The 71,383-nt window shown below is 45.4% G+C and overlaps 4 protein-coding genes across 4 annotated transcripts in view; 1 reads left to right on the top strand and 3 right to left on the bottom strand.

Moving 5' to 3' along the window:
- The window catches only part of MPHOSPH6 (M-phase phosphoprotein 6), a 16,872-nt gene extending 9,316 nt beyond the window's left edge, over positions 1 to 7,556 (top strand). The window contains exons 2-5 of the mRNA XM_056862239.1: positions 1,715 to 1,827; positions 1,988 to 2,078; positions 4,013 to 4,113; positions 7,415 to 7,556. Of these exons, the coding sequence (XP_056718217.1) occupies positions 1,715 to 1,827; positions 1,988 to 2,078; positions 4,013 to 4,113; positions 7,415 to 7,556 (447 nt within the window). The remainder of the gene's footprint in view (positions 1 to 1,714; positions 1,828 to 1,987; positions 2,079 to 4,012; positions 4,114 to 7,414) is intronic.
- Positions 7,557 to 14,496: 6,940 nt separating this feature from the next.
- LOC130488605 (arylamine N-acetyltransferase, pineal gland isozyme NAT-10-like) lies at positions 14,497 to 15,369 on the bottom strand. The gene has a single exon (XM_056862237.1). The coding sequence runs from the start codon at positions 15,367 to 15,369 to the stop codon at positions 14,497 to 14,499; it is 873 nt and encodes a 290-aa protein (XP_056718215.1).
- A 12,632-nt stretch (positions 15,370 to 28,001) lies between these two features.
- On the bottom strand, positions 28,002 to 31,298 carry LOC130488603 (arylamine N-acetyltransferase, pineal gland isozyme NAT-3-like). The gene is made up of 2 exons (XM_056862235.1): positions 31,286 to 31,298; positions 28,002 to 28,903 (listed from the first exon to the last, which is right to left on the bottom strand). Exons 1-2 carry the CDS (start codon positions 31,296 to 31,298, stop codon positions 28,002 to 28,004), a joined length of 915 nt encoding a protein of 304 aa, XP_056718213.1.
- Positions 31,299 to 53,735: 22,437 nt separating this feature from the next.
- HSD17B2 (hydroxysteroid 17-beta dehydrogenase 2) lies at positions 53,736 to 66,139 on the bottom strand. The gene is made up of 5 exons (XM_056862382.1): positions 65,854 to 66,139; positions 62,151 to 62,363; positions 61,509 to 61,694; positions 57,051 to 57,188; positions 53,736 to 54,094 (listed from the first exon to the last, which is right to left on the bottom strand). The coding sequence occupies exons 1-5, from the start codon at positions 66,137 to 66,139 to the stop codon at positions 53,736 to 53,738; spliced, it is 1,182 nt and encodes a 393-aa protein (XP_056718360.1).
- Positions 66,140 to 71,383: the final 5,244 nt, after the last annotated feature.

Here is a 71,383-nt window from a genome sequence, read left to right as displayed (position 1 = left end):
TTAGCTCTCTGTTTCCCATGCTGGCGAGGCTTGTTTTGAATGCCTGAAACGCAGTTAATGCAGTTACGTTGTTGTTGCACGTCTTAAGCCTATTATATTAAATTGGTGCACGTCTTAAGCCTAAAGAAACCTCTTGGCAGGGCAGGCCTTTGCAAAGTGGAGGAATGTGAAACATGTAAGACAGCACGGAGCCCCTGGCAGTTTTTGATTAGAAGCAGTAATCCTTGGAAGGAACAGGGGGGAGCTGCTGTTTTCGGCTGTGAGACGGTGGAGGTATACAGCAATAGTGGGAAAATCCAACGCTGGCCTTCCAGTGCTTCTGTCTCAGAAGTGTGGCGGCAATGTTGTGATTCAGGATGTTTGCTGGGGTTTCCAGGTCCCCTCCAGCAGCCGGTGGGAGCTTCGTGGGGGTGGGACTGGGGTCAGCAATCCGCGCAGCTGGCGCGATGACGTCACTTCCGGGTTTACCCCGGAAGCATCAGCATCGTGCCGGGATGCTCTAGCACTCTCCTCCAAAAACTCTGTTATACATGTTTTGCAATCCTGCAGAGCTGCACAAACACCCCAACCCGCCGAAATTCGGGTTGCCAGCTCCAGCTTGGGAAATTCCTGGCGATTTTGGGGTTCGCATCAGGGGAGAGCAGGGTTTGGGTAGAGGACTCAGCGGGATGTAATGCTATAGAGGCCACCCTGCAAAATACCCCTTTTCTCCAGGGGGCACTGATCTGCGTCATTTGGAGATCAGCTGTAATTCCTGGAAATCTCCAGGTCCTGCCTGGAAGTTGGCAGCTCTAAGCTGAGTAAGGAATCCGCTGCCAAAGTCTGAATCTGCTCAAACCTGGGAGAGCCATTTTCGTTCTCTTTCCCTACCTTGCCTGCCCCAACCATGCTTCTATCGTTAAAATACCTTAGTCGCGCTTCCTAAAGATGAAAACTTGTTCATGCGTTCTTGAGTCTGTTTGCTCGGGGCCTTTAGAAATCTTGCTGCATCAATAGTGCTTTCCCTGCAATTCTGAATTGTATATTTCAGTGCTACAATAAAGCGTCCAAATTTCTATAGTTTCATCTGTGCAGAGATAGCATAGTCTTTCTAAAACTACCAATATTTCTTCCCTCACTCTTTTATGAATTTCTAAAACACATTCTGGCGTCAAATAAAACTTATTCTTTTTTTAAAAAGAAGAAGAAGAAGAATCAATTAGGATTTAGAGGATGCACAAGGCGGATTATCTCAAACAGCGGTAAGAATTAACATTAAAAAAAAGTTAAGGCCCGTCCCGAACCAGAGCTTTAGCATTAGCACAATAAGCTTAAAAATAAGAATTATAAAAGCATCAGGGAGGTTTTTCAAACCGCAATTTACCCTCCTCAGAGGTTCTACACATCTCCTGTTTTGTAGATCTAGGGAGGAGTTAAATCTTTTTGCACAAATGTCTAATGAATTTTAAACCACATTGTCAACAGCCATTATTTTGTTTGCCAGCGCTGAATAATGCAACCTGTTGTAAGCAGTTACAAACACATAATAAATCATAGCCACCACATAACAATAGCTTAAAACATATAGTACGGAATATATACTATTTGAATACTAGGGTTACTCGCAGAGTACCGGCACATTTTGCCTGTGGAACTTGCTTATCTGAGGTTCCCCCTCTCCCAGACGAGAACTGTGCCATTTGACCACTGAGAGACCCCTTTGTCTGTGTTTCAGTTCATGCAAAGGGGCTTGGATTCGGAAACCAAAAAGCAGCTCGAAGAAGAGGAAAAGAAAATCATCAGCAAGGAGCATTGGTTCCTGGATTTACCAAAACTGAAGGAGAAGGAGTAAGTTCCTCTTTTATGTGGGAAATTAAAAGCAAAAGCCCTCTCCCAGCCCCCAAATGGAGGGCAAGCTTCCATTTTGTTTTTTGCCTGTCTGCCCTGGTGAGTTGCTGACTTGGCTAAACTTATTTATGAGTCTCTCCCTTTTTTATTTTTTTTGCAGGAGCTTTATAATAGAAGAACAAAGCTTTCTGCCGTGTGAGGATCTGCTTTACGGCAGAATGTCGTTCAAAGGCTTCAATCCTGAAGTTGAGGTATCGTGATTCCAATTGCTGATAATCTGGGAGTCCAATTGCTGATAATCTGGGAGTCCTTGGTTCAGATCCCGTTTTTAGAAGAAGAAGAGTTGGTTTTTATATGCCAACTTTCTCTACCACTTAAGGGAGACTCAAACCGGCTTACTATCACCTTATTGGAGGAGATGAGCAGAGAGCAAAAATCTTGTCTGTGAATTTACTTCATTTATACCACGCCTTGTTCCCCAGTGAGGATCCAAAGCAGCTTACATCGTTTTCTTTGCCTCCGTTTTATCCTCACAACAACCATGTGAGGGAGGTCAGGCTGAGAGTGCCTGAGTGGACCAAGGTTTTCCAGCAAGCTTCCGTGGCAGAGCGGGGATTTTAACTGGGATCTCCCCGTTCCTAACGCCATATGCTAACCATTACACCACACTGGCGCTCAAATAGTTCGTCACTGGTGTTAGAACATCAGTCAAAATGTAAGAGCCACTGTCCGGTTCCCCGCTATGTTGGCGGAGGCATGCAGCCCGTGTTAGAATCTGTAGTCTGCTGCTGCCTGGCTGTCCCGGGGGATAGAGTCTCCTGCCCCAAGCCTCTTGAGGTTCAGGTGTTTTGGTAAGGCACGTACGGATTTGCAGCCAGCAGGAAGCGATGCACATAGTGCAAAAGAAAAAGAGATTTTTGGAAAGCTAATTGGCATCCTCTGGAGGAGAAACGGAGACATTTGTTTTACCGTTCCAGCGATCGTATTCATACTCCAGAGAGAGAGAGAGCACAGTGGTACAGCACAGCGGTAGAGCATCTGCTTTGCATGCAGAAGGTCCCAGGTTCAATTCCTGACATCTCCATTTAAGAGGATCAGGTCGTAAGCGATGTCAAAGACCTCAGCCAATCAGAGGAGGCAAACATGACCTTCGACAGGCCAGGGTTATGACTCGGTACAAAACGGTTTCCTGTGTTCACAAAGCATATGTCTCCTTCGAAGGATGCGTTTCCTGGGTAATTTTCTGCTTAGATGGGTCTGCTCCCATTTTCCTAAGAGAAGTATTCACTCTAAGGAACCGCCCTGCCCAGGGAGCCATGTGACACATTGTCATGTGTGCTACTTAAAGGGTTGCCAACCTCCAGGTGGTGGCTGGAAGCCTCCCAGAATTACAACTGATCTCCAGACTACAGAGATAGCTTCCCCTGGAGAGAACGGCAGCTTCAGAGTGTGTATGGACTGTATGGCACGTCCCTGCTGAGGTCCCTCCTTTCCCCAAACTCCACTTTCCCCAGGCTCTACCCCCAAATCTCCAGGAATTTCCCAACCCAGAATTGGCCACCCTAGCTACTTATGAGTAATTTTCATATGCTGTGACTTAGCATTAGCTGAAAGATTTTCCTTTGGGTAAAACCCTCAGAAATCATAGAATCATAGAGTTGGAAGGAACCACCAGGGTCATGTAGTCCAACCCCCTGCACAATGCAGGAAATTCGCAACTACCTCCCCCTACCACACCCCCAGTGACCTCTACTCCATGCCCAAAAGATGGCCAAGATGCTCTCCCTCTCATGAACTGCCTACGGTCATATAATCAGCATTGCTAACAGATGGCCATCTAGCCTCTTCTTAAAAACCTCCAGAGAAGGAGAGCTTACCACCTCCCAAGGAAGCCTGTTCCACTGAGGAACCACTCTGTTAGAAAATTCTTTGGGCCCAGTTTGCCAGGAGGCCTTTTCACTTAAGCAGCCAGAGTATATATATTCTGATTTTGATCCAGTTCTGCATTCTACAGTGGGACAGGACAGAAAGCAGCTGTTAAAAGAGTGTAGCACACAAAATTATACATTCCAAACGTGCCCTCTTTTTCAAGCAACAATTTTCTCCTCCCCGCCAGATCTGTCTCCTTGACTTCCTTCAAGGAGCATAATATTTAAATGGATATCCTTTTTTTTTCCATTTTCAGAAGTTAATGATCCAGATGAACTCGAGGTACAAGACGGAAGAAATCAAAGAGGAAGATAATGCAATGGAGGCTGATGTATCGGATGAAGAAATGGCCAGAAGGTAACCGTTGCCTTTTTATGACATAGCTAACATTACTGAGAAAGATGCATCGCTGCTTTTTTTTCCCCACGCCAAAGCCAAACAACTGAAAAGCTTGACGTGGTGGTGGTGGCGGGACCCTCACCTATTTCCCACTGTAAAATAAAATAAAATAATCCCTTTTTGAAACTAGCTGTTGACATCCACATTCTCCAGGGGCTTTAGCTTAGAGTTAGCGAGTACATGTGACTAATTTTACTTCATAGCCGCCCAGCTCTCCTCTGAGAGCTCTGACAGCTTCGGGTGTCACTATTCATACAAATACAACTTTATAATATATTTTTTTAAGAGACAACAAAACCCTATTAATAGCGCTGCTGTCAAATCTACAGTGAAGGGGAGTGAAACCGAATGCTGCAGTCTGGCGCCAAAGGCAGTGTTCAGCGCAGCGATTGTGTGTCTCTCGTTGTAGATTCCTCGGCTGGAAATCCCAGGACGGAACTCTGTCCTGATATCGCTGTTTTGTTTTGGGTTGGGGGGGGGGGGTTTGCCACGCAGTGGTACGGTGTCCTCCAAGCACGTTGGCTTGGATGCCGCAGATGTCCTGACTTGGTGCACCTGTGGCAACTTCTTGGAAGGATATTTCCAGTTGGCCCCTTTACAGATCCAGCCCATACAGGGTTCACTATAGACATGCCAAGTTAAGTTGGCAGGGAGGCTGGCGTGATGGAGAGAGCAGCGGACTCTAATCTGGAGAACCGGATTTGATTCCCCACTCCTCCACATGAAGCCTGCTGGGTGACCTTGGGTTAGTCACGGTTCTCTCAGAACTCTCTCAGCCCCACCTACCTCGCAAGGTGTCTGTTGTGGGGAGAGGAAGGTGATTGTAAGCCAGTTTGAAACTCCTTAAAGGTAGAGAAAACTGGGGTATAAAAACCAACTCTTCTTCCTTGAGAGTATGTCAGTGACATTGGGCTGGATCCATCCCTCCTCCAAGTAGCCTGTTTCCAGCCACAGGAACACAAGAAGCTGCCTTATTCTGACTTGGACTTTTGGTCCATCAAGGGCAGTATTGTCTTCCACATCCCTTATTACATGAACGTTTTAACTGGAGGTGCCAGGGATTGAACCTGGGACCTTACGCATGCAAAGTAGGCGCTCACACACTGAGCAAAAAGCCCACCCCACCCCCAGTTTCTCCACCCTACATCCTGCCCCATTATCCTTCACTGAGGCAAGAATTTCGATTTTGAAATAGTGGAAGCTGCTAAGAACCAAACCTGCTTCCATTTGTATTGCTTCATCCTGGAGTCTGTTTCTTGAAAACTCTACACTGTGGCAGAATATAAAGAACTGATTTTGATGTATGTGTTTGCTTAATTGCTGCAGTGCCTACACTCCGATTCCTTCACTGTATCTAAAACAATTGCCTACAAACTAATCCATCTGTTAAAAAGGGAAGACAAAAAAATCCTAGTTTTCGCTTTTACATAATTTAATACAATGGTTATGTAAACACATGTGGAGATATTGTGTAAGAGTGTTGGTTTAGGATCTGGAAGATCCATGTTCAAATCTCCCATTTTCCCGTGAAGCTTCCAGTACGATCTGGTATGCCGGGCTGAGCATCTTGAAGGAAGCTGAGGATAAATCTAATACAGAAATATACACATCCCCATGCTAGGTTTGGGGAGGGAGGCAGAACTGAGCGTGCTACTCTTGGCTCCACCAGGGATGGTGTTCTTCCAGTCACATGGACAGAGCCTACGCCTGTAAAATCTGTTGTAGGGTCTTTGCTATCTTGCATCTCTGTCTAATACAGGCATTCCTCGTTTTATTGCACCTCTTTTTATTGCACATTGTTTTATTGCGCATCGCACATATTGCATTTTTTTACAAATTGAAGGTTGTTTTTTTGGATTGAAATTATTGATACGGTATATTTGACCAGCCAAAAGTTGATACAACAAATTTTCAACTTAATAGAATTGTAAAGCTAATACAAATTACAAAGTTTAATAAAAATGTAATATTATTAAATATTATTAAAAGATGAGATATTAGTACATATCACGTGGTTAAACTTTTTGTCTTAATATTTCTAAAAATATTTTTTAACAAAAAAAATTTCCATCCTAATTTTGCGTATTTTAATTGCTATAGCGCAAAATTTGGCAGTTGGGAGCGAATAATATGGAGTTTCACCCACCAGGAGCTTCTTGGTCAGGAACTCAACTGGCTTGTCGGGGAATCTCCTGATCAGGAGAGAAATTAATTTAATGCGAGCCTCATGATAAAATGGACAGCTGAACAATACATGTTCAGTAGTTTCAATGTTCCCTGACCTGCTGACCTGCAAGGGCACAGCCTTTCTGCTCTTCTTATGTTTTCCTTCTAAAACAGCCGAAGGCAGAGGTTGACATCTGGCTAGAGTGCAGGCCTTTCTATAATTGATAAATTCCGAGTGGGAAAGATATACTGCAAATTGAAGGTTTGTGGCAACCCTGCATCGAGCAAATCTGTGGGTGCCGTTTTTCCAAAGCATGTGCTCACTTCATGTCTCCTGTGTCACATTTTTAACAATAGAGTATTTTTTAAATTAAGGTATGTACATTTTTTTAGACATAATGTTACTGCACACTTAATAGACTTACAATATAGTGTTAATATAACTTTTGTATGCACTTGGAAACCAAAAAAATTGTGTGACTCGCTTTACTCCGGTGGCCTGGAACCCAACCTGCGCTATCTCCGAGGTATGCCTGTATATAAAAAGAGAGAGGGAAATCTGTAATTCACGTTGCCAACTTTGCAACCTCCAAATGTTTTAACAGAGAGCCAGCATAATGTAGTGGTTAAGAGCAGTGGATTGGAGCGGTGGACTCGGATCTGGAGAACTGGGTTTGATTCTCCACTCCTACACATGAGCCGCGGATGCTAATCTGGTGAACCGGGTTGGTTTCCCCACTCCTACACATAAAAGTCACCTGGGTTACCTTGGGCTTGTCACAGTTCTCTCAGCCCCACCTACCTCACAGGGTGTCTGTTGTGGGGAGGGGAAGGGAAGGTGATCGTAAGCTACCCTTAAGTGGTAGAGAAAGTTGACATAAAAACCAACTCTTCTTCATCATCATACTGTTGAGAGTCTCAGGAGACTGATGGGAGATAAATCATGATCATTGATTCGAGGGAGGAGGGGGCACAGCTTTTAGAATTCATAGTTTATAAGGCCAGAGCGAGCTATGCTGATCCATTGCCTTGAGATTCCTCCATCAGAACTTTTTTTTTTCATTTGTTTTGTTTTACATTTTGACTTTTACAGGTACGAGACATTGGTTGGAACTATAGGGAAGAAATTTTTGAAGAAGAGGGACCGGCGCGCCCTACAAAGCACAGATGAGGCCGAAAACGGTCCCCATGGGCCTAGCAAAGTGAAGAAAATGTTTTTAAAACCCCAGGATTAAAACTATGTGGATGATTTGTGCACCCTTTGGGCCGGGGAAGCATATTTTTATACCCTGCGAACACCAATAATTTTTTTTCTAAATCACTGGCTTTCTTTATGTCTCGGGGACGGATGCATTGTTTAGAGCAGATGCATACGTAAATGGAAGTCATACATCCTCTGCTCTCTGCCTTCATTTTTTAAAGCATGAGCCCTGTGAGATACACGTGATGTTTATCACCGCATGCAAGCGGGCAGTTTGCCGGACTCGGCTGAGAATACTTCCCAATTATGATTCTAATTTAACCTCAAGCAACTATTTCAACAGCAGAATTTGGGCTGCATCTCCTACAATGCTGTTTTCCGTCGCCATTTTTTTATCATGTCTGATTTGCTTTTTAAAGATTGAGTGGGTGGAGTTATCAAGGAAGATCTTTTTTTTTTTTTGAAGAGCCAGATAATCCCATTAATCTATTTGATTTATTTATGTATTTGGAAAATATTTTATTGTAATGGAGTATTTTTATTGTGGTCAGCAGCCATTTTAAGTGGCTGTTTCCTCATGCCTAATTGAGGATTGTGACCCCCCAAAAGAGGAACTGTGTGCAAGTGGAGATACTTCACATGCAGGTTCGTGCTTGAGGAAAAAGGGTTTTTTTGTTTTGTTCTTTAGCCTGTTTGAAACATTAACCACTTCTTGCAGAAGGACGGCTACTGATTGATTGATTGATTGGATTTATAGGCTGCCCTTTCCTGGCCAAGCCAGGCTCAGAGCGGCTAACAACCTTATGAAAACAATTTAAAAAATCCAAACAATAAATACAGCTATAAACAGCATTAGAACTAGGCACCTTTATAGCAATAGAATTATAGAGTTGGAAGGGACCACCAGGGTCATGTAGTCCAACCCCCTGCACCATGCAGGAAATTCACAACTACCTCCCCCTCACACCCCCAGTAACCCCTACTCCATGCCCAGAAGATGGCCAAAATGCCCTCCCTCTTATCATCTGCCTAAGCTCATAGAATCATCATTGCTGACAGATGGCCATCTAGCCGCTGCTTAAAAACCTCCAGGGAAGGAGAGCTCACCACCCTCCGAGGAAGCCTGTTCCACTGAGGAACCACTCTGTTAGAAAATTCTTCCTAATGTCTAGACGGAAACTCTTTTGATTTAATTTCAACCCGTTGGTTCTGGTCTGACCTTCTGGGGTGACAGAAAACAGCTTGGCACCGTCCTCCATATACCAGCCCTTCAAGTACTTGAAGATGGTTATCATATCCCCTCTCAGCCTTCTCCTCTTCAGGCTAAACATACTCAGCTCCTTCAACCTTTCCTCACAGGACTTGGTCTCCAGACCCCTCACCATCTATACGCCAGTACATCTATAAAACAACATATCACAATAACACAAGCAGTATTAGCATAATAGAGGCGAAGAAAGGAGAGAAGTGTATTGGTATTATCAGTCTGTTGCCTCTGCGTATGGACCAGTGGGTGAAGGCTTTCTGTCAAAGACTGGTTACATCTGTTGTGCCTCTGACATATCCACTGAATACCCCCAGACTGCTCTGAAGAACTAGCATCAACACTCCTGATTGCATAAGATGAGGCAAGGAAACTTCTGGGTGCCCCCGCCCTAAGCATTCTCTTTGCATAGCATGCTATTTATTGTATGCTTTTTCCATTCCCCTTCTCCCCTGTTGTGCTTGGAGATTCACACTTGGCGATTTTCAGTCCTGATAGCATGCCAGTGATCTCAGCCAAAGGTGGTCTATATGTTTACACATTGTTCTCTGGGGAGGGGCTGTGGCTCAGTGGTAGAGCATCTGCTTGGCATGGAGAAGGCCCCAGGTTCAATCCCCATCATCTCCAGTTAAAGGGACTAGGCAGGTGGGTGATGGGAAAGACCTCTGCCCAAGACCCTGGAGAGTCGCTGCCGGTCAGAGCAGACAATACTGACTGATGGACCAAGGGTCTGATTCAATAGAAGGCAGCTTCATTTGTATCGGAGATGAAACAATTTTGGGGGCGAGAACGCCGAGCATCACCTTGTTTCTCGTTTGTCATCAAGGTGACATTAAAAACGATGCCCCCGTTTTCAGCCACTATGCACACCTTCTGGCTTGATTGTTCTCTTGCTAGCAGCCGTCCCGGAATGCATGCTGGAGGTTTCTCTGCAGGGAAAGCTGGGCAGACGGAGAAGGGGGGTTGGTTAAAAGGATCAAAGGATTGGGGGGTGAAGGGCTCCTGTCTCTTTCTAAAAGAATTAGGCAGCTAGTTGAAACAGGGCACGGAACTCCATTACCTTTGGACAGGCGACATATGCACGGAAATCTTTCTATTGACAAGACCTCATTAGCTATTCAGGATGGATCACACTTGCGAAGATAAAGACGCTTTTGGGCCCGAGGAGGGGGTCTTATTACTGTCAGAAAAATATGATGCATTATCTTCTTTAGCATTCCAGAGCTAATTAAAGGCTCCTGGGTCAATGACTCAAAACCTGGTCACAGAATATCACAGTCACGGGCCAAAGTTAATGATTGAAGAGTATCCTTCCCCCTGCTTCCTCTGGCAAAAAAAGTTATGCGCTAAGAAATGATTTATCATTGCTGGGCCCGCTCCAACTATATCCCCCTTCAAATGAAATCATCTCTTTGGTATTAGTGAGGACCCCTCTGTTGAAAGAAAGATTGCAGTGCTTTGTTTGAGTCACCGCTGAACAAAATCTAAAGCCAGCATGGTGCAGTGGTTAGAGCGTTGGACTAGGGTCTGGGAGCCCCAGGTTTGAATCCCCAGTTTGCTACAGAAAGCTTGCTAGGTGACCTTGGGCTAGTCACATCTGTTGAGCCTACCTCGCATGGCTGTTGTGCAGGTAGCAGGGAGAACAATGTAATCCTCTGCGGTTCACCATTGAGGAGAAACACAGAGTAAGAAAGAAAGGAAGAAAGAACTGGACTTGTTGCTGTGTGTCACAGTATGTGTTGCCAGGTGAATGTATAAAATCCTGAATTTTGGGGATTTTTTTAAGGCTTGATTTGAAAGTTCTGGTTTAGACTTCTAGACTGAGAAATCCAGTTACCCCCTTACAATTCTCATGTGGTGGTGTGGTTAAGAGCAGTGGACCCTAACCTGGAGAACCATGTTTGATTCCTCCAAATGTTTTAACAGAGAGCCAGCATGGTGTAGTGGTTAAGCGCGGTGGATTGGGGCGGTGGACTCGGATCTGGAGAACTGGGTTTGATTCCCCACTCCTCCACATGAGCGGTGGACTCTAAGCTGGTGAACCGGGTTGGTTTCCCCACTCCTACACATGAAGCCAGCTGGGTGAACTTAGGTTAGTCACTGTTCTCTTAGAGCTCTCTCAGCCCCACCTAACTCACAAGGTGTCTGTTGTGGGGAGAGGAAGGAAAGGAGATTGTAAGCCAGTTTGATTCTCCTTAAAAGGTGGAGAAAATCGGCATGTAAAAACCAAGCCTTATTATGTTTTGGATTTGCAACCATTCATTGAAACTTACCACTCCTCTAACTAATACTTTGGCAGGAACCCCACTCCCCCAGTCTTGGGTGATACATCATAAGAACATAAGAAAGGCCATGCTTGATCATACCAAGGTCCACCAAGGCAAGCAGTCTGTTCACACAGCGGCCAACTAGGTGCTTCTAGGAAGGCCACAGACAAGACGACTGCAGCAGCATTGTCCTGCCTGTGTCCCAAAGCAACTAATATAATAAGCATGCTCATCTGATCCTAGAGAGAATAGGTATATGCATCATGACTAGTATTCATTTTGACTAGTAGGCATGAATAGCCCTCCTACATGAACATGTCCATTCCCCACTTAAAGCCTTCCAAGTTGGCAGCCATCACCACATCCTGGGGCAGGGAGATCTGCAATTTAACTATGCGTTGTGTGAAGAAATACTTCATTTTATCAGTTTTGAATCCCTCACCCTCCAGCTTCAGCAGATGACCCCATGTTCTAGTATGAGAGGGAGAAAAGCTTCTCCCTGTCCGCTCCAAACCATGCATAATTTTATAGACCTCTATAATGTCTCCCCTTAACTGCCTTCCTTCCAAACTAAACAGCCCTAAGCTTTTCAACGGCTCCTCATAGGGCAGTTGCTCAACCCCCCCTGATCATTTTGGTTGCTCTTTTGTGCATCTTCTCAAGCTCTGCAATATCCTTTTTGAGGTGTGGTGACCAGAAGTGCACACAGTATTCCAAGTGTGGTCTCACCATAGATATGTACAAGTGCAGTAGGATAGCAGCAGTTTTACTCTCAGCACGTCTCAGGAGTAGAATATATGCTTTGCAGGCAGAAGGTCCTGCAATCAGTCCCTTACGTCTCAAGTAGCAAAGGATAGTGAGCCAATGAGGTGTAGTGGTTTAGAGCAAGGAGTATGTGTGCCATCAAGTTGCAGTTGATTAATGGGAACCCCATAGGATTTTCAAACCAAGAAACATTCAGAGGTGGTTTGCCATTGCCTGCCTCTGCACAGCAACCCTAGGCTTGGCAGGATAAATACACGACAGGAAACACATGAGCCCAAAATCTTGGAGGAGTGCTGCCAACAAAATTGGGGCAATCCTTAGCTATGATGACCAGCAGTCTGAACTGGCATAAGGCAGCTTGTGATGCTGTTTCCCTTCCTCGCCCGCTGTGCCATCCCTTTTGACCCACTTGCTACCACTTGCACTCATGATATTATGCTGATGCTAACAGAATCTTAACTCTTAGTCTTCACTGACCCATCATGAGGTTAGACTTTGGTCTCTGCCTTTGCACTTTTCGGCAGCTGCTCAACTGGCTTTAGGGGTGTGCAGCAAAAAAAGAAGAAAATCGGTATTTTGGGGATCTGGATGTACTGGAGCTGGAAAATATTGGTATTCCCAGTTTCCTGGGTTCCAAATACTCGTGTTCAGAGCTAGGTCCCCCCCCCCCCCAGTTTCTGATATCTTTCAGCTCCATTGTTCCATATGGGAAATGATTCCAATGGGCTGGGGGGGGGGGTTAAAGGTCCTGGCACCAAAATTGCTGGGGAGCTTTTGGTGCCTGCCCTTTAATTGATCCCCAAATTTCAAGTTAATTGGACCAAGGGTTCCAATTCTATGGGCCCCTGTACAATGTTCCCCAGTCGTCGTCCATTGTTTCCTATGGGGGGGACCCCAGAAAAAGTGTAAAACCTGATAATCTCTACTCCTAGGAAGTTTATTGCAAACTATTACTAAGCCTAATCAATGTAAAACGTGATCATCTGAACTTATGTAACACCTGAGAATCTGAAACAATGTAAAAACCAAAAATCTAATACACTAAAACAATAATTTTGACCTATGTAAAACATAAGAGTCTCCCTGTATTCTCATTGGAGGGAAGGCAGGATAAAGAAACATGATTTTTATACTGTTTGTATTTATTTCCAGGAAATCAGTTTATAAAAACTGAATGAATAGTTAAAGTCGGCCCCGCAGTTCAGACAGTTTGTAGTTAAGTACATAAAGACTGTGCGCATATACTACCAGCATTACACATTTTAAAGCATTTTTATTAAACTGAAACACATGCCTCTTAATGTTTGTGATTTGCTGACGTTATCGTTTGTGTGTTTGCTTATTCGTTGGTTTTGTTGCAAGGCCTGAATTTTAGCAGTCAGCATTCCACATAACCGGCAGCCAAGCATATGCAAATCTCAGTAAGGACTAGAAACCCATCCCCACCCCTGAAAAAAACCTTGCAGTGCTATAAGCTGCACATACAATTGTCGCAAGTATAAAGCAGGATGTTTTGTGCTAATGTTGGACAATTTTTAAACAGTAATTTAAAATAACATCTCATTAAAGAATGAAAGAGGGAAAATACGGCACCATGTGGTGCTGCTAAATTATAATGGGTGACGGAAGGGTGGCTGGAGAGTTGCCAAAGTCTATGTGAACAGAACTAAACGGAGACTCAAGTGAAAGCCTTTGTACATACTGGATTGCGTAATTAAAATTATATCAATATCCTCCATATTTTGCAGATATAGCCTTCACAGAAGATCCTCATTCCCCTGCTCCCGTCATTAAATTTTGTCTTTGTCGAAAGCCTGCGCGTTCACAAATCTGAGATGAGAACACTGCATTAAGTATTTTAATTAAAGCTGCCCCTTTGGGACACCTGAACAGAATCCGGTAAAGAATATCAGTGTCTGCTTTTCAGGGGCAAGAGAACCCCTAGCGTTGCTGAAGCTTAGACCACGCAGCTATGAATATATTCTTGCCTTCTATTGGCAGCTAACTCAAGCCTTTTAGACGGATCTGTTTTCCTTTAAGTTGTAGGCCGACTGCTAGGGTTGCCAGCTTTGGGCTGGGAAATTCCTGGAGATTTGTGGGTGGAGCCATGGGAGGGACCTCATCAGGGTATAATGCTGTAGAGTCCACCTTCCGACGCAGCCATTTTCTCCATGGGAACTTATCTCTGTAATCTGGAGATCAGTAATTCCAGGAGATCTCCAGGTCCTCTACTGACCACACAGTATTTTGTTGGTACATGAGGAGCCTGTGTGAATTGCCCTCGTTTATACTTAAAGACAAATAAATCTTTAGGGGTAGCCTGTCCATACAAGATTTTGAGAGTGCACATGAGAGAACATGCACTGCTCTTTGTTCAGTGAAAGGAGATGGAATATGAAATGCAGTCTCCTCTGTTTAAGGGCTTAAATTCTTCAAGAATTCATTCAAAAAGAACTTTACCTTATTTCAGTGGGCAGGTCGGTTTGCATCTGCGAAGTTGTCAATACCATTGAAAATGCAATAAGCAACTAACATTCTGCAGATTGTTATCAGCATACCAGCATATTTATTTATTTTAGAATTTTGCTTTTTAGTGTCATTTATCGAACGTTGGATTGAGCGGACGATGAAGCGCGCAGCAACGGTTTAGGCTGTTTGCCGATCTTTTCTCCTCCTCGTTAGATGGTATAGATCCCTTTGATGTTGACGGGAACGAGTTTGCTCTCCAGGCTGATGCTGAATTTCTCCCGCAGCGTTTTCTCCACCTCGTCATCTTGCAGGGTCGCAAATTCCACCAGATCCATGTCCTCCTTGTAGTTGTAGGTGGTCTCGGACAGCGTCCACCCGATCAGAGCTCGGAATCCATCAGCAGTTTGGAGGGTACAGATTGATTTCTTTGTAAACAAGGATTCCGGGGAGGTCTGGAGATAGGAGCATTGGAATTGAAAATCTTCCACTTTCCGGGGCTCAAGGCTGAACAGATAGATGTTCCTGCGGTCTCTCTTCTCCAAGAGATCTGAATTGGAGAAGCTTTGGTTGGGAATATATTGCTTCCTTCTGATTTTCTCATAGTACCAAATCCCGTTATCTTCGGTGAAGCGAAAGATCCCAGGGGTCTGTGGCTGGTCTTTGCCAGAAACCAGCTCCATAGGTTGCCACATTTGGTAGGAGACCCCAAACCCAGCGTCTACAATGTAGGCTCTGCCATCCACGACCACCTTCACGATCAGGTGGGTCATGCGAGTAGCATAGACGTTCAGTTGCGGGTTGTAAACGAAGGCTCCCAAAATGGTCGTGTCGTACCCCAAGGTCTTCAGAACCCAGTACAAGAGCTGGTTGTTCTCCATACACCACCCGCCACGCCTCTTTTTGACAATTTTGGTATAGACTTGAGCCAGGTCCAAAGTAATGGTTTCCCCACAATGGATGCTGAGGTTTTCGAACGGGACGGCTCGTATGTGATGCTGAAAGATGGCCGTTAGCGTTGCCAAATCGAGTTTCTCAAGCGATCCTTTGTAGCCGGTTCTTGTGAAATATTCTTCTAGGTTCATGTTTCCTGGAAGGCAGATGTTAAAGAAACTAATTTTAAAAGATGCCAGTGCGGGGGGAGGCTTTTTGTACCTTCCCATCAGCACGCCTGTGGTCTCTCTGGATGTTTTTAAAGCATGAGAATGCAGAGAAATTGCCTAGTGAAGCAGAAATGCACGGGAACGCGGATATTTGGATCTACTGAACAATTGCTGAAGTCCCTTTATAATACATCTGCACGTCGTTTTCAGTGTGCTCTGCTCGCTGTATATTATAAACTGCTGTATGCTATAAAATGCTGTGTGGAAATTGGGGGAGGGGCTGTGGCTCAGTGGCAGAGCATTTGCTTGGCACACAAAAGGTCCCAGGTTCAATCTCCAGTTAAAGGGACTAGACAAGCAGATGATGTGAAAGACCTCTGCCTGAGACCCTGGAGAGCCGCTGCCAGTCTGAGTAGACAATACTGACTTTGATGGACCAAGGGTCTGATTCAGTATAAGGCAGCTTCATGTGTTCATGGGTTCTCCCTTTAACTCAGGTATGGCAACTTGCAGCCCGGATGAGATTTCCTTCCTCACTCCACTGTGACTCTATCATATGTTAATTAAAGAATAGTAAAGGCCTTGGATGGTTAGGGAAGGCAGCATAGTACTGCCCAATCATGTCAGATCACAGAAGCTAAGCAGGGTCAGTACTTGGAAGGGAGACTTCCAAGGAAGGCTCTGCAGAGGAAGGCGATGGCCGACCACCTCTGCTTCTCACTTGCCTCCAAAGCCCCTTGCTGGGGTCGCCAAAACTTAGCTGCGACTTGACTGCACAATACACTCACAAAGGCCTTGGATATCTGCTTCACTATGAGACCATCTTGTCTCTTGAGAGCCAATGTGGGGTAGTGGTTAAGAGCGGTGGTTTGGAGCAGTGAACTCTGATCTAGAGAACCAGGTTTGATTCCCCACTCCTCCACATGAGCGGTGGACTCTAATCTGGTGAACCGGATTTGTTTCCCCACTCCTACACACGAAGCCAGCTGAGTGACCTTGGGCTAGTCACAGCTCTCTTGGAGCTCTCTCAGCCTCATCTACCTCACAGGGTGTCTGTTGTGGGAAGGGGAAAGGAAGGTGGTTGTAAGCTGCTCTGATTCTCCCTTAAGTGGTAGAAAAAGTCGGCTTATAAAAACCAACTCTTCTTGCCCTTTAATGCATGATGGTACAGAAAGGTGGTACAGAAAGGGTTGGATCTATTGATTATGGATCAGCAGCATAACATATCTTAAGCCTGCAAAATAATGTCCATGGGGGTGGCATACTGTAGATGTCAGGAGAGTGTTTTGAATGTCCCGTCCTCCCGCAAATACTACTCCACGTAGCATCTCTGTACATTTTGGATAACCTCCTATATATCCGGAAAAATGAAACTATATATTTTTAAACAACTTTTTAATATAGCTGATAGTAGATAAAACCACAGGAATGACGTTTTTTTTAAGCATTCCTGTTGGTATGGCATTCAGATAGTTAAACAAATCTGGCTTCTCACCCCTATTTGATTCCAAATTGCCTCATAGCACCTACAAAGTTTCTTCAAGAAGACAGGTTTTTAATTAGGTTTATTAACTTTAAGAGGGTTTTTTTTAAAAAAAAAAATTAAAAACTACTTACCAGTCACAATATTTAATCACTCCTCTGATGGGATTTCACTGTATCCTTGGTCTGCAAAACTGAGATTATTCACTATTGTAATAATAGGGTAACTGGAATTTTTCTGCTTCAGTTCTGAATCACCTTAATTTTTCAAATAGGCTCTTTTTTGGAACTGGATTTTAAATGCCCCCCAAATGACAAAGTCCATTTGAAATGTCTGCACATATCCCAGTTCCACTGATCTGTGAACTGATTAAACTTTGGTTCTTAACATTTTAGTGGTGGCTTTATTTCCACATGATTAACAAGGCAGAACAAGATTTCCTTAAGTCAATGTTGAAAAACAAAACAAATACTTTCCTATTCAGAGTGTATTTAGTATACATGAAGACCCAAAGATTTATGAACTAGTTCTGTGTACTCCAAGGGGTTCTAGTAGGGTTGCCAACCTTCAGGTAATAGCAGAAGATCTCCTGCTATTACAAATATCTCCAGCCGATAGAGATCAGTTCACCTGGAGAAAACGGCCACTTTGGCAATCGGACTCTATAGCATTGAAGTCCCTCCCCTCCCCAAACCCTGGCCTCCTCAGGCTCCACCCCCAAAAAAACCCTCTGATGGTGAAGAGGGACCTGGCAACCCTAGGTTCTAGCCACATATGTGTTGAAGGAGCTGACCATAACATATATAACTGGCCTCTGGGATGTCTGGAGCTCCACACATATGTTAGAGCTCCTAGTGAAGGAAACAGTGAGAGCCAGCAAGGTGTAGTGGTTAAGAGCGGTGGACTCTAATCTGGAGAACCGGGTTTGATTCCCTGCTCCTCCACATGAGTGGCGGACTCTAATCTGGTGAACCTACTGTGTGAAACAGGACGTGGGGAGGAGAGGCTTAAGCCAGCAAGGTGTAGTGGTTAAGAGCGGTGGTTTGGAGCGGTGGACTCTAATCTGGAGAGCCGGGTTTGATTCCCCACTCCTCCACATGAGCGGCGGACGCTAATCTGGTGAACCAGGTTGGCTTCCCCACTCCTACACATGAAGCCAGCTGGGTGACCTTGGGCCTGTCACAGTTCTCTCCAAAGTCTCTCAGCCCCACCTACCTCACAAGGTGTCTGTTGTGGGGAGGGGAAGGGAAGCCAATTGTAAGCCGCTTTGAAGCGTTGGTTTTATATGCTGATTTTCTCTACCTTTCTAAGGAGAATCAAACCAGCTAGTAACCATCCAGGTCAGGGCAACATGCATGCAAATCTATCCGGCCTACCTCTGGACTGTGGACTTAAGGCATTCCACGTCGCGGCTGTCTCTACAGCTTCTGATATGTAGCTATTCACGATGAAGCCCCGGCAGTCTCTGCCCTACTATTACACATGGACAAAACAGCGATTCGGCAGTAGGGTGAATGCATTTACTATTTATGTCTTAGGCACTTATGTGCCACCTTTCCCTTCCTGCTCAAAGCAGGTTACCATAACATTAAATGCAAATGCCATAGAGCCATTTCCCTTAAAACACACCTTTCAAAGTGTACACAAGAGCTTAAAACCTCCCGAGATTAAGGCCAAGCTCTACGAAACAGCTGCATTTTGTAGCCTCTCTGAAAAGAGAACAATGCTGCAGCAGCCCGCCCATGAAAGAAAGCATTTGAACGAAACGGTTCTCACTGTGTACATTAAGCCTGCTCGAGGACTCTGCAGCAAAGCCGTTAGGTGTGCAATTGAGCTGCCGAGGGAGATTTTATAATTTTCAGATTGCAAGTTACCTACTACGTTGAAACAGGGAATGCACAGAATCAAAGGATTTTGCTGATCTTACCATTTTTCGTTCTGCTTTCCTTAAAGCTCCTGAGACATTTCGCTCAAGTGGGAACTACCAAATTCACCTTCAGAACTGGCTTTAGGTGTAACTGGATGCTAATTTAGGAAAGTGTAAACTCCCCCCCCCCCAAAAAAGAAATTGTTTTATTTTCCCTAAGCATTCATTGCTATTGGTTGTCAAAACCTCTATTTTAGTCAAACCTAGGAATCCCTCCCCCGCAATTTCTTTATGATGAGTGCCCCGTCTGATGTATAGGGAGCAGACTGGTGAGAGATTCAAAGAAGATAAAAGGGAGTATTACTTCACACAACACATAGTTAAATTGTGGAACTCCCTGCCCCAGGATGTAGTGATGGCTGCCAACTTTGAAGGCTTTAAGAGGCGAGTGGACTTTAGGAATAATTTTCTAACAGTTAGACCGGTTCCTCAGTGGAACAGGCTTCCTCGGGAGGTGGTGAATGCTCCTTCCCTAAAGGTTTTAAAGTGGAGGCTAGATGGCCATCTGTCAGCAATGCTGATTCTATGATCTTAGGCAGATCATGAGAGGGAGGGCACTGGTTGGCCACTGTGTGAACAGACTGCTGGAACTTGATGGGCCTTGGTCTGATCCAGCAGGGCTTTTCTTACATACTTATGTTCTTATATACCTCACAAGGTGTCTGTTGTGGGGAGAGGTAGGGAAGGCAACTGTTCTTATGTTCATTATTGAAATGCCTCAATTACTTTATTGGGCAATTGAAGTAATTGAGGCATTTCAAAATGAAGTGCCTATAAACTTCATTTATGGGAAAATATATATTCTTTCACATGTATGAACGATCACAGATTTATAAGGTGCTATGCTCAGATATAAGGGCATAACATCAGGCACATATATATTTTGCACACATATGTAAAGGCACTGCCCCATGTATAAGGGGCAAAAGAATTAATCTTTGGTTCATATTCATTAGTGTGTGAATACGAGTTAGCATAAGCTGGCAGCCATTGCTATCAGGTGCCAGTGAGATCATCCCTACAGGCTTGGTACCACTAGCCGCCTTAATAAGGCCTAGCAATGATTTAAGACACCAGGAGTGTCAGAAAGGGATGTTAAGTTTCGGTTCTTCATTAGGGATCATATGGCCACCTAAAGTGAACGCCTTAAGACCACTTTAATTGGATATGCTAATGATTGTATATACGAATCTCATGTGTATTGGCTCTAATGTTCTACGAAATTGTGATTATTGCTGTCCATCTTAACGTCTATAAAACACTATGTATGAATGTATGAAGTCCACCTTTGTTCTGGGTGGACTGTTCTAACGCTTTTTGAGAACAGTTCCACACGCGCTGCTCTTTTATTGGCCAATAAAAGAACTGTTTGATCCTGATAACCTCTCCTGAATTACTTTATTGGGCAACTGAAGTAATTGAGGCATTTCATTATGTTCATTTCTATGTTCTTATGTCCATTTCCTGCCTCCATGTAGGGACTCTGTACTTCCTCCGTGGTCTCCCATCCAAATACTAACCAGGGCTGACCCTGCTTAGCTTCCATGATCTGTCGAAGAGCGGGTTACAGGGCATTAATGATAAACCTCTTTGAAGAGTTTTTTTTATTGCAGATGGGCAAAGGACACCAAGGTTACTGTCTGCTGATGAGTCTGGTCATGGGTTGCTTTAGCCATTCCTACCTAGGGGAAGGCAAAGGCTTGGGAGTTTAAGGCCCTTCCATCCAACCTTCCATTGGTGATTGACCTTCAGTGCTGAAACTTTGAATAAATTTTATTAAAACCTATTTGTCACCTCTTGTTCTTCTCTTGTGCTTCACTGGAAAAACAAAATGGTGTTCTGTGCAAAAAATAATTACTTAGCACTTATGTATGTCAGTGTCATCAGGTTGCAACCGATTTATGGAAACCTCGCCATGGGGTTTTCAAAGCAGGTGAGAAGCAGAGGTGGTTTGCCATTGCTTTCCTTTGCAAAGTCTCCCTTGGTAGTCTCCCTGCTTAGCTTTCCAGATCGAGCACCTTCTCTCCCCAGTTAATGTCCAGTCGAGATTAAAGAGTTTGCCTCAAGTGCTTGGTGTAGTGGTTAAGAGAGGCAGACTCTAATCTGGTGAACCGGGTTTGATTCCCCACTCCTCCACTTGAAGCCAGCTGGGCTTGTCACAGTTCTCTCAGAACTCTCTCAGCCCCACCTATATCACAAGGTGTCCATTGTGGGGACACCTCACAAGGTGTCTGCTCTTAACCACTACTCTACACTGTTTCTTTAAAGGTCTTGCTGATAAAAATAAATAAATTGATAAGTAGGTCCCTCTTCACCACCAGTGGGAGGTTTTTGGGGCAGAGACTGAGGAGGGCGTGGTTTGGGGAGGGGAGGAGCTTCAATGCCATAGAGTTCAATTGCCAAAGCGGCCATTGTCTCCAGGTGAACTGATCTCTATCAGCTGGCGATCAGTTGTAATAGCAGGAGATCTCCAGGTGGTACCTGGAGGTTGGCAACCCTATTGATAAGGTTTTCTGTCCTCTGCAGGGAGCCTGGACAAGTCCTGTCACAGTTGCATGGAACTGACCTGGCGTTTGTCCAAAAATTTCTTAAACAACGGTGAGGAGGGGATGGTAATAAGGATTACTAATGTAAAAGATTTGAAGTACTTCCCATGAAAAACAACTGGGGAGATCTGTTCACGGATCTCTGACCATCCAATCTACTTTGGCTCTGAGTCTCTATGGTTGTGGTCTTCTTGCTTCTTGCTTCTGGCAGTCTGTTCAGTGTAACTCTGAACCATCAGTGACCACTAGATGGCACCAGGATTTCAATAGCTATGTTTATGCGGGCTCTTATTGGTAGGAGCAGAGTTCCCACTGTTCACCTAAATAAAAGTATTCATTGTTTTCCCAGAATATACAAAACCATAATAGGGAATGAAAAGAGGTACAAGCCTTACAGAACCTTGAAGAATAACAGTTTCAGAGGGAGGAGAGGGAGGAGGAAGAGGAGAAGGAGTTGGTTTTTATAAACCACTGGTTCCCAACCAGGGGTCCGTGGACCCCCAGGGGTCCCCGAGAACTAAATTAAGGTCCGCGAAACAAAGTTATAAACACATAATAAATTAATATTTTCAATTAAAAGTTCTCTATTATAAAATATATATATTCAAATATTATTCTAAGTTTAATGTTTAACTAACAGTTATGATTAAAGTTTATTTTCAAATTCTCTGGATTTTTATTTTGAACCTTGGGGTCCCTGCACTGAACAAAAGAGTCCTAGTGGTCCCTGGTCAAAAAAAGGTTGGGAACCACTGTTATAAACCAACTTTCTCTACCACTTAAGGAAGAATCAAATCGGCTTACATTCACGATCCCTTCCCCTCCCCACAACAGACACCCTGGGAGGTAGGTGCGGCTGACAGAGCTCTCAGAGAGCTGTGACTAGCCCAAGGTCACCCAACTGGTTTTATGTGCAGGAGTGGGGAAACCGACCCAGTTCTCCAGATTGGCGTCCGCAGCTCATGTGGAGGAGTGGGGAATCGAACCCGGTTCTCCAGATTAGAGTCCACCGCTCCAAACCACCGCTCTTAACCACTACACCACACTGGCTCTGGGTAGCTGTGTTGGTCTCTTGCCTCGAAAACCCCACGAGGTCGCCATAAGTCAGCTGTGACTTAATGGCACACACAAACACACACACACGCACAAGGCTGCCAGCCTCTTTCAATTCAAAGAGCTTTGCAGGTTTGATTCACAACACTGGGATCTGTTATCTGTGACTGGAGAACATGCTGACACATCACACTTCTTTAGGTTGCACTAAGATCTCTTTATTAGTTCACAGCCCAACTTTTAAGCACCCAGATATGGTCTTCACATCGAGAAACATCTAACCTAATGATTCAAAAACCCACCCCCCAATTTCCCTGTGCTTTCAAGCATATTGATCCCATTTATGAATCTGTTACTACCAATCACTTATACAGGATTTGAAACCAGAGTGGAACTGTAATGACCCTATAGATGACGTCAATTTAACTCTTCATCCATCTGACATTAATTTACCCTGGGTCAAATTATGGTTCTTTATGACCCCCAAATTTGGCTTTTTCATATATTTCTTGAACATCTCTCTATACAGTTTCTTCTCTTAATCGGTCAAAAGGTCAGTAGTTTGATTAGACATCACACACACACACACATATAACTTGATTACCAGTGCATTCCTAAAGAGAGTTAACTCCAGTTTAAGCCCATTCATTTCAATGGGCTTAGACTGGAGTAACTCTCCTTAGGAATGCACTGTACCACTTAATGTCTAACTTACATAAACTTGTTTACGCTGTGCACTTTCTTCCTGAAACCTCACACAACTTAAAACTATATTTTACAGTGGTTACATAATTATCTCATAATCCCATGAGAGGCACACCTTGCCATTACAACACAATATCACGTAACCATGGATCATGCACGAATATTCTGGGCCACCAAGCCTTGTGGTTCAGCCCTTGCAATTTGAAGATTAACATATAGGTTTTCCCATCCTGGGCCTGGAGATTTCTTGCTATTACACCTGATCTCCAGACAATAGAGATCAGTTCCCCTGATGAAAATGACTCCTTTGTAGTGTTGCCAGCTCCGGGTTGGGAAATACCAGGAGATTTTGGGAGCGGAGCCTGAGCAGGGTGGGGTTTGGAGAGGGGAAGAACTTCAATGCCATAGAGTCCAATTGCCAAAGCGGCCATGTTCTCCAAGTGAACTGATCTCTATTGTCTGGAGATCTCCAGCCGCCACCTGGAGGTTGAAAAAGATCCAAAACAGCACTTACAACAATATGAAAATAAAGTGAATTTTATAAAGGTGAGGAAGGTGCAGGGGAAATGGGAAATATATAAGTTAATGATACAATCAACTACAGATACAAGTATACAAGCAAAATACCAGCATAATTCGAGAGCCAGTCAAAGGATATTATGATCGTAGGTGGCAGGTAAGTTCAATATTATTGTCCAAGAATTATAGTCCATAAAAGGTTCTTTTTATATATGGTTGTAAGTCAATTATGACTGCTTTGAGACCAACTGGTCTGACCTGAGACTTTACCTATTATGAGAATTTATGTCTGATACAAATAGCTGATGAAGCCATGTGCGAAACGTGATCTTGATCTAGACGACACGTCCTGATATCTGTCCGTTCTGGCTTTGCCTCATTGTATGCTTTCCAGCTGCTTGGATAACCCCCCCCCCCCAAAAAAAAATCTCCAGATGTTTTCCAATCCAGACCTGGCAACCTTGTTAACATAGCAGTCCCACAATCCTCTCAGCCTGGAAAATCAGTTGATTCTGGAGAGTCAGTCAGGTGCTACTCCAGGCTTCTAAGACATGTAGATGATTGCCTTCACTTTGGATGACTTCTCATTGTGGGAAGTTGCCCGATTCCCCTTCTGTGCCTTCAGACTTCTGAGTTCTGACGTAGAGCCAGCCTGTCTCCAAGCTCTTTCCAGTAGCCTACCTGCTTCAGAAATTATCTGGCCACCTTTGGTTTGAGCAATCGAGAGACAGTTTTTCGACAGATAGGGAACTCAGGCTGAAGGCAAACGGTTTGTTGTAGCCCCCCCCCCCCCCGTTGCATTCATGGCTGCACATCACATTTTCCACTGGGTTTGCTCCAGCTCTTCTCTGATATTTATAAAGCAGCGTTCGGCGGCAGCAGAGGGCCTGTGTGCATGAAGCTGTCAAGACAGAGGCTCTGTCTCTGTTGATTTCCCCCCAGCGTACCGGGTTTGGGCTCGGATCGGAAGCTCAGAGTTGGCTCCATGCTCCTTTGCCCACGAACTTCGCAGGCCAGCTGGGTATGTGCAGCGGCATTGCCAATAGATGATTTACTATTCAGCATGGCAGCCTTTGCACAATTTCGTGGGCTCACCGTCGTACAAACTGGGGCACCCTCGTGCTTAAGAATCCTTGGGTACGGACTCATTTGTGTTTAAAAGGAGAGTGAAAATATCTCTGCCGAACTCCAAAGCTTGCCTCCCTTTGGGTGGTGGAAAGTGCCATAGAGTCACGGTTGACTTATGCTAGAGGCTAGATATATCCCAAGGGGGTTTGCCACTGCCCACCTCTGCAGGGTTGCCAACCCCCAGGTGGTGGCTGGAGATCTCCCACTAGGGTTGTTAACCTCCAGGTGGCAGCTGGAGATCTCCTGTTATTACAACTGAACTCTAGCCGACAGAGATCAGTTCATCTTGGATAAATGACCACTTTGCCCATTGGACTCTATGGCATTGAAGTCCCTCCCCTCTCCAAACCCCACTCTCCTCAGGCTCCGCCCCCAAAATCTCCAGGTATTTCCCAACCCAGAGCGGGCAACCCTATCTCCCGCTATTACAATTGATCTCCAGGTGACAGATCAGTTCTCCTGGAGAAAAAGGTTGCTTTGGAAGGCGGACTCTATGGCACTGAAATCCCTTTCTTCTCCAAACCCCGCCTTCCTCAGTCTCTCCCCCCCCCCCCAGATCTCTAGGTATTTTCCAGCCTGGACCTGGCAACCCTACGCCTCTGCGTAGCAACCCTGGACTTCCTTGGTGGTCTCCCATGCAAGCGCTAACCAGGACTGACCCTGCTTAGCTTCTGAGATCTGATGATATTGGGCTAGCCTGGGCCATCTAGGTCAGGGCTGCTTCTCTTTTACCACTCATTAAAACCAGCACTATAACTGTTTCTTCTCATAGTTGTCAGATACAGAAAAGGTCACGATTTCTCCCTCAATGAGAACAGTCAGAGCTTTTAATCTCTGGTAGTTCCTCACCATGTACGGTGCCAGCGACTGAACCTGGACTGGCTTTGTAGTGAAAAGAAGTTTGTAGAAGAAAGGACAGCTGTTTAAGTAGCAGGGTGGCAAAGGGGAAAAAAACATGAAGAAATTACCGTGAAAACATCTTATTTCTGTTTTGAACTTGGCTTGCAATCGAGGGATATAATTGCAGGAAACGTGGCTACTGATGAGTCTCATCGTCTTTGCTTTCTGAAATGTAATCTCGACAATCCCCCACCCCCAGATTTATGGGATTGTTGTACACATGAGTGGCATATCTATCAACTGCAGCTCCCCGAATCTCCTTGTGATGGGAAACACTCACGCTGTAAATCAAAATCCAGATTGCCTTTTTTCTTTCCTGTATTTATCCGAGCAAGATAATCTGGACCACAGTGCCTCTCAGAGGAATGAAAGAGCAGGCAAAAAAAAATGGCAGGTATTACTCCTGCATAGTTATAACAAAATGAGAAGGCGAAAATAATATATGAGTTTGTTGTAATGATTACCTCCTGTAGCCGGTTCAAACGCCCGCTACAGATTGACTTTAGATTGCTCGGGAAACTAAGGGCCAATTTCTACATTACAAATACCTCCTGTCTCAGAATCCCATGCTGAGAACTTCATTCCCAGGCATGCATGGGCCCAGGGGAGGGGCTGTAGCTCAGTCGTAGAACATCTGCTTGACATGCAGAAGGTCCCCAGTTCTATCTCTAGCATCCCCAGTTAAAGGGCCTGGGTGGCGAGCTGCTGCCAGTCTGAGTAAACAGTACTGAGTCCAACCTTGATGGACCAAGGGTCTGATTTAGTATAAGGCAGCTACATGGGTTCAGTTGAGACTGGGGTCATGCTGTGAGGAGTAGAGGCTTCCCTCCCATGCTGTTTTCTGGATCTGAAACACCCATAGGGAGTTGCTGTTTGCACCGTTGAGAAAACCTATATGTAGCCATCGTGACCTGTGTAGTTTCCCTACGGAGGCAAATAGCAGCTCCCCACAGATGTTTTAAAGTTGGGGAAATGGTGTATACGTGGAGGGATGAAGAAGAAGAGTTGGTTTTTATATGCCGACTTTCTCTACCACTTAAGGAAGAATGAAACCAGCTTACAATCACCTTCCCTTCCCCCCCCACAACAGACACCCAGTGAGGTAGGTGAGGCTGAGAGAGCTCTAAGAGAGCTGTGACTAGCCCAAGGTCACCCAGTTGTCTTCATGTGTAGGAGTGGGGAAGCCAACCCGGTTCACCAGATTAGTGTCCGCCGCTCATGTGGAGGAGTGGGGAATCAAACCCGGTTCTCCAGATTAGAGTCCACTGCTCCAAACCACCCCTCTTAACCACTATGCCACGCTGGCTCTCTTTACTTCGTTTATACCTCACCTTTCTCCCCACTGAGGACACAAAGCAGTTCATATCATTTCCTCTTCTCCATTTTATCCTCCAACAACCCTGTGAGGTAGCTTAGGCTGAGAGTATATGACCGTCCCAAAGTAATCCAGCAAGCTTCCATGGTATCCTGGGGATTTGAACCCAGGTCTCTGGTAGTGAATCCGGTGCTTCATTTACTCAAATTCCTTAAAAGAAGTCCATTCGGGATCAGTCGCCCACCTACTTCATTCGATGCCCTCAAGTGGGCGCTTTCACCCATGTTGAATAATGCACTTTCGATCCACTTTCAGTGCACTGTGTGAAATGGCAAAAACCCCTTGCAAATGATCGCTAAAGCACACTGAAAGTGGATTGAAAGTGCATTATTCAGCATATGTGAAAAATCAGTGTTTGGGGAAAGGGAGAAAAAGTTTTCTCTGCCCACATACTCTGCCCCATGCATAATTTTATAAAACTCTACATCCCCCACCCCATCAACTTTTTTTTTTTTACCTAACTGATAACTTATACTACACCATCTCTACATGGCGGCTGTCATCACATGGAGAGCTTTTCCTATGCAGCTGTTTGCCATGTGGTCTCTGCCACACTGTTGTCAATGCACAAGTAACGGCCCTGCAGAGGCGTGAAGGAAAATATTTGCTCTAAGTGATAACTCACTCTGCACTTCAATGGTATTTGGGAACCTCTACAGGGAAGCTATAAGGTGTGTACATTCAAGGTGGCAAGACGGAGTGACTAATTCACAGATAACACGTTATCCGCTATGCTAAAAGGGGAAACCCACAGAATCAAGGGACATTGCTCATCTTATCAAAACTCGTCTTGTTTCCCTTGAAGTTGCTGAGAAAATGGCTAAAGCAAGAACCTCTGCATTTGCTTGAAATTTTCTGCTTTCAGTGAAATTTGAGAGCGATCTAGAAAGGTGCAAAAAAAAATTGAATGATCTTTGCTTCTCTTAAAATTTGGGGGATGCTTGGCTCAAGTAGGATTTGCTCTGGTAGTAATTTTAGTTAAGAAGCAGGAATCAAACTTTCATTACGGGGGACAAGCTTCTTCTTCAGTCTTATGTTGAAGCGCTCCTTCAGTGTTTTCTCCACTTCTTCGTCAGTAAGGGTGGTCCTCTCTATCAGATCCATGTTGTCCTTGTAATCGTATTTGGCTTCTGTGAGCGTCCAGCCAATCAAAACCTGAAAGCCGGTGGTAGTCTGCAAACTACAGATCGACTTCTTAACAAACAACGAGTCGGGGGCCGTTTGGAGGATCGTATTCTGCTCCCGGAACTCCTCTATCGATCGGGGCTTCAGGGTAAACGCGAAAATTTTCTTGCAAGTCAAGTCTTCTGGGCCATCAAAGTAGAGAGATTTGTTTTCAAAATCAGAACTGTACACTTTGCGCTTTAGTTTGTCGAAGTACCACATCCCGTTGTCCTCGGTGATGCGGAAGGTGCCGGGCTTCTGAGTTTGCTCCTTCCCCGAAACCAGTTCCACTGGTTGCCACATCTGGAAGGCTATGCCAAAGCCTACATCGACAACGTAGGCTTTCCCATCAATGACCACTTTTAATAGGAGGTGATTCATGCCATCATCATATTTGTTTTCCTGAGGGACATAAACATGAGACCCCAGAAGGGTGACATCATAGCCCATGGTCTGAAGGACCCATGAGAAAAGGAGGTTGTTCTCGAGACACCACCCGCCCCGGTGGTACTTCACAATCTTCTTGTAGACGGCTTCCAAGCCAAACTCGATGGTTTCCCCACAGTGTATGTTGAGATTTTCAAATGGCACTGATCGGATGTGGCGCTGCAAAACTGCCGTCAAGGTTTTCAAATCCAGGGGTTGCAGAGGACCCTTGTAAGAAATTCTTGCAAAATAGTCCTTCAGTTTCATGGTGGTGCGCTGCGCCCCTCCTGCTGAAGGAGTAAAATGAATAGTTGGATTAGGGTGGCTCTGCTTCGTAATAGTTTTAAATGAGGAACAGTGAAATCCTAAGCAGAGCTTAGCCCATTTACTTCAACAGATTTATGTACATATTTGTTTCTATCTTGTCTTTCTGCTCAAAAAGAGCATGCAAGGGGGAATAACAGATCTAAAACATCCAATTAAAAATACAGGCATAAAATAATTAACTCTTCATTCACAAAATAGGACCAGGTTTCCACTTCTCTTGCAAGCAGGCTGCCAGGGGACAGGATTGAGCAGATAGAAAAGCATAGCCCCAGATGGCAAGTTCTCCCCAGGCAAATTGTGGGTTCTCCTCAATTCCAGAACATGCTGTTTTGGATTAGGATCCTTCTTCTGCTGAGTCTTCCTTGGTAGTCTCTCTTCCAAGTATCAACCCTGTTTAGCTTCTGAGTTCTGACAAGATAGGGCTATACAATGCTGCCTTCCCTCCTCCCATTCAGAAGTACTAGACTGAAATATTTGACTCTCCTGTTCAGCATGCTGGATGTATATGTAAACAAAAACCCAGGGTTAATGCTAATGGACATTATGCCAAACACAGCAAATGGCCACTACATTTATTTACTTCACTTATATCCCGCCTTTCTCCCCAGTGGGGACACAAAGCAGTTTATATCATTTTCCTCTTCTCCACTTGATCATCCAACAACCCTGTGAGGTAGCTTGGGCTGAGAGTATGTGACCGCCTCAAAGTAATCCAGCAAGGTAATGATGTCAGCCTCCAGGTGGGACCTGGGGATCATTGGAATTACAGCTCATCTCCAGACAACAGAAATCAGTTCCCCAGGAGAAAATGGCTGCTTTGGAGGGTGGACTCTATGGCATTGTACCCCGCTGAGGACCCTGTCCTTCCCAGGGTCCATCCCCAAATCTCCAGGAGTTTCCCAACCTGGATCTGGCAACCCTACCCCCCATCCTCTGCTGGTGGCTAGGGGGACCTGGCAACTAGGGTTGCCAACCTCCAGGTACTAGCTGGAGATCTTCTGCTATTACTAAGCATACCAGGTCCCTTTACTCCATCGGCAGGAGCTCTTCAGCAGCACATGATGCACACGCGTACCCCGCACCCCGCGCCTACGTCACTTCCGGGTTTACTCGGAAGTGACACAGACACTATCAATCTCTGCTGAAACTCGATGGTTTGCCAAGTCCTTCTTTATCACCGGTGGGAGGTTTTTTTGGGGCGGAGCCTGTTGAGGGTGTGGTTTGGGGAGGGGAGGGACTTCAATGCCATAGAGTCCAATTGCCAAGGCAGCCATTTTCGCCAGGTGAACTGATCTCTATCAGCTGGAGATCGGTTGTAGATCAGGAAGGGGGAATCGGCAAAAATCACCAGCTCAGTCTGGATCCAACTCACGATCAACAAAGGTAGGATGGCTGACATTCCACGAAATCTGAATATTCAGAATATTCGTCAGCTGGCCTAGCTTTGTTTCTCATTTGGTAACTTGACTTTAAATGCAAAGGGAATTCCACTGCTTGTTTTTCAGCAGCAGCTTGTTTTCAACTTCACAATCCCTAGAAGATTCCTCTTGGGCAAATGCTTTGAAATAGCTCCGTCAGCTCTTATTTACCTCTAAAGTTTCTTTCCGCAACCTGTTCAGATTCATGTTTAAATCACCATACCCCCCCCCCCGCAAAAAAAAAACATTATACCCTAAATGTCGCCAGCTTTTCAATGCCTCTTTATCCCAGGTTGATTTCCACACACCCCAGGGCTGCAACGTCTTCAGCTGGGGCGAGCAGCTACAGAGCAAAACAGGGTTCCTGAACCTTTTAATGGTGTGTTTATTTATTTATTATTCTTACATATATCTCTATATCCCAGCTGGAGGGTAGAAGAGGGAATTTTAGCAGTCAACTCTTTTCTTAACTTTGCATAACAAACTGCAGCTTGCAAAGCACCCTCTCTTCCACCACCACTACCTAAAGCTATTCCTTGCACACCGTTCCTATACTCAAACTGTCCCCCCTGTTCTTCTGCCCCCTTCCTCTTCCAGACTCCTCCTCCAGTGCCCCTGTTTCACCTCTAACCTGAAGTAGCAGAGTCCATTGCCAAGTTTTCCTAACTTCCTTTTTAGCGATCACGTCAAAGTTGTTGTCAGCAGCTTCCAGAACTATTTTCAAGTCTGTTTTTTCCTTGCAGTATTATTTCTTAAAATTTGGAGCTGGCCAAGTTTGATTCAGGCCAACTCAGAAGAAGCAGTATCAACCCGTTGCGTCATGTTTCCTGATGTTATATAACAGGAAGCTGTTTCCCCCTGAAAATGTGGTTCCCCTCCCCTAGGGCAAATTTCTGAAAGATTCTGGGGTTTTAAAAAGTATCTTACCTGCTGAATTCATCCTAATGAGTGAAGACCCCTTCCTCGTTTCCTGTTATTAATTTGCTCGGACTGCTGTTTCACAGAAGCGGAACAGTTTTTTAGTCTTGTCCCTCTTCTGGGAGTTCATCCGCTCTTCTGTAAACAGAGCAACCGTCGTGAGGGTAGAGTCCTGCCGTTCTAAAAGTACGAATTTAAAAAAAAGAAAAGAAAGAAAGAAGATGTAGAAGCAGCTAAGCCTGCCCAACCCACCCCTGGTCAGAAAATGCTGATGAACTGGTTGTTTTACTGGATTAGCTTGGTCTCATTATTTTAATTCTTTTATTCCAAATTAAGTTCATTGCCAAGGTCCCGATTTGGGGGGGATCTTGGGGCAAGGTAACCTCGGCGGGACCCTTACTCTGGAATCAAAGCGCCATGAAAGCTGAGAAATCTTCCACGTTCCCTGGGAACCACTGAGGGGCTCTGTGCAAAATACGTTGAAAATTTGCAGAGGTGAAAATAGCACTCAGGTGTACTTGTTCCTGTTTGCACACCCAAGACTCCTGCCAGTTTGTGCCAAGGCAGGCATGCGCGGACAGTTATTGTACGAAGGCAGTTTTCTCGACAAGATAATCCAACCTAGTGCCTCCCAAAGGGCCAAAAGAGAAGGAAGAAGAATAAGAGTTGGTTTTTATATGCTGACTCTCTACCACTTAAGGGAGACTCAAACCGGCTTACAATCACCTTCCCTTCCCCTCCCCACAACAGACACCCTGTGAGGTAGGTGGGGCTGAGAGAGCTGTGACTAGCCCAAGGTCACCCAGCTGGCTTCATGTGGAGGAGTGGGGAAACAAATCCAGTTCTCCAGATCGGACTCCACCGCTCCAAAGGAAAATGGCAAGTTTTGCTTTTGTGCCATTATTATTCCGAAAATGTTAGGGAGCAGTAAAAGCAGCATGGTGGTTAATGTATTGGACTAAGATCTGAAAAACCCAGGTTCGAATCCCCACTCTGCCATGGAAATTTGCTGGGTGACCTTGGGCCAGTCACACACTCTCAGCTTCGACCCTGGAAAATATTTGGATGGGAGACCTCCAAGGAATACCAGGAGCATGACGCAGAGGCAGGCAATGGCAAACCCACCTCTGAACGTCTCTTGCCTTTAAAACCCTACTGGGTCACCATAAGTCAGCTGTGACTTGACAGCAAAACAAACAAACAAACAAACAAACAGAGTAAAAGATTTGGGTAGGTAAAATAACATATGCATTAATGGAACCTAGAAATGTTTGAATAAGTTCTATAATACATGACTACGAAATTTATGCTCAAATCATTTGTGTCATGCTACGTTTGCATCTGGGTATGCATCTGTCCCACCTAGGGTTGCCAGGTCCCTCTTCGCCACTGGTGGAATGTTTTTGGGGCGGAGCCTGAGTAGGACGGGGTATGGGGAGGGGAGGGACTTCAATGCCATAGAGTCCAATGGCCATTTTCTCCAGGTGAACTGATCTCTATCGGCTGGACATCAGTTGTAATAGCAGATCTCCAGCTAGTACCTAGAGGTTGGCAACCCTACCTTATTCAGATGAAAGGGCTTTCCACTGGTTGATCAGGAGGACTGCTAAGCACCTCGGCTTCCCTTAGACAGTAGGTGGTTCCATTTCCCCCTTCAGGCTTTCCTTCTTCACAGGAGGTGTGAGGAGGGAGGTATTCCATTCAGTCCGCCTACTGTGGCAGCCATTTTTGGTTTGGCTCCCCTACCTGTGGCCAAGGTTGCCACCCCCCTCAGCACATATACACACCTGCTGTAAATCTAGGGTTGCCAACCTCCAGGTACCAGCTGGAGATCTCCTGCTATTACAACTGATCTCCAGCCGATAAGAGACCAGTTCACCTGGAGAAAATGGCCGCTTTGGCAATTGGACTCTATGGCATTGAAGTCCCTCCCCTCCCCAAACCCTGCCCTCCTCAGGCTTCGCCCCAAAAACCTCCTGCCGGTGGCAAAGAGGGACCTTGCAACCCTATGTAAATCGTTACAAAAGAATATAATATCAGTAGTTGCTGTGTGTTCTAAAAATACTGGGGAAACGAAGTTTGCGCTTAAGCAGAGCACATCAGAAATATTAAAGACTGATTAGTCGCCAGTGATGCTTGTGTTTGGCTATATTCCCAAACGCTTTCATTAGCAAGTGTTTTTGTTCCACAGGCAAACCCTCTCATGGTCATTGCGTGCATTACACGTTTATTCCCATGATGATTTCAATACTTTTTCCAGCCTTGTTAACCACAAGGAATCCAGATAAAATAACTGACCGCCTGCATCGATGTGACTTCTGGGTGGATTGTGGAGGCAAACCCTGACCCAAAACTTTGGCCTGTATGCGTAGTGTTTATTTGTGTCTGCATGCTTCTGGGTGTCCTGACTTGGATGGCCCAAACTAGCCCGATCTCATGAGAAGTTGGTTGCTACTTGACGGCCAAAAAATAAAATAAAAAAAAATGCTTATAGGTTGGAGGTATATGCATATGCCCATTTTGTTTCATTCATTTGCTTCTTTTAGCCCTTTCTTAAGCCTTTATTGCACCCTTTTAGATATTATCCTCATAACTTCTTAAACAAAGGGCATGAACATAATGCTGACAATCAGGTCACAGATGACTTGTGGCGACCCCGTAGGGATTTCAAGGCAAGAGAGGAATTAGAGGTGATTTGCCATTGCCTGCCTCTGCTAAGCAATCCCGGACTTCCTGGGTGGTCTCCCATCCAAGTACTAACCAGGGACAACCCTGCTTAACTGACAGCCCATCTTGAAGTCCCTAAATATTGAGGCACAATTTTAGAGAAAAGCTGGAGTCCTCCTGAGACAAGCTACCCACTACTGCAGGCCTTTCAATCACTTGAGAACTGATTTTTTTGGGGGGGGGGCAGTCCTCAGCCTGCCCTCAGTAAGCCCTTTAATTGGGCAAATTGGGGCCTGTAAACCGAGAAATCTTTCACCATGCCTCTGATCTTCTTGGTTGCCCTTTACAAAATGAGATACATTTCCTCTCCAGCATTTCAGAGATGAAAATGGCAATGCTCAACTTTAAATGTTAACAATCCTCATTTGAAAACCCAGAACCACCGCTTAATTATACAGAGACACAGTGCTGAAGGATCTCTCTCTTCTTGCACCACTGGACCTTTTTAGGTAGGGCTGCCTACCTTTTTCTTTTCTTTTTCAAGCTCCCATGACCCAAAAGTCTGGAGTAGTAGAAGAAGAAGAGTTAGTTTTTATATGCCGACTTTCTCTACCACTTAAAGAAGAATCAAACCGGCTTACAATCGCCTCCCCTTCCCTACAACAGACACCCAGTGAGGTGGGTGGGGTTGAGAGAGCTGTAAGAGAGCTGTGACTATCCCGAGGTCACCCAGCTGGCCTTATGTGTAGGAGTGGGGAAACCAACCTGGTTCACCAGATTAGCCTCCGCTGCTCATGTGGAGGAGTGGGGAATCAAACCCAGTTCTCCAGATCAGAGTCCACCGCTCCAAGCCACCGCTCTTAACCACCACACCACACTGGTGGACAAACACAAACAACAAGAATTGCTAATGCCTTCCTGCCTAGCTTGTGAACATCCTGCCAACCTTTGTGGGAAACCCAATGGTAGACTTAAGTTCAACTTTTGGCCTGATCCAACAAGACAGCTCTCCTTTTCCTTTTTAAGCTCCCAGGACCCAAAGGTTTTGAGCAGTAAATGGGGAGCCTTTATTTCTTTAAGGAAAATATGGTGGAGAGATACTTGCCCCCCGCCAGTGTTGTTCTTGGATCTCTTTCCACCGTCAAAAAGGGACTATTTTGTCTTTTGTTACGGTGGCAGGTAATTTGATTAAAATAGGGGTAATCCATTGATCACAATAAGAACTGTATTGGGGACATTCCAACCTCATATGAAGTAGTGTGTCAACTCTCAGACCACATGGACAAAGTCTATCTTACAGTATTTATTATTGTAGTTATCGTATCTTCCATTAACACTGCCAAAGGAGCGGCATTCAAACGAGCGAACCTAAAAGCTCTGCGGTAACAAGGGACTATAGACATCTCTCCTGTATATCAGCACGGCTGGGTATTTCCTGTTGGTGTGTGTTTGACTTCTTCTTCACCTTTCTTTCTTCTTTCCCTTTCTGCCTTCTTCAAATATTTGTACACTTCTATGGCCTCCCCAGCCCCAGATAACACTTGGATGTGAGCTAACATTGGCTGACACATTCTGTTTGATTGTTATTCTCAGTAGTGCACAGGCTAGCCGAATTCTCTTGCTCTCTTCTTCACCTTGGCTAAGGGAGGACCAGAAGTTCAGAGACCACCTGTTCTTCAGAAACCATGCAAGGGATTGCTGAGGGGAGAAAGCAATTACGCCGTGAAATGAACACATGAAGTTGCCTTTAGGGCTGTCAATTCGGTTCGGCCCGAACTGAAAATCAGCCGAATTTCCCTTGATTCGGCGGTTTTTAGTTCGGACGGATCCGAACTCAAAACTGGCGGGCAACCGGGGGGGCCGAATTCAGCGAGTTCGGGAGTTCGGCGAATAAATTCGGCCAATTCGGCCGTCAGTAAGCAGCATAACCGTCAGTAAGCAGCATTCTCCTCCCCCGGCCAATCGGTGGCCAAGCTGGGTCTTCTTCTGGCCAATCAGTCAGGATTGAGTGCTGGAGGAATCAGCTGATGTGCGGCCGGCCGGGGAAAGAGAGAGAGAGAGGGAAATCCTCATGTGTGTGTGAGGGGGTGCTTATGCACATTCGCTCCTTTCCGTGGCTGCAGGGGGCGCATTTTTTGGGGTACCGACCCCAAACTTTCAGGGGATATTCAGACAGGTTTTTTTAAGAGACCACCCAAGTTTTGTAAACATTGGGTCAGGGGGTCCCGAGATATGGGCTCCCCCCTTTTTTCTTTCCATGGCTGCAGAGGGCGCATTTTTGGGTGTGCTGACCCCAAACTTTCAGCGGAGCATCAGACTAGGCTTCTTAAGATACCCCCCAAGTTTTGTAAACATTGGGTCAGGGCCCCCCGAGATATGGGCTCCACCCCTTTTTCCTCTCCCCCCTTTTCCATTTTCGTGGCTGCAGGGGGCGCTTTTTTGGGGGTTCAGCCCCCAAACTTTTGTCATAGCTTCAGAGAATCCCTCTTAAGAGACCACCCAAGTTTTGTAAAGATGGGTTCAGTGGGGGCTGAAATATTGGCTCCCCCCCTTTTCTCTTTCCATGGCTGCAGGGGGCGCATTTTTGGGTGTGCCGATCCCAGACTTTCGGCGGAGCTTCAGTCAAGGCTTTTTAAGAGACCACCCAAGTTTTGTAAACATTGGGTCAGGGCCCCCCGAGATATGGGCTTTCCCCTTTCCCCTATTGGGATGAATGGATCACCCTCGAGAGATGCATACATATGGATCTTATATTGGATACAAATGGAATCATATTGGATTACCCAGCCTCCCAGCCCCTCCTGCTGGAACAGAAGACAGCCACAGTAAGACCCCTTTGGGGGCTTTAATCTATATTTTTTCTTTTCTGTGTGTGTGTGGGGGGGGGAAAGCAGAGTCTGTGTGTGTGTGTGGGGAGGGAGCAGTTTGGGGGCTTTTGCCGGTTCTGCCTGGGGTGTGTGTTCCCCCTCCAGTCTCTCTCTCCCTGGTTTGAGGGGGGGCTTCATTTTTATTCTTCAGGTTTTTCCTCATTCATAAGATCAGTTAGGTTATTGATGCTTGCTCAAAACTGGTTTTCAAATGGTGACTTAAAGAATGCATCTGCCTGGTCCCAAGTCCAATGCAAAAGGAGACATTCCACCCCCTCCTGCTCATTATGCATAGCTAGCTGCCTCTGTCCCTTTCCATGGTATGCAAACTCCCAGGTGTCAGGTGTTGCTATGCACTGTTGCAAAGGTTTTGCATTGCGTGCTTGTGTTGCTTTGCAGTTGTATTGTTTTGCAAAATTCTTCACACCTGCCCCGCCCTTTGCATATTTGCAAAGGGGTTGCTCTGCAGTTGTGTTGCTTTGCAAAGTTCTTAGCACCTGCCCCGCCCTTGCTCTCATCAGCTGTTTGTCGGGCCGGGAGCTTTGTGCGTGGGCGGCAAGCTCTGCGGAGAGATCCACATTAAGGGTGGGGGGGACCCCTTTCAGGGCCCATATCTCAGCCCCCCCTGACCCAATCTTTACAAAACTTGGGGAGGCTTTCAATATACGTCCTTTGAAGCTCTGCTGAAAGTTTGGGACCTCTAAGCCCAAAAATGCCCCCCCCCCAGAGCCGCGGAAAGGCGCGGTTGTGTTTTTAATGGCTTTATTCGGCCGGATTTTTTTCCCGAACTTTGAATTCCCGCCGAATTGAACGGATCCGAAGTGGGGGAGTTCAGACTTCGGCAGGTACCGAACCCACAAGGGCCAAATTCGGCCGAATCCGAACTGTACCGAATTTTTTTTTTTTTGACAGCCCTAGTTGCCTTATACTGACTCACCTTGGTCCATCAAAGTCAGTATTGTCTTCTCAGACTGGCAGCGGCTCTCCAGGGTCTCAAGGAAAGCTCTTTATCATCACCTACCTGCCTAGTTCCTTTAACTGGAGATGCCAGGGATTGAACCTGGGTCCTTCTGCTTGCCAAGTAGATGCTCTACCACTGAGCTACAGCCCCTCCCCAGATTTTCTCTCTTTTTCTTTTGGCCTTGCCTTTAATAAGAAATATTAAGCCCTCCTGTTTTCAGCTCTTGTCTTCCAAAAACGTGTTTTTGATTGATAAATATTGGGAACGGCGCGGCTATAGTGAAATGACAGTTCACTCCAGATCACAGTGACAAAACAAACAGCTTTGCAAGGTGAATGTTCAATTTTCACTTTGTGAATCCTCAGAGGGCAAACTAAGTTTCCTCTTCTAGCTTCCAGCTTGCAGAAACTGGCAGGATGTCAATTGATATGTTGATCGATTTAGCCGGGGCAGGAGAAAAGACCTATTTCTGGGGCCTGGGTAGGGTTGCCAGCTCCTGTCTTGGAAATTTCTGGTGATTTGGAAGTAGGATTTGGGGAGGGGAAGGACCATAATGCCACAAGGTTCACCTTCCAAACCAGCCATTTCCTCCAGGGGAACTGATCTATGTCATCTGGAAATCAGTTGTAATACATGAACAAGTGAAGCTGCCTTATACGGAATCAAACCATCAAGGTCCATCAAGGTCAGTATGGTCTACTCAGACCGGCAGCAGCTCTCCAGGGTCTCAGGCAGAGGTCTTTCACATCACCTACTTGCCTGGTCCCTTGCCAGGGATTGAACCTGGGACCTTCTGCATGCCAAGCAGAGGCTCTACCACTGAGCCATGGCCCCTCCCAGGAGATTGCCAGGCCCCACCGAGAGGTTGGCAACCCAAGGCCTGCGAAAACAGCATATACCGTATTCAGTGAAAGTAGCAGGAGCCTTCTGGAATCTGTCTCGTGATTTTCCACTAGGTAGTGTGTGGGGAAGGAGCCCCGTGGCGCAGAGTGATAAGATGCAGTACCGCAGTCAAAAGCTTTGCTCACGACCTGAGTTCGATCCTGACGGAAGTCTGTTTCAGGTAGCCGGCTCAAGGTTGACTCAGCCTTCCATCCTTCTGAGGTCGGTGAAATGAGGACCCAGCTTGCTGGGGGTAAAGGGAAGATGACTGGGGAAGGCACTGGCAAACCACCCCGCAAACAAAGTCTGCCTTGGAAACGTCGGGATGTGACGTCACCCCATGAGTCAGGAATGACCCGGTGCTTGCACAGGGGACCTTTACCTTTACTTAGTGTGTGGGGAAGACATTTCATAGACTATATAGAGAACCCCTTCCTTCTTTGGGGGTGGGGTTAGAACACAGGGTGAGAGGACAGGAGAGCTTTGAGAATTCTTTGCAAAAGTTGAGGCGAATCAGACCTCAAGGGAGAATGCCAACAAGAGATATGTAGTCTAACTCTGATCACGAGGGGTAAGATTTATGTGTGTGTGTATGTATGTTAAGTGCTGTCAAGTCGCTTCCATCTCATGGCGACCCTGTGAATCAATGTCCTCCAAAATGTCCTATCTTTGACAGCCTTGCTCAGGTCTTGCAAAAGATTTTTTACCCAGCCTGAAAGGCTGCAGGCATCTCCCATTTCATTTTTCTTAGCTCACACGTCACTAGTCAATTGCTGCTCATGTTTGTGTCTTATCTTTTTGTCACCTGTAACTGATTTCGCTTTAGTTGATGACCTCCGTCTGAGTGTAGACCTCCGTTGGAGTAAATTTCTGACATCCCTGCCTACTAGTAATCCATAGCATCTTCTGTTCCAACGGGGTAGTGTCTTTGCAAACTCTTCCCAGTTTGCCTCTGATGTCCTTCTCAGTCCCACAGCCGCTTCAGAGAAGCGCAAAAGATGTTCTAATAGCCTCGGTAAATCACAGCGGAGGCAGAATGGGTCAGCAGCAAAACATCAGCTAATGGAAATAAACAGCCTGCCTGGATGGAGACGTGGCTATAAATGCTTCTCTATCTCTCCTCAGAGCGCATAGACTTCATCAGCCCAGATTTGCCTTTTCTCTCACGCTATTAAAAACATTCAACTAAATAACCTTTGATTATTTAGGCCGATCCATGCTGCTGATTTCTTTTCTACTTTCCTTCCACTGGGTGGGTGGGTGGGAATCTAAAAGCCCTTTGGTTAGTAGTTATTTATAAACTTTTCCCTAGTATTCACTCTTTTAGCATAAGCTGTTATCATGCTCAAGAGGTTGAGCTAAGGATTTTTAACAAGAATTGTTATCAAATGATAATTCCCCAGATTCTTTGGGAAAGGCAATGGTAGCTAAACTGGCAAAGAATTGATATACCTGAGAAGTGCAGATCAATTTTATTTAACTAAAACATTTTGTAAGCCCACCTTTCCCTGTCAAAAATTGGGCTCCAAGACAGGTAACAAATAACATAGGATAAAAGGAATAATTTTCAGCACGTGTGCCCCACCTAGGGGTGCCAACCTCCAGGTGGGGCCTGGGGTCTTTCCAGAATTAAACTCATCCCCACACCACAAAGATCAGTTCCTCTGGAGAAAATGGCTGCTTTGGAGGATGGACTCTATGGCACTGTACCCTGATGAGGTCTGTACCCTCTCCAGGCTCCACCCCCAAATCTCCAGGAATTTCCTAACCTGGAGTTGGTAACCCTACACCACACATACAGTGGTGGTAGTGGTGGTGGTGGTGGTGGTAGTGGTGGTAGTGATGGAAAGTGCCATCATCTCACAGCTGACTTATGGCAACCCTGTAGGGTTTTCAAGTCAAGAGATGTTCAGAGGTGGTTTGCCATTGCCTGCCTCTGCATGTCTCCCACCTGAATACTAGCCAGGGCTGACCCTGCTTAGCTTCTGAGATCTGATGAGATAGTGCTAGCTAGGGTTGCCAACCTCCAGCTTGCTGGGGGTGAAGTTTAGATGACCCAAGAAGGTTGGCCCAGAACCAACGGGTTGAAATTAAATCAAAAGAGTTTCCGTCTAGACATTAGGAAGAATTTTCTAACAGAGCGGTTCCTCAGTGGAACAGGCTTTCTCGGGAGGTGGTAAGCGCTCCTTCCCTGGAGGTTTTTAAGAAGAGGTTAGATGGCCATCTGTCAGCAATGCTGATTCTGTGACCTTAGGCAGATGATGAGAGGGAGGGCATCTTGGCCATCTTCTGGTCACTAGGTGTGTGGGGGAGGTAGTTGTGAATTTCCTGCATTGTGCAGGGGGGTGGACTTGATGACCCTGGTGGTCCCTTCCAACTCTATGATTCTATTCTATGATTCTATGACTGGGGAAGGCAATGGCAAACCACTCCATAAACATAGTCTGCCTAGTAAACGTTGGGATGTGACTTCACCCCATGGGTCAGTAATGACCCGGTGCTTACACCTTTACCTTACCTAGTCATAGGAAAGATGCTTGTCAACAAGTGACATCCCCATGTGTATAAATATAATTTTACAAAAAAAAAAATGTGTTTTGTTTTTTGTAATGGGGAAGGTACCTATATATGTAACTAAAGCCAATGACTCTTTATACACTGTTTTTAATATTTACAATTTGATTCCTGATTCTTTGATTTAATATAACTTTAGCTTTTTTGGAATTGACCTCAGTATTTCTGTGTGTGTCTTAAGTGCCGTCAAGTCGCTTCTGACTCATGGCGACCCTATGAATCCAAAATGTCCTATCTTTGACAGCCTTGCTCAGGTCTTGCAAATTGAGGGCTGTGGCTTCCTTTATTGAGTCCATCCATCTCTTGTTGAGTCTTTCTCTTTTCCTGCTGCCCTCAACTTTTCCTAGCATGACTGTCTTTTCTAGGGACTCTTGTCTTCTCATAATGTGACCAAAATACAATAGCCTCAGTTGTCATTTTAGCTTCTAAGGTCAGTTCAGGCTTGATATGACCTATAACCCACTGATTATTATTTTTTGGCAGTCCACGGTATCCGTAACAATCTCCTCCAACACCACATTTCAAAGGAATCTACTTTCTTCCTAACAGCTTTCTTCAGTGTCCAGCTTTCACACCCATACATAGTAATAGGGAATACAATGGCATGAATTAATTTAATCAGTATTTCTACATACAAGGTTTTCCTTTTCCTTTTTTTCAGAATCTGTGATAGAATCAGCCCTGTGTTCCTTTTTCAAAGAGGACTGAAATCCATTCCTAATCGATTTGAATATTGTTCTCCCATGGTGCGGTCTTCATTGACAAGCTGCTCTCACCGACCTTCTTATTTCTTGAATATCTGTTTTGAATATCTGTTTTACTTCTCCTCCTCCCCGAGATGACAAACAACAATTTGTCCCTATGTAAAGGAAGCACTGGAGGTGACTGCTCACCATCTTTGAACCAGGGGAAAGTAGCAATTGCTATGCATTAGCAGCTGTTTTTTGAGCAGCGTCTGGGAAACTTATTCCCGCCACTTCCCTTCCCAAATGAGAACAGACAGTTCCTTGGAAGGGGCGGATTTCATTTTCATGCAGCTTGTTTGGCAGTTTGCAAAATAACAACAACACCTTTAACTTCTTGTGTCTTCTTGGGTGGGAAATCTGAGCCTGGCTGAGAGCCGCACAAATTGCTGTGCGCAGTATAAAATGTACTGCCAGCAAAGATTTAAATTCTGCTTTCTGCTTCTTTTTGGCCTTTTATGCATGGGTTGTTTCCATCGTGACCACACACACACACACACACACACACTGACTACTTTGGGGATTCTTTTTCATTATGCACTACAAGAATCTTTCCCCCTGATCTGGATGGCCCAGGCTAGCCCAGTCTCCTCAGATTTTGAAAGCTAAGCAGGGTCAGCCCTGGTTAGTACTTGGATGGGAGACCAACAAGGAAGTCTGGGGTCCCTATGCAGAGGAAGGCAATGGCAAATCACCTCTCTTTGTCTCTTGCCTTGAAAATCCTACTGGGTCGCCATCAGTCGGCTGTGACTTTTTTAAAAAAAATTATTTATTTATTTTCTTATATAATTCCATACATTTAATTAACATTGTCATTTAATCCATTATAGACCTATATTTTAATCTACAATATATAATACTACGTAAATTTTCTCTAACTTCCCCTCTTCCCTCTTCTATCACTAACTTATCTCAGTAATCCTCTTTGCAATTATCTTCTAATTCATTATAAAATATTTTACACTTATTTTGAACTACTTAATTTCCTCTTTCATTTAATAATACAATATTACTATTGTTAACAATTGAATTAGACTAAAACATAACCTTTAACATTCTTCATATTAAGTTCATTGTCACAATATAAAATCCATGCCTCCCACTCCCTCACAAATTCATCATTTTTATTTTGATTTACTAACGCAGTCAGTTTCGCCATTTCTGCTAGTTCAAACATTTTATTTATCCAGTCAATTTTGTCCGGTGTCTCAGACATTTTCCATTTGGCGGCATAGACCATTCTTGCAGCCGTGGTGGCATAAAGTAAAAAAGTTCTTTGTGTTAAAATATATTCTGGTATAATACTTAACAGCATCATCTTTTAGGGATATTTTAGGGATATTTTGTTGTAGGATTACTCTTAATTCATTGTAAATCATATCCCAAAATTTTTTTGCTTTGTCACAAAAGTCAGCTGTGACTTGATGGCACTTTCCATCACCACGTAGTGGTTAACCGCGGTGGTTTGGAGCTGTGGAGTCTGATCTGGAGAACCAGGTTTGATTCCCCACTCCTCCACATGAGCAATGGACTCTAATCTGGTGAACTGGATTTGTTTCCCTACTCCTACACATGAAGCCAGCTGGGTGACCTCGGGCTAGTCACAGTTTTCTTAGAGCTCTCTCAGCCCCACCTACCTCACAGGGTGCCTGTTGTGGGGAGGGGAAGGGAAGGTGATTGTAAGCCGGTTTGAGTCTCCCTTAAGTGGTAGAGAAAGTCAGCATATAAAAACCAACTCTTCTTCTTCTTCTTCTCCTCCTCCTCCTCCTGCTCCTCCTCCTCCTTCTTCCCTCACAAGGGCCTGGGCTACCAAGGTGGCTAACAAATTAAAAATGCATCATAAAATCACCTCTTAAACCCCACTAAAAACCATTCATGTTTTTCTCAGTCTGTTCTGTGTTGCTTTTTCTGCTTCTGTTCCCACTCACAGATCTATTGTGATGTCACAGATAAACACCCTCCAAAGTCTTTTAGGTCCCGCAGGGCCCTGATGTTATATGGGAGATGGTTCCACCAGACCCTAGTCGAGGACAGCCGCATACTCCTCAAGCCGGGGATCAGCGGTAAATTGTAGTTCATCGAGCGTAGAGCTCTCTGGGGGCCATCCCAGGAGAGGCGGTCTTGTAGGTACGGACGTCCCACATCGTGTAAGGCTTTAAAGGTCAAAACCAGCACCGTGAACCTGATCCAAGACTCCAGCTGGAGCCAGTGCAGTTGTTGCAGCACTGGAGTTTATATATTCTTGCAGCAAACATCTTTCTCTTCTCCTCCATTGTATACTCAGAGTAGGGTTGGCAGGTTTCCCCTCGGCTCCGGAGGGAGGTTTTTGGGGCGGAGCAGAGGCAGGGATCGTGTACGTGCAGCAGCGCCGATGCAATCACATCACATCCAGTTTGCACCCGGAAGCGCCGCATCGCAACAGGCCTTTTACTGCTCAGACTCCCGTGTAAACAGGTTGTGACCCTGAAATGCCTGAAATCATTATATGTTATGGGAAATGTATTCTTTGATTTGAAATATATTCTTTGTATTCAATAAAGTATATCTGCACTTATAAACAGGCCAGACTCACATATAAGAGTTGGCATCTACTATAAAGTCACACCAAGCACCTATAGATGTTAGCAGGCCTCAAACCTAAAGAGGCCACGTTTTACCCTCTAGTTAGAAATTAATTAGAGAAGCTATAGACGATCTTAGTATGCTCTCATAAGCTGGTTTTCCACAGATAAGAACCAGCTAGGAACCTCCGTAGTTACCCTTGGCAGAAATCAAGGTCCAAGATAAGAAGGCAGCACGGTAACTTAGGATCAAACAGAGCAGCACCTGACACTGTAGGGTCTTCTTGCTCATTAGTGAGCATGAGATCATCACTTTCTCTGTAACCGCCTTCAATTCTGTAATAGGGCATGCTAATTTGGGGGTCCCGAGTATTGGGCATTTGGGTCCTTACGTGTGTATTACGCCTCTGTAACCACCCATAATCGAAGTCTATATTTGTCCTTGCAATCCTTTGATGTGTGTGTGAATTGTCCTGCGCTTTGGGCAATTTTCACCAGGCGTTTTGTGTATTGGCCAATAAAACAAACTGCTTTGAATCTTCAACCTCCTACTGTTTTATTGTTATTGGGTATTGATACAATAAGACAGGCATATCAAGACAGGCATATCAACCCCGCTTCCAAGCTGGGCACTGGATGGGGTCAATTGCCTGCCAAACTCAGCGACCTGGCAATCCTACCTGTGTAGTAGGGTTGTAGTAGACCAAACACTGAACATGAGTCAGCAGTGTGAAGCAGTAGCTAAAAAGGCAAATGCAGTCTTGGGCTGCATCAACAGAAGTATAGTGTCCAGATCATGCAAAGTGATGGTATCGCTTTACTCCGCTCTGGTTAGACCTCAACTAGAGTACTGTGTTCAGTTTTGGGCACCACAATTTAAAAAAATATATAGACAAGCAGGAATGTGTTCAGAGGAGGGCAACAAAGATGGTGGGGGGTCTGGAGACCAAGTCCTATGAGGAAAGGTTGAAGGAGCTGGGTATGTTTAGCCTGAAGAGGAGAAGACTGAGAGGGGATATGATAACCATGTTCAAGTACTTGGGGGGCTGTCATATTGAGGATGGTGCCGAGTTGTTTTCTGTTGCCCAAGAAGGTCGGACCAGAACCAATGGGTTGAAATTAAATCAAAAGAGCTTCCGTCTAGACATTAGGAAGAATTTTCTAACAGAGCGTTTCCTCAGTGGAACAGGGTTCCTCGGGAGGTGGTAAGCGCTCCTTCCCTGGAGGTTTTTAAGAAGAGGTTAGATGGCCATCTGTCAGCAATGCTGATTCTGTGATGTTAGGCAGATGATGAGAGGGAGGGCATCTTGGCCATCTTCTGGGCATGGAGTAAAGGTCACTGGGTGTGTGTGGGGGAGGTAGTTGTGCATTTCCTGCATTGTGCAGGGGGTTGGACTTGATGACCCTGGTGGTCCCTTCCAACTCTATGATTCTATGCTGAGAGGGTGTGACTGGACCAAGGCAGAGCAGGGATCCACACCTGAGTATCCCAGATCGTAGTCCAATGCTCTAACCACTGCACCTTGGTCTGCCAAGACCTTCCCCGCAGTGGAGGTAAGTGTTCTCATAAGAAGAAAGAACAATTCTAACTCTTTAAAGTGATGCCCAATGGTAGGACGGTATGTACCTTGCTACAAGTTTCCACCAGTCCCATTATAGTGGAATACTCTATGGATGAAATGAGTTATTGGGGTAAATCCTTTTTTTATGCCCAAGGCGGCATCTGCAGCTCCTTTCAACAAGTCCCAGGGACTTGGCACTCTGGGTAGTTAAGAATAGCTGTAGATCTTTAAGAACACAGCTGCTAAAATCTCAGATTTCTTATTGCTTGGATGCACAGCTTCTTCTTGAAGCTGTTTTGCCCAACCTTATTGCATATGTGTAAACAAGGACCAGGATTAGCAGTGACTGGCATCATGCCAAGCAAAAACGGCTTCTCAGTTTATTTACTTCATTGCCACTGGACACAAAGAAGCTTTACATCATTCTCCTCCCCACCATTTTATCCTCACAACAACCCTGCGAGGTGAGTTAGGCTGAGAGTATGGGACTGGCCCGAGGTTACCCAGCAAGCTTCCAGGACACAGTGGGGGTTGGAACCCAGATCCTAGTAGGGTTGCCAGCTCCGGGTTGGGAAATACCTGGAGATTTTGGGGGCGGAGCCTGAGGAAGGTGTGGTTTGGGGAGGGGAGGGACTTCAATGCCATAGAGTCCAATTGCCAAAGTGGCCACTTTCTCCAGGTGAACTGATCTCTGTCGGCTGGAGATCAGTTGTAATAGTGGGAGATCTCCAGCTAGTACCTGGAAGTTGGCCACCCTAGACCCTAGTCCGACATTCTAACCATTGTACCAGTCTGGCTCTTCTTCAAAAATCTTTCAAACTTCTATTACATTTTGTGCTCCTTGGCAAACTTCCTTGCTGGGTGTTGCCATGTGGGGCTTCAAAGAAATAAAGGCGAATCTATGGTTTTCCTCATGACCAGTCTAGCAGTGCTTGTTGAAATCCTAGACAGGACTGACATCACTTTCGGGTTTTCCCTGGAAGTGACATTATACTGTCAGTCCAACAGCCTTTTCCCCATTTTTTCTCTCACTGCCATTTCCAGTACAGGGGGGCTGGCAAGCCTATGCCTATAACGTATTTTCATATTTGCAAATAGTTAGAATCCCTTCTCTGAATAAGAACAGCTGTTGTTTAAGTTCCAAAGTTTTCTCCTTTGAATCATTAACAATTTCCTTAAGATAGCCCCTTATCGGTTTCAAGCGCCACAACGTGGTCGCAGTTAGAGTGGCTGCCCTCCAGGTTCTACAGATTAGAGCCCACCGCTCCAAACCGCCGTTCTTAACCACTACACCACGCTGGAAGGTGGATTTTATGGCATTGTATCCCATTGAAGTCCCTTCCCTCCCCAAACCCCGCCCTCCTCAGGCTCTGCCCTGAAAAGCTCCAGGTATTTCCCATCCCGGAGCTGGCAATCCTAGTCACACTATTTAATAGTCCCTTAGGAGAAAGCGACGGTGTCCAAATTTAACGACTTTGCTGCCATTAACTTCAGCATGACGGTTTGGATGTACAATACAAGCAGAAGCACAGGGACGGAAATGCTAGAGTAACACCTGACCTCTCATTTCTAATTGGACCTGGGATGGGAAGTCCACCGGTCTCCATCTGCTCTCCACCTTCTGTGTGTTGCCTCCCCCCCCCCCCCGTTACCTTAGCCGCAGATAACTCAAGCAATAAAAGGTTGCATGATGACAGCTGATCCCGATCGGTGGCATGTGATGCAAACCTGGCAGGGCAAAGGGCATTCTCGTGAATTACTGCTGCTCCACCAATGAGCAAATCAATGTGCCAGGTGACACAGCCAGTATAGTCACCGGCTTCATCCTGTATATGGTCCTTTGTTTCAGGCTGGGCCAATGGCAGGTGGCACTGTCACCAGAGTTGCCAGCTCCAGGTTGGGAAATACCTGGAGATTTGGGGTGGGGGAGCCTGAGGAGGGCAGGGTTTGGGGAGGGGAGGGACTTCAATGCCATAGGATCCAATTGCCAAAGCATCCATTTTCTCCAGGTGAACTGATCTCTATCGGGTGGAGATCAGTTGTAATAGCAGGAGATCTCCTGCTAGCACCTGGAGGTTGGCAACCCTATGCTAGACCCATACTATGGTGTGTATTTGCGCCGATTGACCTGTCTTGCATTTTAGGTACAGGTTGGACTGAAATGCCTTTTGTTGCTTGCATGTCTTTGATACTTCAAATTCTGTTACCACTGATCTCTTTTGATGTGAGTCATCTTCAGAAGCCATAAGGTGGCCATACCAATTTGTATTTGATGACTGATTGTCTGCTAACTCTCAGCGTGCAAGTTTAACAAGATTGCTGGCAATCCAAAAATAAAAGACACGGGGACTGCAATTTTTTTAAATCCTTCTTCCCCCCCCCCTTACATTCATCTCTGTTGAGCAAGCAAGCATCACACATTTATATAGAAATCAAAATAATTAGATCATATTTGCTCTGCTTGGTTTCTTTCCCCTTCTGTCACACTTTAATTAAATCTTTACCATGAGAAATTTCTCCTCTGGGCCATAGCCTGTGAGTATGCTTTAAATAAACTTATAATTTTTTTTCCAGATACAAGGAAACTTTAATTATGATTTGCAGCACTCGGTGTTAACAGTCTAAAGTACATCATGACCATCTGGATCCTGCAATTAAAACAATCCACCTTTGTTGTTTGTGGTTTTCCTCTTTCTCACACTTAAAAAACTAGAGCTGTTACTTTTAGTGTGACAATTAGCATGCCCCAGGTGAGTTCATCTGCCATAACTATGCATCACTGAATGAACTGATTAACCATGAGTGAATCACCCTTGCCACAAAGGTAGATTCAGAGGGTAGCAGTATTTGATCTTTTATGCATGGGCTGGATCCCCCCACTTGGACCTGGGTTCATCGCACATTAAAGTAACCCGGATTGGGGGAAACTGTTTGCATTGGCTTGAATGATCAGGGACAAAACTGTGTGCTAACCGAACCATGAATACAGAAAAGCAGTCTCCAAAACTCAAATCAAGTCCCACCCGTTTAAACGCTGCTCTGTAATTGGCTTACCTTGCAGTGCTCCCCGTGAGAGAAGATTTCCTTCCCCCACAAACCCAATTGCACGTAAAAAAGCATTTTAAGAACAAAAAACGGAGCAATCTGAAAAGGGGTGGGGGAGAAATCCAAGCCTCATTTTTTAAAAAAGCCTTTCTTTTGCTCAGAAAGAGCTCCGAGGTAGCAGGAAGCACTTGAATCCCCGCCTCTGTACACACTGCTTTGTGATTGGCTGTGAGATAAGCCAACCTTCTGTTTTCCCATCTGCATGCTGCTTTGAGGAAGGGGTTGAAAAAGGGTGGGGCGTGATGGCGTGGGAAAGCTCAACCCGAGAACGGAGTACGCACGCTCTGCGACTCTGGAATGAACCAGGATGAACGGTTTAATTCGGGCCAGAAGAGGAATGGGGAAAGCCGGGTTTGTTTTGTGTCGAAACAGCGTTGAACTTCCAAGGAATGAGATATCATGCATACTGAAATATTTGATCCTGGCTGAAATGGGGAATAAAGGAGGTTAGAGCGACCATGCATAAAACGCCTTTGTCTGCAGAAGAACAACTAGATTCAAGTCCAGTAGCACCTTAGAGATCTACAAGATTTTCAGGGTCTAAAATTTTGAGAGTAAAAAGTTTATACCCCAAAAGTTTTGTTCGTTTTTAAGGTGCTACTGGGCTGAAATCTAGCTGTTCCGTCCTGCCGTCTACTCTGATTGATGTAGATTGAGAGCTGGGACACAGACTGCAAACCTGTCCCATCTGACGTAGGGAGCTCTGTGTATGTTACAATTCTTGCAAATAACGTACTCGAAAATCAAAACACTCTGCCTGCAATACCAATTTTCTCTTGAGTCAGTTCTATCTAATAGTTGAGTTGTTCACACAATTCCATTTGCAGTATTGTATTTGGTTCTTTCACAACTGCCATCGTTCATCGTTACAAATGACAGTGGCTGCAGGAGCATTTTGAGAACTTGCTAAATTGCTGGCGTTGATGGAAATGGTAGTTTCCCAGCATTCCTGTTTACTGTCAGTCCCATCAGGAAAGCCAGGGAGTGCAATCCTAAATAAAGTTATAGGCTTGTAAATCCACTGAAGAAGAAGAAGAGTTGGTTTTTATATGCCGACTTTCTCTACCACTTCAGGAAGAATCTAACTGGCTTACAATCACCTTCCCTTCCCCTCCTCACAACAGACACTTTGTGAGGTAGGTGGAGCCGAGGGAGCTCGAAGAGGTCTGTGACTAGTCCAGGGTCACCCAGCTGGCTTCATGCGTAGGAGTGGGGAAACCAACCCGGTTCACCAGATTAGCATCCGCCGCTCATGTGGAGGAGTAGGGAATCAAACCTGGTTCTCAAGATCAGAGAACACTGCTCCAAACCACCACTCTTAACCACTGTACCACACTGGCTCTCTTATTCTTGAACTAGGGGTATAACTCTGCTTAGGATGGAACTCTTAAGAAGAGTAATTTTTAAAGGAAATAATAGTTCGTTTGGCCTAACAAATGTTTAAAGAGTCATTCTTCTCATCAGGTTGGTTGTATAAAATCCCGTCAAGTTGCAGCTGTATGTCAACCCCGTAGGGTTTTCAAGACAAGAAATGGGCAGAGGGGGTTTGCCATTGCCTGCATCTGCATAGCAGCCCTGGACTTCCTTGGTGGTCTCCCATCCAAGTACTAACCAGGGCCACCCCTGCTTAGCTTCCAAGATCTGGCAAGACTGGACCAGCCTGGGCCATCCAGATCAGGGCAGTATTTCTAGTAGTAGTGGTGGAAAGTTCTGTGACGTTGCAGTCAACTTATGGAGACCCTGCAGGGCTTTCAGGCCAAGAGACAAACAGAGGTGGTCTGTTTTCCAATGAAAGTGATTCTACCATAAAGTAATACCACGTTCCATCCGGTAGTGGAAAGCACCATCCAGTCACAGCCAACCTATGGAGACCTCATAGGGTTTTAAAGGCAAGAAATATTCAGAGGTGGTTTGCCATTGATTCCCTCTACATAGCAGCCCTAGGTTTCCTTGGTGGTCTCCCATCCAAGTACTAACCAAGGCCAAACCCGCCTTGGTTCTGAGTGCTTACAAGCTCAGCACTTTCCCCCACCAACAACTTACTAGCAGAAGCAGAAGACGAAGACGAAGCAGAAGAATTTGTTTTTATATGCAGACTTTCTCTGCCACTTAAGGGACAATCAAACTGGCTTACACAATCACCTTCTCTTCCCCTCCCCACAGCAGACACCCTGTGAAGGAGGTGGGGCTGAGCGAGCTCTAACAGAGCTGTGACTAGCCCAAGGTCCCCCAGCTGGCTTCATGTGGAGGAGTGGGGAAACCAATCCAGTTCACCAGATTAGCCTCCGCCGCTCATGTGGAGGAGTGGGGAATCGAACTCGGTTCTCCAGATCAGACTCCACCGCTTCCAAACCACTGTTCTTATCCACTACACCAGTGATGCCTCTGATGTCTCCTTAGCAATGTGCGTTTCCCCCACTACTGAACTCTGTTAACAAGTACCCATCTCCCACACAGCATTCCATCATAAATGTCACTCATCAGTCCCTGCTATTTGTTGTTTTCTTTACCTGAAATGAAAAGAAAAACACCCTTTTTGTTTAAGATAAAAATCTGTTTACTTGCAATCATTCGAACAGAACAGAATGGCTTGAAATGCCCTACCCTGAGACGTTATTGTATAATGGAATCATATGCTATGATAATAAGGGGGGAAACGTATTCAGGTAGCAAAGGTGTAAACGCTGGTGAACAAATTCAAGCATGTTACTAAAATGTATCTCTTTATTTGTTCTCCACCTCATCTTTCATCTTTATTAATTTATGTTCTTTGCCTTTGGTACAGTTATGCCTTTCATCTGAATCTCCTTTTATCTCTGTGTCTCCCACTTCAGAAATCAGCAGTTTAAAGTTTTCCATTATGTTGTTCATCTAAGGACGGGGGACGTCAGTCAAACATAGCAACGGAGTCTATCAGACAGCACAGGCAAAACAAAGTCACGGAAGAAGTGTGTGCCTTCGGAACTGAACTAATCGAATGCTGAGCCGCATGTACCCTGTTCTTCAATAGCACTGCTGTGACTAACCTGAATTGGGAAATTAATGACGTGCAGATGCAATGAGGGGAGATAATTCATCCTCTGTATTTAGGATTGCCAACCCGGAGCTGCCAACCCTATCTGTATCTAGGGTTGCCAACCTCCATGTTTTATTAGTTTGATACTTGCATGTTCAATTATTTATGATACACAGATACATATAGCTGATGAAGCCATGAGCGAAACTTGATTTGGATCTAGACAACACGTCCTGACATCTTCCCTCCGTGGCTCTCGCCTGGGACATCGCTTTCCAGCAGTCTACAAACATAGAGAAGTCTATATTTGATTATTAAGACTGACTTACCTGTCACACAGGATATTCAGGAATAGACACTCACTTACCTGATTTTCAGGATGTTTATATATTGAATCTGTTCTTCTGCTGGACTGTTATTTATATATTCATATGTGTATCTTATTGTTATCTTGTTGTATATATTGTTCACTTTTGCACCTACTTTCACTTTTTATAAATTAGCACTTTAATATATTGTGTGAGTGCTGTCTGGATTCCTTCCATTATCCATACAGCACTGAGCCTTTCTTTCTCCAGGCCAACCTCCAGGTACTAGCTGGAGATCTCCTGCTATTACAACTGATCTCCAGCCAATAGAGATCAGTTCCCCTGGAGAAAATAGCTGCTTTGGCAATTGGGCTCTATGGCACTGAAGTCCCTCCCCTCCCCAAACCCCGCCCTCCTCAGGATCCACCCCAAAAGCCTCCAGCCGGTAGCGAAGAGGGACCTGGCAACCCTATCTGTATCGTAATGTCTTGCTGGTACCTTTCAGCTCAACGTGGGCTGTTTAGCTTAGAAAATATAGTGAGTCAAGGGCAACATGATAGAAGTCTGTAAAATTATGCATGGTGTGGAGAGAGTGGACTGGGTGAGGCTTTTCTCCCTCTCTCCTCATACTAGAACTGGGGGTCATCCACTGAAGCTGAAGGTGGGAGATTGAGGACAGACAGCATGAAGTACATCTTCGCACACCGCATAGTTAAATTAGGGAACTTGCTCCTGCAGGATGGCCACTAGGGTTGCCAACCTCCAGGCACTAGCTGGCGATCTCCTGCTATTACAACTGATCTCCAGCCGACAGAGACCAGATCACCTGGAGAAAATGGCCACTTTGGCCAATGGACTCTGTGGCATTGAAGTCTGTGGCACTGAAGTCCATCCCCTCCCCAAACCCTCCCCTCCTTAGGCTCTGCCCCAAAAACCTCCCACCGGTGGCAAAGAGGGACCTGGCAACCCTAACTACCATCGGAAAAAATTGGGGGGGAAAGGCCGTGGAAAAAAACTGAGAAATCTTCCCCCACTCCAGAATTTCCCCATTTCCCCCCCAAGCCTTCACATCTCTAGCTATAATATCTATTGTGTTTTAAATAAACAGTGCAATGCACTTCTAAAGGCTAAATCAGCTTCATCCCCTATATTTGCCATTGACTGAATAAGTATTATCTTAATTTTTGGAAAGATGCAACGACTCCAAGAAATCCTATGAATTTTTGCCTTTTGTCTCTGCAGCTCTGAGAGCTTTTGGCACCTTTGAGTACGTTTCAATTCTGCTTATGAAATGGTCATAAAACCAGAGAGGGAAACAGCAGAAGACAAAGAGGCTTTTGTAAGCATCCTTGCCAGGAGTATATAACCCATATGGCCTTTCTGCCAGTAACGCGTGTAAAATGTCACAGAGGACCGGTGAAAGATCAGGCTTAGAGGCATTTGGGATATGCAGCAGGAAAGTCTTCAGAGCAAGGAGGTAGTCTTCGCCATAATCTTCCTTCACATCTGGTGTGAGCTTCTCAAGAAGATTCCGTTCTAATTTATTCCACATCTCAGGTGTTCCTTGGATAGCTGGAAAAAATATCATACAATTTATTTACGACAGACTGGGCTTCTGATTTTTATATTACATTAGTGCAATCAAATTCGGCAAGAATTGATATTACCCAATTTTGGCTAGACTTTCAGCTGGTCAAAGATCCATCCAATTAATGAAAATACTTTCAGACAGGAATAATGAGATAACTTATAAAGTCGCCAAATACGCAAGGCTAGGTAGCAAGCATAGAAGCATTTGGTCTAATTCTAAGAACATAAGAGCATAAGGAAGGCCCAGCTGGATCAGACCAAGGTCCATCAAGTCCAGTAGTCTGATCACACAGTGGACAACCAGGTGCCTCTAGGAAGACCACAAACAAGACAACTGCAGCAGCATTATCCTGCCTGTGTTCCACAGTACCTAATATAATAGGCATGCTCCTCTGACCCTGGAGATAATAGGTATGCATCATGACTAGTATCCATTTTTACTAATAGCCATGAATAGCCCTGTCCTCCATGTACATATCCACTCCCCTCTTAAAGCCTTCTAAGTTGGCAGCCATCACCACATCCTGGGGCAGGGAGTTCCACAATTTAACTAAGCATTGTGTGAAGAAACACTTCCTTTTATCTGTTTTGAATCTCTCACCTTCCAGCTTCAGCAGATGACCCCGTGTTCTAGTGTTATGAGAGAGGGGGAAAGCTTCTCCCTGACCACTATCTCCATACCGTGCATAATTTTATAGACCTCTATCATGTCTCCCCTTAACTGCCTTCTTTCCAAGCTAAACAGCCCTAAGCGTTTGCTCCTCAATTCGGATAAGGGAAGTGGAATATGGCACCGAATGGGTAATATTAAGTGAATATTTAACTTCATTGTAAACATTTTATCCTATATAGTGTTTTATGAACAGATGTATCGCTATATTTTATCCTTTTTAATCATTTTAATTCTTTTGAATATTTGTTTTGCTGGTCAATGACTGTAATAAATTAAATTGATTGATTGATATTACATTCCATTCTAGCAAAATTAAATAGGGGATAAGAGAAGATGTAGGGAAGGAAAGGTAAAGTTTCAGGGTAACATTTGCTCCAGATAATGGACTGCAAATAATGAACATTGAGTCATGAATCAGACCACTGAGATTGCCTACTTGGGCTGGCAACAACTCTCCAGGGTCTCTGGTCAAGGACTTTCATATCACCTCCAACCTGATCCTTTAAACTGGAGATGTCAAGGATTGAACCTGGGGCCTTCTGCACGCGAAGCTGATGCTCTACCACCAACCTACTGCCCTTGACCAAGGGAAGCCACACTTCCATTGCTCAAGCTAAGCATCTATGGTCTGAAGGGGAGACCCCTGGATTTGCATGTGGCCAACTGCTCTTATAAATGGTTCAAGGTCTCTCAAATGTAAACTGCCGGATTCCTTTTTGAAAAGGAATTCACACACTAATATGGGCGTGTAAAGTGCCATCAAGTCACAGTCGACTTATAGCCACCCCTGGTGGGGTTTTCAAAGCAAGTGATTAAGCAGGGGTGTTTTTGCCATTGCTTTCCTCAGCAGAGTCTTCCTTGAAGGTCTCCCTTCCCAGTACCAACCCAGTTTAGTGTTTTTTATCATAGAGTTGGAAGGGACCACCAGGGTCATCTAGTCCAACCCCCTGCACAATGCAGGAAATTCACAACTACCTCCCCCACACACACTCCCAGTGACCCCTACTCCATGCCCAGAAGATGGATGCCCTTTCTCTCATGATCTGCCTAAGGTAATAGAATCAGCATATTCTGACAGATGGCCATCTAACCTCTTCTTAAAAACCTCCAGGGAAGGAGAGTTTCTGAGATCTGACGAGATAAGGCTATACCATACCATTCCACATCCCCATACTGTATTTTTGTGATATGTGTAGATCCAACCGTTCACACAACCAGGTCAGATGCATACAAATCCATTGGGGAAGGGGGAATCATTACCATTAACTTTGACATGCACTTGACCTTCTGAGCTATGGCTACGAACAGATTCATAATGAAAATGTTGGGTCCCGTTTTCCATCTGATATGTACATGTGTGAGCTCAGACTAAGAAGAAGAAGAGTTGGTTTTTATATGCTGACTTTCTCTACCACTTAAGGGAGACTCAAACCGGCTTACAATCACCTTCCTCTCCCCACAACAGACACCCTGCGAGGTAGGTGGGGCTGAGAGAGCTCTAAGAGAGCCGTGACTAGCCCAAGGTCACCCAGCTGGCTTCATGTGGAGGAGTGGGGAAACAAATCCAGTTCACCAGATTAGCCTCTGCCGCTCATGTGGAGGAGTGGGGAATCATGCCTGGTTCACCAGAGTAGAATCCACCGCTCTTAACCACTACACCACACTGGCTCTAAACATGCACATTATTAAGGATGTCACCTTAGAGAACAGTCACATATACAGGTATCAATGTGCCAAAGGAAGAAAATTACTTCAAAAAACTTAATATGGGACACTATAACAACAACCATGATATGAATGTGCCACGCATGATAGGTTAATCCAACTGCGTCGCCGTATACACATTCCATTTAGCCCGATACAAAAAGTCACCATAGATTGAAAGTGATCGCGTCAATCAATTTCCCAGACAGCATCTAATGAGCTATTTTGTTTGGGGAGTTGTCTTCACTTCTCAGAGGACCCCCCCTTCCCCAGCAACTGGTATTTACAAGACAAAAGCAAACCCTCAGGGCCAAGAAGGCGAATGGAAAGAGAAATTAAGGCCCCTGTCAAGGATGACGGACAAGCTTCTATAAATGTCATCCTACACCTTTTATCGCCGAGACAAAACCCCACCTGGCATCCCAGCCCGCCAAAGTCGTTTCTGCACATCCTGACGGGTATCGCTGAGGGTCATGTGCAATTTCTGCTAGAGAACATTGGTCTCGAAGGAGATTTCACCCCTCAGGTGTTGGAGAACGATGTGAAATGTCAAGGACTTACACGTTCTGAAACCTGATGGATGAACCGCAGCCACTTTCACGCCCCATTTGGCAAGCTCTTGCCTTAGTACTCCAGAAAACATGGACAGGGCTGCTTTGGATGCTCCATATGCAGCAAACTTTGGAATCGGGATACCTCCTGGGGGAGCAATAGGAACACTATCAAGTTTTGACTCCTTCTTCTTGACAGGCCAGTGATTTAATGAAAGGTTAGTCAGTTTCAGGTAGCTGGGTCAAGGCTGACTCAGCCTTCCATCCTTCCGAGGTTGGTAAAATGACTTGCTGGGGATAAAGTGTAGATGACTGGGGAAGGCAATGGCAAACCACCCCGTAAACACAGTCTGCCTAGTAAATGTCGGGATGAGACGTCACCCCATGGGTCAGTAATGATTTTCTCCAAAAATAATGACACCTGTCTCCACAGATTTACCGTATTTTTCCATGTATAAGACAACCGTTTCCCCTAAAAATATTTTAAAAAATTGGGGGTCGTCTTATACATGAAAGGTCCTGCTCTCTTCCCCGTCCATCAGCTGATGGGAGGGGAAGAGAGTGGGTGGGAAGAGTCCGGTCGGCAAGCCGGCGACCGGCCTTCCCATGGTCCCCGCTCTCTTCCCCGCCGTATTTTTCGGTACGCCCCTATTTATAAGACGGTGGAATGCGCTGCCTTTGGGGGAGGGTGGAATCCCTGTAATTGGAGGTCTTTAAGCAGAGGTTGGATGGCCATCTGTTGGGAGTGCTTTGATTGTGGGATCCTGCATGGCAGCGGGTTGGACTGGATGATCCTTGTGGTCTCTTCCAACCTTGTGTGATTTTGTGACCCCTGATTTCTTAACTTTGGGTTAAAAAATATAGGGGTTGCCTTATACATGGAGGCGTTTTAGTCACGGAAAAATATGGTAATTCAGAAATACAGCATGCCACAACTGTCGGTTGTTGGAAGAACACTGAACTGTATGGGCATTAGCAGCAATTCTCAGATTCCCAGATTTCCCAATTCAAGAGCCTTAAAACAAGCAACATCAGATAAAAGTAGGGTAACAACACAATCCTAGTTACACCCTTCTAAACTGATGTACTTCGATGGTCTTAGAAAGGTGCAACTCTACTTAGGAGGAATTTGTGGGTGCCTTATCAGTAGTCCATCTTGAGTACAGGTTTGAACCAACTCCAAATACTCTTTTCATTAAGTACTTTCTCTGAGATCTAACTGAAATTAGAGAAATGTGTACACAGGTGAGAAAGTGGCATAATAACATTGCAACCAGTAACTATGAAACCATGTTGAAAAAAGAAAAAGAAGACCCCACTTTTGTCTACCTTTAAGGAGTCTCAAAGCAGGCAGCTTGCAATCACCTTCCCTACTCCTCCTCACAACAGACACCCTGTGAGGTTGGTGGGGCTGAGAGTGGGACTTATCCAAGGTCACCCAGCTAGCTTCATGTGTAGGAGTGGGGAAACAAATCCAGTTCACCAGATTAGCGTCTGCCGCTCATGTGGAGGAGTGGGGAATCAAACCCGGCTCTCCAGATCAGAGTCCACCGCTCCAAAACACCAGTCTTAACCACTACACCATGCTGTAATACCCCTGTAACAGTCATAGTGATAGTAATAATTCACATTTATATTACAGGATTAATGTGTACGCCCCATTTAGACTGTGACACCTTCAGAGTAATAATTCATAAGAACACAAAATGTTCGTACACTGATTTCGAGCTTTCAAAATGCTTCCAGTACATTATTTCAAATTATCTTTACACCTTCCCTGTTGGCCTGTTTTCACATTCACACACTGCAGAGGTATTTCACAGATAAACACAGGGATGGGCTTGCAACTAGGGCTGTTGAATTAAAAAAATTCGGTATAGTTCGGATTCATTAATTCTGACATAGCCCTGTCCATCTGCTCATGAGGAAGCAACCCCTACATAGTCCTATCTGGACATCACTATATTTTATCTCATCCCTTTCAGAGGCAAGGTAGATTATAGCCTTTAACTGGAAATGTTGGGGATTGATCCTGGGACCTTCTGCATGCCAAGAAGATGCTCTGCCACTGAGCCCCAGCCCCTCCCCTCTGACCAGAATGATGGAGGAGGAGGAGGAGGAATTGGTTTTTATACCTCGCTTTTCTCTACCAAAAGGAGTCCCAAAGTGGCTTACAATCATCTCTCCCCCACCACAAGATAGGCACCTGGTGAGGTAATGAGGCTGACAGAGTTCTGAGAGAACTGTGACTAGCCCGATGTCACCCAGCAGGCTGCATGTGGAGGAGAGGGAAATCAAACCCTGTTCTCCAGATTAGAGTCCATCACACAAGTGGAGGAATGGGGAATCAAACCCAGTACTCCAGATCAGAGTCCGCTGCTCTTAACCACTACACCACACTGACTCTCTTCAGGTGGTGGCTTCCAGTTTGGCACATTCCTTTACATTAAAAAAAAAAATCCCCGCCAATCAAACATTAGCAAGGCACATTTGACCTCCCCGCTCTCTTGACCTGATGATTGTTTTGCTATTTGCATTTCCATTTGCCGTCTCTCTCGAGGTTTTCAGCTGGTTCTCCGCCCCATTAAGTTTCATAAATCCCAAGTGCTCCAGACACTTTTGACAAACTGATAAATGCCTCTGCTATTAGGCTCCACAGCTGGACGCCTGCCATGCTGGACCAGAGCTCAACGCTGCTGAAACTAGATGACGGAACATTTTAAAACGTGCTTGCAATCACCTGGCCTCCATCAATCCCAGTTGTTGGAAAGGAAACCAGGCAGTCTGGCAACAAATCAGAACAAAGGTCATCAGTTACAGAATCGCAGCTGCTGTTGGGGAGGAGTGGGGAAACAAATCCAGTTCACCAGATTAGCCTCCGCCTCTCATGTGGAGGAGTGAGGGATCAAAACCGGCTCTCCAGATCAGAGTCCACCGCTCCAAACCACTGCTCTTAACCACTACACCACACTGGCTCAAGATGATTCACTTTTCCATTGTAACACATGTGTTTTTTTTATGGAGAAGTTGGGAGGCTGAAGATGTATATAGAAAACAGCACATTGGGAATCTCATAGCATCGTGACATTATGGATGTGAGCTATGACTCGGTTGGCAAGGGGCTAGTTATTAAGGGGCACAATTGGCAAGGACGGCCATTGCTTTTTATTGGAGTCAATGGGAACTTGGGAAGTTTACCTGCAAAATGTGGTGTAGGGATTAAGAGCGGTGGTTTGGAGTGGTGGACTCTGATCTGGAGAACCGGGTTGGATTCCCCACTCCTCCACATGAGCGGCAGAGGCTAATCTGATGAACTCAGTTGGTTTCCCCACTCCTACCCATGAAGGCTGCTGGGTGACCTTGGGCTAGTCACACTCTCTCAGCCCCACCTACCTCACAGGGTGTCTGTTGTGGGGAGGGAAAGGGAAGGTGATTGTAAGCCGGTTTGATTCTCCCTTAAGTGGTAGAGAAAGTCGGCATATAAAAATCAACCCTTCTTCTTCTTATATATCCAAACTACTTTTGCATAACTGTATGTATAAAGTGCTGTCCTGCCATAGATCACTTATGGAGACCCCTTAGGTTTCTCAAAGCGAAAGGGCTATCCATGGCTACTAGTCTCAAATTGGATACTGGCCATGATGCATACCTATTTTCTCCAGGATCAGAGGGGCATGCCCATTATATTATGTGCTGTGGAGCACAGGCAGGATGGTGCTGCTGCAGTCGTCTTGTTTGTGGGCTTCCTAGAGGCACCTGGTTGGCCGCTGTGTGAACAGACTGCTGGACTTGATGGGCCTTGGTCTGACCCAGCAGGGCCTTTCTTATGTTCTTAAAGATGTACAGAGGTGGGCTGACATTGCCTGCCTCCATATAACAACGGTGGATGTCATTGGCAGTTCCCCAACCAAGTACTAACCAGGGTTGACTCTGCTTAGCTTCCAAGATCTGATGAGAAAGGAAGCTTTGACTCTTGAAAGCTTATACCCTGAAAATCAGATGGGTTTCTAAGGTATTACAGGACTCAAATGTAGCTGCTTTTTTATGTCATTGTTATGCTATTCTTCATGTTGTCCATGTTGTTGTTTTTTGCATTGTTTCCATCCATATGTTTTTTGAAGGTTTCCAATCCATATGTTCCGTTTCTGCCACTTTTCCATCACTTTAATCTATTGCACACCATTTCCAGGTTACTTATCCTCAACTGACATAAGAAAATAGCAGTAAAAACTGTGTCAATTGAAGGGGTGGTGGTGGAATCACGGTGAGGACACAGAAATGGTGAGAAAATAGTCACCAGTTCGACTTGCACGAGGGCAAAGCCAAAACAAAACAGATTTTTTTTCTCTAGTCAAAAGAGTGGGGCCATAAAATTCACTCGCATCCCTAGCTGTAAACGAGAAAATGCACAACCGACAACCGTGATCTGTATGTTTAAGAATTGCAAGAATATGTCTCTTTGACTCACCTGCCATGCTCGATATATTCACAATCCTTCCCTTGGATTTCCGGAGTAAAGGAATGAATGTTTTGGACACTTCAACGGGACCGAAGAAATTAACTTCCATGCATTGCTTGTAGTTACTCATGGGAAGCAACTCAGCATCGGCAGGGAATCCCATTATCCCGGCGTTGTTGACAATTCCCCAAAGATCTGGCCAGAGCAAAGAGGGAAGTGTATGAAAGAAATCAGTAACCCCCTTACTTCAGTAAATTTAGTCAACCTGGTATTTTACCACTCTTCCTCTTTTCCTGCTGCTTTCAACTCTTCCTAACATTATTGTCTTTTTCAGTCACTCTTTCCTTCTCGTAATGTGACCAAAGTCCAGAGCTCAGGGTGGAGTAGGGTTACCAGGGAGTTTTTCGGGGAGGAGCCTGAGGAGGACAGGGTTTGGGGAGGGCAGGGCCATAGAGTCCAATTACCAAAGCGGCCATTGTCTCCAGATGACCTGATCTCTATAGTCTGGAGATCAGTTGTAATAGCAGGAGACCTCCAGCTAGTACCTGGAGGGTGGCAACCCTAGGGTGGAGCAGGGAAGACAAAAGTTTGCAAAGCATCCCTTCTGTCCTAGACTGTATCTCACAACTTTCACAGATACGCCACAGATACCTGCACTTTCCAACTTCTTTTTTACTTCGAGGAAAGCCTCTTGTATTTGCTGAGGATCGGTGACGTCCAGCTGCAGGACGGAGAGCCTTTCCGAGCAGCTTTTCCTCAGCTCTTCCACCCCAGGCCCTCTCTCATTCAAAACGCCCGCAAACACAACAAATCCCAAGTGGTCAAGGAGTTTGGCCATCTCGTGTCCGATCCCAGAGTCGCTTCCTGAAGATGCACAGGAGAAGAAAGAAACACCATTAAAACACTCCTGTCAACAGGGGCTTCTGCAATCTGAGACAACTTTCATTCCAAATCCAGACCAAGGCTAGCAAATTCAAGTGAAATAGACCAGCATTAGGGTTGCCAGGTCCCTCTTTGCCACTGGCAGGAGGTTTTGGGAGCAGAGCCTGAGGAGGGTGGGGTTCGTGGAGGGGAGGGACTTCAATGTCATAGAGTCCAATGGCCAAAGCAGCCATTTTCTCCAGGTGAACTGATCTCTATCAGCTGGAGATCAGTTGTAATAGCAGCAGATTTCCAGCTAGTACCTGGAGGTTGGCAACCCTAAGCAGCATTCTTTCAAATCTTCAAGGGAAGGGAGAATAGGGGAGTAGACTAGCTGGAGGTCGCCTGGGAGGTTGTTCCATAATTATGGGGCTGCACTGGAAAGGCCCTCCACCAAATGAGCTTCTTTGATCAGTGGGAGAGTCAGGAGGGCCTCTCCCTGTGGTCTTAATTCCTGGGCAGGAGCCCTTGAGTTGAGCTTGAGGGTACCGACAGATATCAACCCGAAACAGAGAAGGTTGTATCCATGAAGGTGACTTCAAGCAGCGCCCTAGGCCCCAACACCGCATCCGAGGGCCTTCTCACGTGGTCCGCCTTCCCTGTCCCAGCACCCGCAAAGAAGGGAGAAAGGAGGAAGAGCAGGCATTCGCCAGTTCCGGTGCCGCCACCGGGCTCCCCCCTCAACCATCTCACGGTACGATGGCACCTCCTCTCCCGCTTGAGTCTGTGCGCACCTGGCTCGGGGGCAGCAGCTGATGGCGTGCCCGGGCTTGTGCACACCAGGCTCAGCAGTCAAACCACGTTTCACACGCAAAGGAAAGAGATAATCATCAGAATGTCTGACTGCTAATGCGTAGAGAGATTTGGGGCCTGTTCTCACAACTGCTTCTTCTGGTCGCTTCCAAAGACTGTTTCAAAGCTTATGCCCGCCATCCTAGAAGGAAGGATGGTACAAATAAGGTCATGGTTTCCTTTTTCCTGTGCACATCCATTTGTTTGTGTGCGTGTGTAGGGGGGAGGAACCTGGCTAGCAGCTAGCCCAGGGCCCAGGGTGCATGCGCAGAGCACAAGCATGCTGTGTCTCTTGCCTCTCTTTGCATGCACGCTGAGAGGAGAAGCAGGCCGAACCACTGTGCTGTTATACTGACCAGGAAAATCCAAGACGCGAATGATGGCAATGCTACAACAACCAACAAATCCAGCTTACTGTGAATTCACTCTCTGACTTTCCCAAACAAGGGGCTCCTGGGTGATGTCAGAAGGAGGAGGAGGAGGAGGAGGAAGAAGAAGAGTTGTTTTTTATATACTGAATTTCTCTCCCACTTAAGGAAGAATCAAACTTGCTTACAATCGCCTTCCCTTCCCCTCCCCACAACAGATACCCTGTGAGGTAGGTGGGTCTGAGAGAGCTGTGACTGGCCCAAGGTCACCCAGCTGGCTTCATGTGTGTAGGAGCAGGGAAACAAATCCAGTTCACCAGATTAGCCTCAACCGCTCAAGTGGAGGAGTGGGGAATCAAACCAGGTTCTCCAGATCAGAGTCCACCACTCCAAACCACTGTTAACCACTATACCGTGCTGGCCCTAAGTGGATCAGACTTCTTTTAATGTTTGGCTTGGCAGTTCTGTGAATCTCTGTTCAAAACTCGTTTGGCAGCTAATGGGTACCATGCCGAGGAAATGTTTGTCATTTGTCATTCCCGATCTCTCGATCTCTCTCGCATGGTTGGTCACGTGCACGATAGAGTGCTTGATAGGGGCAATTGTTATGCACTTATCGAAGGCACAAATCTTGCTCATTAAAAAGGGTTGTATTCTTTTGTTCCAGTTGTGGAGCCTTTGGTGTTATTAATTGGCTGTTTTGTGTGTTTTCAAGTCGTTACTTGCAATCCAAAGTCTTAGAGGGTTGCTAGGAACTTATTCTCTGTGAGCGTGACAGACAGACAGACAGACAGATAATATCTTATGAACAACCAGAAGGGGCAGTTTGATTAGAGTCATTTTTCAAAGGTAGAACTGCTTAGAGTTCATCTTATGCAACACAGACTAACCCTAAGGCTGGGCAAGGTTTTAAGCTTGTTGTATTCCTCTCAAATCCCATTAACTTCACCTCCTCTGCCTGTGGCTTCTGCCCACCTCTGTGAGGCAGAACCCAGTCAGAACTGAGAACTGCGGAGAAACAGCAAACGGAACCCACTAAAAGTGGTGTTAGGGCCGTTTTGGGTACAGCCCCCCTCGAGAATACTATCCAGCTCAAATTCAACTTCTCACAAAGCCTCCCTGCCAGATTTACAGTTGCCTGTGACTCCATGCCAACCTTCTGAATGGAAAGAAACATATACTATCTCTCTCTCTCTCACACACACAAATCATTTGCAGAAGCAAAAAACTACACTGCCCTCAGACGGTGCCTCAACCTTTGACCTAATGTAGATATTGGAGGAAAGGGGCCGTGGCTCAGTGGTAGAGCATCTGCCTGGCATGAAGAAGGTCCCAGGTTCAGGCACCAGCATCTCCAGTTAGAGACCAGGCAAGTAGGTAATGGGAAAGACCTCTGCCTGAGAACCTGGAGAGCCATGGAGAGGGGCTGTGGCTCAGTGGTAGAGCCTCTGCTTGGCATGCACAAGGTCCCAGGTTCAATCCCCGGCATCTCCAGTTAAAGGGACTAGGCAAGTAGGTGACGTTAAAGACCTCTGCCTGAGACCCTGGAGAGCCGCTGTCGGTCTGCGTAGACAATACTAACTTTGATGGGCCAAGGGTCAGATTCAGTATGAGGCAGCTTCATGTGTCCATGTGAACATATCATAAAAATCTCCCTGGATGAAGAAGTGTCTATCAGTCTTCCTTGTGAGTGACCATTCTTTTAGAAACCAGTGGTACGTTTTCCTTATCTTACCCTCCACCCCAGGAATAGCAGCATTCTTCTTTCTTGGGCAAGACGCCAAGCCTCCAGATAAGATAACCCATTTACAGCACACACCCATAGCTGTTCATTCCTGCAAATGGTTTCCTACACCTTATTATGGCAGGTGCTTTGTGTGAAGCAGCACAGAAATGCATTAGATGTTGCTGCCTTCACTTTGTTTCGTTAACATCTGAAAAAGGTAAAAACTGAAAATTCGGTTGGCATATACCGTTTGCGAGGAGAAAGTCCCAATAAAGACCCCCCATCAAATATCATCTAACCGCTTACATCTACGGTAGGTCTGTGATGAGAAAGCAGAAATCCCCTGTAATTTCTGCTTGATACACAGTGAATTGAATGTTTCAGCCTACAAAGCTTAGCGTTCTCCCCCACCCCTTTCCACAAAAGGATAGAGCAGAAAAAAATTCATGTGAATAAAGGCAAGGCAAAAGAACCAACCATTAGAACACCAACAGTTCCATTTCACAGAAAATCAACTCTTTTAAAAGTTGCACACGGCTCTCCTTACCTGTGATGAGCACGGCTTTTCGTTCCACAGGTAGCATCGCCGGAGCAGGTATATAAAAACAGCAAAGGAAGCATGCCAGAGAGAAGATAGCCAAACCCAGGGAACTCCGCAACGTGGCGAAACACAGGATCTCCAGAACAAAAAGCGAGAGGAGACCACAGCAGAACGAGATCTCCCTCTCCGCACGTTTCTGTTTGGCTCGGTAAAGGATCACTCCTCCAAAAACCACCGTCACTCCCAAGTAGACCAGCAGAGGATTGTCGGCTTCCGAGAGGTACATGACCATGATCGTCGATGAAAGGTTGACCAGACTGCACACACAGAAGGGTGTGCAGAGACACACACTGCAAAAACAAACAAAAACCCCACGCACACCCCAGCAGCAACCTCCAGCGGCGTACGAAAACTATGTCTTGCTATAAGACAGCATATCTTATATAGGAACAGGATGGAAGGAGGGGGTAGAGGGTACAGAGGAGCAGGCTGGTGACGAGGGTGGGGAGATCTCTGTTAGGGTCTGCGACGATGCCGTTGTCCCAAAATGAAAATTTGTTTGTACAGAGCAGCTCATCTGAGCAGCTTCCCAGTCAACGTAAAATCCTATAACACTTCCCCTTTTCATTTTCTTTCTTCTTCTTCTTCTTCTTCTTTTACTGCAAGAGGGCTCCACCTTCTCAGGGATTCACAGCTTCCATAATGATTGACAGAGGTGGGCATGAATACCTGAGTTGTGGCCTCAGGGATATTAGAACAGCCACACAATTGACAGAGTTAAGAGGAGAGGACAGGGAGGGAAACGTTTTTATGCAACAGAGTCTTCCCCCGCCCATGCTACCCTTTGATAGATACCCTTCCAATTCGACAAGCAATTCCACTCTGCATTCGAACTAGCATCATATCCTCCAAAGATTAGTCGGGAGAATCCAAATGGACACCGGAACGAATGTGTGAGGATTTCCAACCAATGAATTGTAACAGGTTTCAGTCCAATAGCACCTTAGAGACCAACACGATTTTCCGAGTATAAGCTCCTGTGAGTAGGGGCAAGGCAAAAGCAGTTGACTGGTGGCCCAGGATGCAGAAAGAAAGACATTGAAAATGGGTTCACCTGGGTGGCCAGCACATTAAAGGGAAACTCTCCGCACACAGTTAAATTGTGGAACTCCCTGCCCCAGGATGTGGCGACGGAAGCCAACTTGGAAGGCTTTAGGAGGGGAGTAGACATGTTCATGGAGGAGAGGGCTATCCATGGCTACTAGTCAAAATGGATACTAGTCATGATGCATCCCTATTCTCTCCAGGATCAGAGGAGCAGGCCTATTATATTAGGTGCTGTGGAACACAGGCAGGATGGTGCTGCTGCAGTTGTCTTGCTCGTGGACTTCCTAGAGGCACCTGGTTGGCCACTGTGCGAACAGACTGCTGGACTTGATGAGCCTTGGTCTGATCCAGCAGGGCTTTTCTTATGTCCTTATGAGTAAAGCTCCCTTTGTCAGATATCTGATTTTCCAGGAAGATAAGCAGGATTGGCTCTGGTCAGTATTTTGGATGAGAAACCATCAAGGAATGCCAGGGTCGCTACACAGGCAACCAATGGCAAACTTCCTCTGTTCCAATCAGCCCTGACCTGGATGGCCCAGGCTAGTCAGTTGGTGTCAGATTGCTGTGTCAGTGTATATAGTATAGCTTTGACTCTTGAAAGCTTATACTCCAAAAATCTTGTGGGTCTCTATGGTGCTACTGGACTCAAATCTGGTTGTTCTGCTGCAGACCAACACGGCTACTCTCTGAAACTACCTTCATGGACTGTAACAGTTTCTCTAAACAGGGAAGGCCCTGGTCCAGATCCCACCTCCATCAAGAATTCGCAAGGTGTGCTTAGGCTAGGCACTAAGTTAAACAAGCCAGCCTGCTTTGCATATATATTAACTTGGGCACAGTTAAAACTACTCCCTTCGGGAAAAAAGAACCCTTTTGACACAGCTAGAAAAACAACCCTTCATTTTTGAACGGTCTTTCAGAGCTCCTTGTGAGAATGTCCAATAATGTGAGAATGTCCATTTCAACTACCGTTTTACAAAGGTATTTACACCCACACCCATGTGTGGGACAATGAAGGGACCCGCAGGTTACGTTGAATGTGTAAAGTGCCTGTAATCACATATCTGATCCCATGCAATCGGGGATTACACAGGTAAATAGAAAGAGCATAATCACATATCTGATCCCATGCAATTGGGGATTACACAGGTAAACAGAAACAGCATTGGCAAGCAGGTGTGGCTGGCGGATAACATTTCTGATGGCTCGCGAGGGTCAGTTTAAATCTGGACCAGGGCCTTCCCTGTTTAGAGAAACTGTTACAATTCATTATAGTAGTTTCAGAGATAGATTTCTGTTTCTTCCTCAGGCTACATTGTTTGACTAGGTTGATAGTTGCACACATCTTATATGGGAGACACATACAGCCCAGCATAAAAACTTAAGACAATCTTACCAGATGTTGGTGTAATTGGTAATATATACAACCTATTACATTCCTGGTCTGTTTCATATTGTCTGTATATGTATCTATATCTGTGAATGTGTGCATGTTTTACATGGGTTTCAAATAGACCACAGAGGAAGGCCATATAGGCCAAAACGCGCTTGGCATGTGGTTATAGGTATCAACCATGGGAAATGCCACTGTGCTGTTTTAACGTTTTTAAATAATTTTAATCTTGACATAGCGCTTCTAATAAATTATATATTTTCATTATTTATATATATTTTTCATCCCACCTAATATAATAGACACACTACTAGTATATTATAGGTAGTCTCTATGGCATTCTACCCCATTGAAGTCCCTCCCCTCTCCAAACCCCGCCGTCCTCAGGCTCCAGCCCAAAATATCCAGGTATTTCCCAATGTGGAGCTGGCAACCCTAGCCTCTTCAATCTTTTAGTGCTTAACCCAGATTTTAGGGGAGGTGGGGACAGGGCCGGCTCATGCTATTCACCAGTGAATAAAACACATTTCTGCACATGCTCAGAGGTACACAGCCTTTCACACGGTTGCAGCTAGTCTTGCCAAAAGCGAATCAATTCAGATAGAAAGGCCCTCGTTTTTCTTCTCCTGCTCTGCCCTGACTGCTCTGCAAAAAGTGAGGAGGCGAACCAAAAACAGTGCCATAAATCTCACTCGGTGTGCCTGCTCATTACTCTCTCTTGCCACCCTTGACATTAAGGACTGGGAAAACCAAGAAAGAAGAAAAGATATAAATGGCTACAGAAAAGGTCGATGGCGATGAACCCAGACGGCATAAAACCAGACAGCAAGAGGTTAACTTACTCAAAGTAAATTACCTGCAGTCCTCTTGCAACTTCTCCCACCTCCAGGTGGACCAATATCAAAAGTCATTACATATGATAATAATATACTGGTGTGTGGGCGCTCAATGTTAGAAGTATACTATGCATCAATATAATATAATTATTCTACAGCACACCAGTATATTATTATCATTTGTAGTATATTATTATCATTTGTAGTATATTATTATCATTTGTAGTATAATTTGTTGTATTAATATTATTATTAATATTTTTGGAAGTACACGCTGTGACTTCTGATATTGGTCATTCTACAGCATTGTCCCTTTGTTGTTCAGTAAACCTCCAGGTGGAGCCTGGAGATCTCCCATAATTACAACAGTTCTCCAGGCTACAGAGAGCCGTTCCCCTGGAGAAAATGGCTGCTTTGGAAGGTGGACTCTATGGCATTGTATCCTGCTGGGGTCCCTCCTCTCCCCATACCATGCACTCTCTTGGCTCTACCTCCCACATCTCCAGGAATTTCCCAACCCAGAGATGGCAACCCTACTCCTCCCCTTCCCCCCCCCACAAAATTCATGAGGCAATATGGTGAAAAAATGTTGCGCATTTTCCCTTACCATCCCAAGAGGATCCCAGATCCTCTCCATTATATGCAATTTGATCGTAACCTTCCAGAATTCACTAGAAGTACATGTAGTGTGTTATGGGGACATGACACTTCCTTCTCCTGACTCAGGTCATTGGACCACCAAAATCAAGGTTGTCTACTCTGACTGGCAGCTGCTCTCCAGGGTTTCAAGTGGAGGTCTTTCACAGGGTCTGTACTTAGATGAGAGATCATTAGGGTTGCCAGGTCCCCCCAGCCACCAACAAGGGATGAGGAGGTGGGGATGTCATATCCAGGTTGGGAAACTCCTGGAGATTTGGGGATGGGACTTAGGGAGGACAGGATCCTCTCTCCAGTATCAGAAGAGCATGCCCATTATATTAGGTGCTGTGGAACACAGGCAGGACAACGCTGCTGCAGTTGTCTTGCTCGTGGGCTTCCTAGAGGCACCTGGTTGGCCACTGTGGGAACAGACTGCTGGACTTGATGGACCTTGGTCTGATCCAAGGCTTTTCTTATGTTCTTATATGACCTTATGTGGTACAGTGCCATAGAATCCACCCTCTACAGGTCTGGTCAACACACCTAAAAAAGGATATTGCAGAGCTTGAGAAGGTGCAGAAAAGAGCAACCAAAATGATCAGGGGACTAGAGCAACTGCTCTATGAGGAGCGGTTAAAATACTTAGGGCTGTTTAGCTTGGAATGAAGGCGGTCAAAGAGAGACATGATAGAGATCTACACAATTATGCATTGTATGGAGAGAGTGAACAAGCTTTGCTCCCTCTCTCATAATACTAGAAAATGGGGTCATCTGCTGATGCTGGAGGGTGAGAGATTCAAAACAGATAAAAGGAAGTATTTCATCACACAACTCCCTGCCTCAGGATGTGGTGATGGCTGACAACTTGAAAGGCTTTAAGAGGGGAGTGGACATGCTCATGGAGGAGAGGGCTATTCATGGCAACTATTAAAAATGGATAATAGTCATGATGCATATCTGTTCTCTCCAGGATCAGAGGAGTATGCCTATTATATTAGATGCTTTGGAACACAGGCAGGACAATGGTGATGCAGTGGTCTTGTTTGTGGGCTTCCTAGAAGCACCTGGTTGGCCACTGTGTGAACAGACTGCTGGACTTGATGGACCTTGGTCTGATCCAGCATGACCTTTCTTAGGTTCTTAGGTTCTTTTACCCTCCAAAGCTTCCACTTTCTCCAGGGGAACTGATCTCTTTACTCTGGAGATGAGGTCCCTTCTGGAGGCATGCCTAGAGATCACCAAGGAAGGAAGGAGGCATGCCTAGAGATCACCAAGGAAGGAACCTCTGCTTCTCACTTGCCTTGAAAACCCCTTGCTGAGGTCAGCTGCAACTTAAGGGCACATATGTACATAGTACCTATCCTTTCAACTGGAGATGCCAGGGATTGGACCTTGAACCTTCTGCAAGCCACTCGACCCCACCCTCAAGTGTCAATGTTTACTTCAGGAGAGGGAAGGAAGACATTCAGCCTGCATGGCCTTTTCTTCAGAAACAGATCTTTAGTATAAGAGCAATTTCTCTGCCTGCATCTCTGTTGACAAATGAGTTGCCCCTTTGAGA

Source organism: Euleptes europaea, chromosome 17 (genome assembly GCF_029931775.1).
Source record: "Euleptes europaea isolate rEulEur1 chromosome 17, rEulEur1.hap1, whole genome shotgun sequence".
NCBI lineage: Eukaryota > Metazoa > Chordata > Lepidosauria > Squamata > Sphaerodactylidae > Euleptes > Euleptes europaea.
This window is presented reverse-complemented; position numbering and strand designations above follow the sequence as displayed.

Bases quoted from the DNA above. Each gene is read 5' to 3' on its own strand.
- LOC130488605 (XM_056862237.1), bottom strand. From the start codon at position 15,369: ATGAACCTAGAAGAATATTTCACAAGAACCGGCTACAAAGGATCGCTT.
- HSD17B2 (XM_056862382.1), bottom strand. From the start codon at position 66,139: ATGGTCATGTACCTCTCGGAAGCCGACAATCCTCTGCTGGTCTACTTG. The intron at 61,695-62,150 runs GTATCTGTGGCG...TGCTCTGGCCAG, and splicing joins AAAGAAGTTGGAAAGTGCAG to ATCTTTGGGGAATTGTCAAC. The intron at 54,095-57,050 runs GTAAGTCCTTGA...TATTTTTTCCAG, and splicing joins TCCATCAGGTTTCAGAACGT to CTATCCAAGGAACACCTGAG.